At 32.2% G+C, this 72,089-nt stretch overlaps 2 protein-coding genes across 5 annotated transcripts in view; one reads left to right on the plus strand and one right to left on the minus strand.

Moving 5' to 3' along the window:
• Positions 1 to 301: 301 nt before the first annotated feature.
• On the minus strand, positions 302 to 35,071 carry LOC134696046 (sister chromatid cohesion protein PDS5 homolog B-like). Of its 3 annotated transcripts, none has more exons than XM_063557596.1 (34): positions 34,953 to 35,071; positions 33,370 to 33,493; positions 32,588 to 32,782; positions 32,079 to 32,165; positions 31,698 to 31,795; positions 30,922 to 31,048; positions 30,534 to 30,614; positions 28,906 to 29,046; positions 28,348 to 28,463; positions 27,718 to 27,958; positions 27,419 to 27,570; positions 25,845 to 25,958; positions 25,460 to 25,492; positions 24,747 to 24,826; positions 24,344 to 24,483; positions 23,740 to 23,955; positions 23,292 to 23,382; positions 16,181 to 16,250; positions 15,069 to 15,192; positions 14,542 to 14,697; positions 14,054 to 14,122; positions 13,643 to 13,779; positions 11,781 to 11,904; positions 10,724 to 10,928; positions 9,698 to 9,812; positions 9,004 to 9,136; positions 8,497 to 8,619; positions 7,994 to 8,050; positions 7,318 to 7,478; positions 5,688 to 6,185; positions 4,300 to 4,455; positions 3,048 to 3,197; positions 2,234 to 2,360; positions 302 to 921 (listed from the first exon to the last, which is right to left on the minus strand). In XM_063557596.1, the coding sequence occupies exons 2-34, from the start codon at positions 33,460 to 33,462 to the stop codon at positions 889 to 891; spliced, it is 4,443 nt and encodes a 1,480-aa protein (XP_063413666.1). In that variant the 5' UTR covers positions 33,463 to 33,493; positions 34,953 to 35,071; the 3' UTR covers positions 302 to 888. The 3 variants fall into 3 exon arrangements, with proteins under 3 accessions (XP_063413666.1, XP_063413667.1, XP_063413668.1); XM_063557597.1 differs by having other exon boundaries at positions 34,967 to 35,067; XM_063557598.1 differs by lacking the exon at positions 34,953 to 35,071 and adding an exon at positions 34,800 to 34,859.
• Positions 35,072 to 39,706: 4,635 nt separating this feature from the next.
• The window catches only part of LOC134695874 (uncharacterized), a 33,097-nt gene continuing 714 nt past the window's right edge, over positions 39,707 to 72,089 (plus strand). Inside the window, exons 1-17 of one of the 2 annotated variants that reach the window (XM_063557341.1) lie at positions 39,707 to 40,044; positions 42,960 to 43,459; positions 50,883 to 52,246; positions 52,666 to 52,781; positions 53,303 to 53,391; positions 53,669 to 53,751; positions 54,002 to 54,097; positions 58,788 to 63,235; positions 63,810 to 63,932; positions 64,382 to 64,617; positions 65,021 to 65,038; positions 67,987 to 68,111; positions 68,471 to 68,618; positions 69,385 to 69,579; positions 70,050 to 70,117; positions 70,597 to 70,697; positions 71,384 to 71,513. In XM_063557341.1, coding sequence (XP_063413411.1) covers positions 39,873 to 40,044; positions 42,960 to 43,459; positions 50,883 to 52,246; positions 52,666 to 52,781; positions 53,303 to 53,391; positions 53,669 to 53,751; positions 54,002 to 54,097; positions 58,788 to 63,235; positions 63,810 to 63,932; positions 64,382 to 64,617; positions 65,021 to 65,038; positions 67,987 to 68,111; positions 68,471 to 68,618; positions 69,385 to 69,579; positions 70,050 to 70,117; positions 70,597 to 70,697; positions 71,384 to 71,513 — 8,012 coding nt within the window. In that variant the 5' untranslated portion in view covers positions 39,707 to 39,872. The remainder of the gene's footprint in view (positions 40,045 to 42,959; positions 43,460 to 50,882; positions 52,247 to 52,665; positions 52,782 to 53,302; positions 53,392 to 53,668; positions 53,752 to 54,001; positions 54,098 to 58,787; positions 63,236 to 63,809; positions 63,933 to 64,381; positions 64,618 to 65,020; positions 65,039 to 67,986; positions 68,112 to 68,470; positions 68,619 to 69,384; positions 69,580 to 70,049; positions 70,118 to 70,596; positions 70,698 to 71,383; positions 71,514 to 72,089) is intronic. The other variant, XM_063557342.1, reaches the window with a different exon arrangement.

Raw genomic sequence — 72,089 nt, forward strand, 5'->3', positions numbered from 1 at the left:
AAATCCTTTCCCGAGAATCAGTTTTTTACCCAGACATTTGATAATCATCAGAGAGTAAAATCTTACAACATATGGCATTGCTCACCATTGATATTGTTAAGGAAATCAAAACCTTCCCTAGAATCAGTTTTTTTCCTCGACATTTCATTTTTTGCAAATGGGACTGTCCTATTGAATCAATATTTTCTCTATGGAGTTTATTCAATGAGAACTTTAAATTTGTTTTCTAAAAAACCATCATTCATTGATTATTTTAGCTGTACAAAAAGATCTAAGTGATGAAAGTCGTCTTGCCAGTCTAAACATGGATATCACTTTTGGGGCACGCCAAGATTTTTTTTCAGTAATGGAGGGAACACTTACCTCACAATTTATTTTTTATATTTTCTACTGGTTCATGAGGTAGGTTAAAAAAAGAAGCAAAAGATTTCTGAGAAACTTAAAAAATATTGTGTCTATGCTTAAATTTTTATTCTATTTAACCATTGTGTTGGTTGTGTCTGTGTAATTGATTTACAGGGATAAAATATGCATGCCAATGTCCTTTTGTTTCAAAATAATGAAATTATTTTTATAGAAATACAACCAAAAAGTAAATATATTTAAATTTGATCTAATGTCTAAGAATGTTTAATTCACAAAGGAAGACAACAAAATTCATGATTGAAAGATACAAAACCCTTTACAAACAGAACAAATTTGTGCCTGAAATGCCTATGAAGACATACAATTATGATATTACTTTAATGGTATCCCTTTGTTTTATCATTCTGATGTGTTTTGCCATTTATAACTGAGTAATGAATGTCTATGGTAGCTGTTTTATACTCATAGTAGCTGCCACTTTTCTGTATTTATGCTGGTTTAACAAAATTGCACATTTTTTATTCAGGTCTTCTTTGGTCTGCCTCTCTTTTTTGTCTGAAAATTTAAATAACAAATATTTACTATAGTAAGAAATGTTCTTTTACTCACATATAACCAAAACATTATTGTAATACATTGAAAGATCATGGAAATAAATTAGCTGCAATAGTAGTAGTTTGGAGATGATCAACTTTTATAAATTCCCAAGAAAATGTAACCAATATTTAAAAAAAAAAAAACGAACTTAGGGAATGGCATGTTCTCCAAAAAGAAGGTTGGACTAGGTATATCTTAATAACAAAAAACTTTTCTTTAATCTTTTTGTAGTAAAAACCTTTGTTTTAAAACTGGCTGCTAATATTACAAAAAGAATAAACATTTCAGGATTTTGAAACAAGCGGTAACGTCCCTTTAAGGTCAAGGAGCAGTAAATGAGCTATGTCGCAGATTTTGCTCAAATTTTGCATACAATCTTGGCTCGGTGAACTACAACTGACAATCGAAAAAATAATGCATTTATCTCTTTTATTATCTGAAATATTGCAGATTGATTTCTTTTAATATGGGTGAATATTTGTATAGAAAGCACTTAAAATCAGCGAAAAAACATACAAAATTTGTCTTAAAATCGCCATATCTTTTATTCTACTCCATAGATTTTTCTTTAAAAACTGTATGTTGTTGACACACAAAATTCCGTTATAATGATGCAAAATAAAGATAGGGTCACCGACTTCGTTTGTTGTCTAAAAATCATTTTTTCACCTTGTTGGTAGTGAAAAACGTCAAAAATCAACGTTTTACGGCCGGCAACACTGCGACGTTACGATTATTTTGACGTTTTATAGGATTTTTTCACAAAGAACACAACATTGAATGATGTATACCGTAAAAACGAAGTCGGTGACCCTATTTTTATTTTATATCATTATAACGGTAATTTATGTATCAACAACATATAGTTTTTTAAGAAAAATCTATGGAGTAGAATTAGAGATTTTGCGATTTTAAGACAAATTTTAGAAGGTTTTATGACGATTTTATGTGCTTTCTATACAAATGCTCACCAATTTTGTAAGAATTCAATCAGTAATAATTTAAATGATAAATGAGATAAATGCATCATTATTTCGATTTTTAGTTGAAGTTCATCGAGCCAGAGTTGTATGCAAAATTTTACTGAAATCTGTGACATAGCCCATTTACTGTCACTTGACCTTAAGTTTTATATGTTCAACTGGGATAATTTATTTTTCACATTAATTGTTAGATGTAATATAATGTATAATAATGCCTGAAAAATTGAAAATGCTATGTTTAGGTGTATTATTGCCTCCTATAAATATGGAAGTACTGTAATACTTACACTATCAGGTGTCTGTACTTTAGTTTTGATACGTATTGACGTCCCTGATTTGGGTGTTGAGGCGGCTGACGTTGTTTCCTGACTATCACCATCAGACACACCATTTGGCAAATTTTTACCTTTTCTCCTAAAATAACAAAACATAACTTAGTGTTATAAAATTTGATTAAAATATCTGATTTGAATAAATCAACAAATCAAGTGCAGTGATTGGATTGCTTGCCTAATGTCCAGTAGCAAATATTTTACATACACTCAAGACAAGAGCATATCAACAACAGATACAACTGGCCGTTTCAAAATCTAAAGCATCATGGGTAATTTTATTGTTCATACCTCAAAGTGAAAATAATGTTACGTCATTGGTTGAATTTCCATTGTTTATAACGTTTTAAACCAATCAAAACGCTTTGGTGTACAATTTTGAAAATATTACTCAGGATGCATTAGAATCTGAAACGGCCAATTAGTAGGTTCTTAAGGTGAAAGTCAACTGGGATAAAAAGCAGGAAATTTAAACTGCCTTGGAGAGTAGAAATATGATAGATAGGGACAGAAATTTTGGTGCTGCATATGTTCTATAAGGTGCAAGGGTGGAGGCACTCTCTTAACACATGACATGGGATTTTACATGACCATTCTGACAGGATGTGGTAAATGTTTTTATACATAATACAGCCAAAAGAACACTCACTTTGACAAGTGTTTTACTGCCTGTTTAGGAAAACCAACGAGACAATATTTCTATAAATCAGTCATCGTAGGTGTGGGATGATAAATTAAACACAAAGTATACTAGTATTATTCTACTTACACATTTTTGGGAGCTGATTTAACATTGAACTGGTCAAGTCTTGTCTGTTTTGATGCAGTTTTTCTCACATTTTTCTTAGATTTGTCTTCGGGAGGTGATTCATCTGATTCCCCATCAGATCTGTTTAATTTACTCCTAGTTATTGTTGTTCTGTAAAATAATTACATATTCATCAAAATAAGTCCTCATAGAACAAAGTAAATAATGCTTGATTGACCCGAAGTTTGTATTTTCTAACAAAATTGCATTGAAAACTTTTTTTAACATTTAATCTGATTCAATTCCAACTATTGTCATTTCTATCTAAAATTAAACATAGATATAGGAAGATGTGGTGTGAGTGCCAATGAGACAACTCTCCATCCAAATAACAATTTAAAAATTAAACCATTATAGGTTAAAGTACGGCCTTCAACACGGAGCCTTGGCTCACACCGAACAACAAGCTATAAAGGGCCCCAAAATTACTAGTGTAAAACCATTCAAACGGGAAAACCAACGGTCTAATCTATATAAACAAAACGAGAAACGAGAAACACGTATATATTACATAAACAAACGACAACTACTGTACATCAGATTCCTGACTTAGGACAGGTGCAAACATTTGCAGCGGGATTAAACATTTAAATGGGCCCAAACCTTCTCCCTTTTTCTGAAACAATAGCATAACATCACAACATATAAAAACATACGATAAAATATCAATTAGCAGACTTAACTCAATCAAAAAACGTATGATTACACAAAGAAAGAATAAATTTGATCTGCGATATCTGAATACAAATGCACACAGTTAATTAAATATTAGAGACAAACAGTCATGACCAAAAGGCTATCAAACAAATTCAAACACACTGAGAAATATTTAACCAATCAATGTTCACTTTAGAAAAAAAACGGTTTTTTATAATCTTGAAGTTTATACAAATGTTGTAAGAATAAGTGAAAAATTGAAGATATTACAAATAATCAAAGCTGGTATACAGCCAAGATCCATATAAATAAAAAATGACAAAAAAGCATTATAAACAGTATCATCAGGTCGAATGCCTGGTAAATAAGAGTTGCCAGATCCTTGTCTGGTACCAGTCTTTCATGCAAATTCCAATACAAATACTTTATTGCATATAAATGCAATTAAAGGGACATTTTCAAGCATATACACACAAAAATATATATAAAGAGTAATATTCTAAGTAATTCTAAGATATATTGCATTGCAAATAATTGATAAATCATATAAACTTACTTTTTTAAATTATGCGGGGATTTCTTTGGAGTAGATTTTGCTGATGATTTTGCTGAAGATTTTACAGATGATGAAGATGATTTTGTTGATGACCTCCCTGGAGAACTGGGTGTAGAACAATCACTAACAGATGGACTGAGATTCTTTAAGGCGGGACTGCAAAATTCAATCATTGAAATTATATAGGACCAAATTTAAACGTAAAATTCCATACATATCAAACAAATGGGAATCAACTGTCATATTCCAAACTTGGTACATATTTCTTTATGTAGAAAATTGTAGTTCAGTCCCATCAATTTCCATTATATCAACATTAATATGTAGGTAAACCAACATAATTGGTAACATGTCAAAAATCGGACAGATTCATAACAAATAAATCAACTAAGAATGTTGTATCCTCTATGAATCATTTATGGCAGTCAGGGGTACTACTTGTACAAGTGTATTTTATTTACTTGAAGAAGTAAAAATAAATATACACATATAAGTAAATTTGTACGCTACTTATACAAGTGAATTTTATTTACTTGTATAGGTAAAAAAAAATATTGGCTGAGTTATGTCCCTTAGACATTCAGATTTTTTTACTTGTAGAAGTAAAAAAGTCATCCTATCTTCTTTTATTGAAATCTTTGGATTTCTTTGCTCTAATAGAATTTTAAATTATCTGCTCTTTGCAGATGTCTTTACTAATCATTTCAGTGCAATTTCATGGACAATGAAAATCTCATTTGTCTGTTATCTTCAGAACACTGCTCATTTACAAGCCCCCAAGGAGCAATTTTTGAAGGCCTTGCGCAAATACTTAAGATCTTTGCGCAATCAGTTTCTTTGTTGAACTAATGAGATGAAACATTGAACTTTAATGAAAAAATTTGAGCAAACCTGGGAAAAATCATTAAAGGCATGATTTTACATCTCAAAACTTGAGGATTTTTGTTGGATTGTAAGAAAAATTTACTTATACAAGTAAATTTTGAGAAAATGAAGGGGAGATTATTTAAACATTATTTATTTACTTATATATGTATATTTTTTTTTACTTCTTCAAGTAAATAAAATACACTTGTACAAGTAGTACCCCTGACTGTATGGCCATATTTTAAAAACATAAACAAAGTGAATGAAAAAAAGTCCTTCAATGAACAAGCTCACACCTATGTTCCCCTTTCTCACACTTTTTTCAATCATACTAAACTTGTCCTTTTTTATGAGTGGAAACTTTAATGTTCTTAGGAAGAGGATCAAATAAAAACGCAGTGAAATATCATAGGGGCAACAAAGTGATGATGGATTAAATGTTTTTAACTCTCCTTATTTGTCAATGGAATATGTAATTATGAAAATATCAATGAACAGTATCCACAAAACTAAATACTCACGTTAACTTTGATTTTTTGACAGGTGTACTTTCTTTGGAAACACTTTCGGTCTTTCGTTTCCTTCCTGGCTTTGGAGAATCTGAAGTAACTGTGGAATCTGTTTTTGCACCATTCATTAATGACTTAGACTTCTGAAGTGTGTCCTTTTTTGAAGTCCTCACATTGGACTTAGAATTTTTATCACTAACATTTTTTGCTTTTTTTGCTTTAGGTCCTAATGGAATTTCCTGTGATTCCTGTGACTCAGAATTAGCCACTGAACTATCATCATCCTCGTCACCTTCTGATTCTTCAGTGTCCATTAATTTTGACACATTTTTACCTGAGGTTTTTGTTTGTTTTTTGTTACGCACTTTTGTTGTTTTAGGTTCTTTGTTTTCATCCTTAGAGTCAGTATTTAGTTTTCGTTTTTGTGGTTTTTTCTTGTCCACATTTTTCCCTGAATCGTTTTTCTTCACAGAATCAGCACTTGAATTCGGTGAACTTTCTGTTTCAGAACTGTAAATATGTAAAACAGAAAAAATATTGCATTTATGAAAGTTATGGGCATAGCTGTCTTCTTACTATTATTGAGAATTACTATCTATATCTAATTTTATGCAATTATTGTTTTGTAAAAAGGTATTAAAATGTGTTTACAGCTACTTTGTAATACTACTAATGTGAAATATCCGATCAAGGTTTTCCAGTAAAAGATGGGTGCCATTCAAATAATCCCAGTACAGGAAAATGATTATTATAACCCAATTGGTTCTTTGGTTCATGTAGTTCTGACAACACAATCGCCTAATATATAATGTTCTCTTATTACCAATTATTATCACCTGAAAAGCTGTACTTTTGTAAACTCAAGAGAAAAAAATATTTGTGAATATATTTCTTGTTATTTTTTATTACGCCAAGTTTGGAAAGGAGTAGGTCCAGTAAGACCCCTTTTTGGCCCCAAAATATAGCAATTCTACAAAAAAGTAAATGTAAACTGTTATTTATTGGACAGGAGAATAATTCGGCTACATAAATATTGCCAGTTTATGACAATACAATGCACATATATCGGGTACTAGCACCATTAAGTCATGCTAAATTACTGAAATCTTAACTATTCTCGCATTTTAGTCGGTTTTTGTGTAAAACGGAAGTGGCCGCATTCGTGTTCATCCTTAATATTGAAATGTAAGTTGTATCTGATGATAATACATATTATATATAAAGGTTGAGGATGAACACGGATGCGGCCACTTTCCTTTTTGACAAAAAGCATCTGAAAAGTCACAGTTTTCTGCATATTTGGTAGATTTTTCATGTTTGAGCTGGAATCAGATCGTTTTTAATGATTAAATCAGTTGATCTTTCACATAATCTAATTGATTCAAATGAAATATAGACACTCAAGTGTTTAATAAGTGGTCAAAATCTTTTGTCAGATGAACCTGAAATTTGAGACCAAAATCAGGCCTTACCAGACCTACTTCTTTATGTGATAACATGTGCAGTAATCTCTGAACTCTTGAGAACACACCTAACATAAGTGTCTATGGAAATATGTGCAGATTGTCAGCATTTTTACAATCCTATCAACATGTTTCTATGACAACATGTCCAGTACTTAATACACTTCTGAAATACTCACCCAACATCCGTTTTCTTGGTCTTCGGTTGTCTCTGATCTCTTGGAGATGTAGGAAGTGGATTGACCACTGGTCCAGGACTCTCCACTATTATTTCTGTGGTCTGACCCTTACTGGTGTTAGCTTTTCCTGAGGTATCTATCAAGGCATTTACACCTTTCCTCTACAATGCAAATACATTTACATAACGGAGGACAACATATATAAATTCTCTGTCAAAAGTACTGTATAAAGATGTATGTGTACATTCAAAACATGAAACAAAACTTCTGTGAAAAATCTGTAAAGCCTAATCGGATTTTGAATGTTAATATGAAATCACTTCTTTTTCAATCCTTAATAAATACATTGACAGCTTTGTGTTGAAGACCATACTTTGACCTATAAGGGTTTACTTTTACAAGCTATGACTTGGATTGAGAGTTGTCTCATTTGCACTTATTCCACATATTCTTTTATCTATTTACATCACTGAAATTTAAGTCCAGTGAGAAAATGTCTGCTCTCTAGAAGACAAATGGAATAATCCTACATGCAATGAGTGTGTAGCCAACTTAATCCAAAGTAGACAAATTGTATGTGTACATTTTACACAACTTATGGCCTTCAAGACTAATCTATAATGGGCAAATCAATCCAAAATAAATAGACAAAACCTTATGTGTACATTATATATACCTTATGGCCTTCAAAAGAAAAGTCTTTCGGTAGATAATTCTGTGTATTGCTGTAACTCTGAAAGAAATATGTTTGTATATACTGTTAAAGAAGGTAGTTAGGTACAGGTCAATTTAAAATAAAAAGGTTAAAACATATATGTTGTAAGCAAAAATTGTTCCATTAAATAAAATCACTAGCAAGTCAATACTGAGTTTGTGAGTTCGAATCCTACTCATGCGGATGGACTCGACTCCAATCTTAATTGACTAGTATTGTCAGTTTTCCTATCGAAGATCTGTGAAATAGTATAAATGCAGTGCTTAAAAGTGGCATTAAAACACCAAAAATCAAAAATCAATCTTTAGCGATCCTGATAAAAGTCAGAATATTGGGACTGTCACTGGAAAAAAGAAGTGGAAATAGTCTTACAACAGGCTATTAACAGATCACTTAGTGAGTTGTAACAAGGGTTCTTTGTTCTCCAGATACCCTATGTAACAGTAATCAACATATAATCCTACCTTGTCCGGTTTAGTGAAGTGTTTAGCCGATAATCTTGGTTCCACAGTTACATCTTTTAGAGTAATATTACCACTCTTACTATTCAGTAATCCCAGAGCCACATCACATACAGCATATAGTTTCTGAAATAATAAAATACACCTTATAATACAATAGTCACATCTTACACAACAAAATTTTTGAAATGAATGAAAAATATGCATTTTTTTGTTTGTTTCCCCAATCCCGACCGAACCTGCAAAAACAGTCAGACTCATAAAATTTTTATTGTCAATACTAAGTTAAATATTATTTTATTCAATTCCGATTTGCAGGCTTGCCAGATTGACTGATATTGTTTCAGCTTTTAGAAAAAAATAAAATAATTTACCTACCTACCTACCCACACCTGGCTTGACAGGGTCAAGATTAGGGAAACAAACAATATATTAATTTAGGCCTAGTATATGGTTCAAGTTTTAAAACAGGAGGTTTTTCCTTCAGAAAACCCAGTTAGTTTAACATACCATATTAGTTTCTTCCTCATCAGGATCCTGAGCATCTTTTGTCTGTTTAATATTCTCTATCATTCGTCTGAAGAAAGTGTAGTTATAGTCTTCACTCTTACTGATCAAAGGCTCCATATTAAACCACAAACATCTGAAAACAACAGTGTGTAATTATGGTACTTTCTCTTTGACTCTTCTGTCCCAAATTTTCCAAAGATTTTTGTAAGATTTGTTATGGCAATAATATGCAAAAGAAATTTCAATGGAGAACATCTTTGTATTTCCTATAGTAAAAATTTATCCTTAAAGATTGATTATGGTTATTTATCATTACTATAAGGTTTACATGTGAGCATATTTGGTAAGTAAATGATCCCGAAACCAGAATGTGTCCCAAGTACACAGATGCCCCATCCCCACTACAATTTTCTATGTGCAGCAGACTGTGAAATGGAATAAAATCTCTAATTTGGCATTAAAATAAGAAAGATTATATCATAAGAACATGTTTACTAAGTTTCAAGTTGATCTGACTTCAACTTAATCAAAAACTACCCTGATCAAAAACTTTAACCTGAAAGGGGACGAATGGACGGACGAACAGACATGAAAACATAATGCCCATAAATGGGGTAAAAAAACTTCCACTCATAAATGACAGCAAAAACTACCTTCTGAACCTGAGAGGCCAAGTACAATACATATTACTTACTCTTTAATGTTTTTAAGAGGTTCTACATCATCATGTTCCTTCAGTTCCGGGTCATGTGCCAGTAAATGTATGGTGTACGGCATCACATAGTCAGGTAAGAAATGGAATATTCTTCCTGAAATACATTTTCATTAATCATTTCTTTGGTCATGTAAATATAATTCCACTTTTACAGATGAAAACATGGTCTACATCTTATAATAAACTGTGTTGGTTTAAGTATGTCATATTCTTTATTTTTTGGGAAATTGTAGTTGTAAATGAGGCTGTTAGTCTCTCATCAATTGAATTATTTCAAATTCTCTATGTTTGGGCTTTTAATAGTTTGGAGTACTCATTGTTGAAGACTGCTCTTAGTGATCAATAATTGCTTTTATCTCTTTACAAAATTTTCTTCTGATTTTGCTGTCTCATATTTCCCTTTCTCAGCAGAGGGATATGAAAATTATTGCTAGAAACTGAGGGGGAATGTGATGTTTTCATTGAAATTCATATTAAATTGACAACTTCGTTATAGGTAAAAAAGCTATAAATAGATTATCATTGGTCATCTCAAATCAATTACTTTTCATGAGAGCCGTGGTGTAGTGGTTAGAGCATCGGACTACTAACACAAAGGTTCCTGGTTCGATTCCCGTTTGGGATGAAAATTCAATTTTCGGCTCTCCCTTGACACCATTTGCGAGTATGGTCTTAAGGAAACGATGATAGTCCTTCGGAAGGGGACAATAAATGGCTGACCCGTGTTAAGAGAGAGCCATATCTCTTGCACGTTAAAGACACCCTTGTAGATTTCGAAAAAGAGAAGGTTAATGCCGCTACAAGGCAGCACTCGCACCCGCAAAGTGGAAAGGGATAAATATAAGTTGCAAAAACTTGTTTCCCAATCCACTATAAAATAAATATGTTTAAACTAATTACTTTTCTGACTTTGGCAGTACCATCTCAAGCGAGAAAACTCGGGTGGATATTTGTCTCCAGAAATAGTTGTATATACCAGTTAACTGTTTGTGTCAGTAAACCTACCTTGAATGGATGGATTCTGTTTAATGTATTCCCTTCTCTTTGTGATATTATTCTGAAGGAATTGTTTAATCTGTGTCCGCCGTTCCCTCATTGGATCGTTGGCCGCCAGACAAAATATTGACATATACTGTAGAGGTAGTCGAAGTGTGAGTAAACTTTTGTGTAATTTAAGAGAGAATATGTGACGTACATGGTAACAGCTATCCTGTAAATGGCAAAAGAAAATTAAATGTAAATTGAATAAGATTGTTGGAACAAACATGGCTACATCTACAGTTTCAGATAAGGGTAAAGATTGGTACTTATTTAAACTTTTAAACCCTTTGCAATTGTTAGCACCTGTCCTAAGTCAGGAATTGGATGTTCAGTAGTTGTCATTTGTTGATGTGGTTCGTAAGTGTTTCTCGTTTTTTTATATAGATTAGATAGTTAGTTTTCCTGTTTGCATAGATGCCAACCCCCTTTTGACACAATTGGTAACAAACTATCAAATTTTCTACACAATTAGTAACAAACTATCAAATTTTCTGTATTTTTTTTTTTTAAAGTTTTCAGTAATCATTCAAAAACGTGAATTTACCAATAAAAATTACTGACTAGTGGTTGCAAAGTGATGTGCACTGAAATGTGTCGTTTAACATGTTGTCTGTAGTATGTATTCCATTCAATAATTGTTCAGATGTTCTCGACTTGTACATTTTTGTTTTGTCAAGGAGAAGTAGAGAAAGAGAGAAAACTTCATCATAAATTGTAAGTTTGCCTCTTCGGAAGTCAGTTAGTTACCCAATAATAGGTTGATAACTCCCTAAAAACCGGGAGCATTACATTGGTGTTTTCTTAATACCGGACCAGGACGGAAAAGTAATGATAACTCCTCATTTTACAAAATTGAATGGCGATGTTTAAATGTTAATTATATCTACATTAATTTTATATTTTTGGTACATTTTATGAAGATCAATAACATCTTTATCTCCTCCTCATTGACTGGTCCACGAATATTAGCTACTTGATATGCCAAGTTTACTTTAAGGTGAAGAAACTCATTTGCACTTACATTCATCAACAAAGCCAAGGCTTGGAACTGTTCATGTGTGATGATGTCAGAGAAGCATTTCTCCTCTGCTAATTTGATCATACAACAACCAGCTTGTAATCTCAGTCTAGCTAATTCTGGTTTACTGAAAATACAAAAATAAATTGTTGAGGATTGTTCCAGAATTAAATGAACTAGGGCATGAAGATGTGGTATGACTGCCAATGTGACAACTCTCCATCCAAGTCACAAATTGTAAAAGTAAACCATTGTAAGTCAAAGTATGGTAATGAACATGGAACCAAAAGCCTCTTAACACTCAAAAACAACTCAATTTTACTTATCCTGGTTTACTGCAATTCCCAATTATCTTAGGGTAACCCTTTTCTGGTAAGTATCAACACAATGACAAATTTTACCTAACATTGGTTGACTATCTAACATAATATTACTTAAATTGCAGTGGTCTCGCTAGCCCAAAATAGAAGGGCACCGCACCCTGGGTGCCTTGATCCGCGCCCTTCTGCCCTGACGACTTTTTCCAAAATTATCTTGTGCCGTTTTGGTAAAATTTGTTTCATCGATTTCTGATCTCCAAGTTAATTACATATATGACACCTGTGTGATTGCCCCCAGGTTAATCATGTCATTACAATCAATTACAATGATAAAGACTTCAAAGGTGTTAATAACTAGGTAATTTAATTAGGACAATCTATCTTTTTGTCATACTTTTGATGAATGTGTCAGCATGTGTTTAGCTTGGGTCGACATTTTCGATCTCCAAGTCACAATGGAAGAGTGAATAAATGAAAACTTTCATGACTTTAGAATTGAATTTAAGTCATAAAAATAAAACTATTCCTTTACAGAAATGCCTTCCATCTCAACTTGTTAGCGACAGGCACAGTTTTTAATTTAAGCAATTGGTTGGAAATTGATTTTGGAGTTACTTCCCCTGTTATAGCTTATTACAAATTTGTGCTCTAAAAATATTATCTAGTATCAAAAAAAAGAATAAATTACCAATTGAATATATAATAACATAATAATTTTACCTTAAAGATATTATCTGTCTTTGAACATATTAAAAAAAATATATTGCAATTTCTACTTGATAATTATACTTTTAGCAATCCATGTTCTAAACATTGTTAAATAAGTAGTAATAAACTTTGGTTATATTGTATTATATATGTTTTATTATTTACAAATTGCCTACTTCATTTTCTTTAATATTATATCAATCAACTAAATCAAAATCAATCATATTATGTACTTTGTTTAACCTATTTTTAATTTACTTTACATTATGTTTGAAAATTATATTATAATTATTCTGGGAGCCGTGATTGGCAAATAAAATATTTGTTTGTTTGTTTGTTTAGTAATGCTCTTGTGCACAGGGCATATGATGTATTTAAAGCAGTAATTCCTGTATAGATAAAATAAAGAAAACATATTTTTTGAAAATGGGAAGGGTGAAGTTAAACTGTAAATACATAATATGTTGATGAAGATATACTATATCATTCATGACTACACAAACAATGAAATAAAGACTAAAGTTGAAAAGCATCTTATTTAAAAAAAAAAAAACATATAGAGTAAAAAAAAAAGAGATATGTTAACTCGTGATACACACAGAAACTTAGACAAAAAAATGAGCAGTGCCTTTTCTTATCATTAAAAGTGCCCTGCCCTCCACTGGCACCCTGCCCCTTTTGATTTCTAGCTAGAGCACTGAATTGAATGCTTAATTTTCTAAATCATACATGTATTTAATTTCTGATACTTTATTATAGGTTCATGATATTGTTGCATACAAGAAAAAAATCCCAATTCATCCTTAAACCAAAATTTTAATATCCTTTGATGCTTACTTAATATTCCCCTTCTCCATTAGATCTCCTTCATGCGCTATGACAGTATACAGTAGCCGTAGCGTTGACGTCCCTGAATTGTTTGCATTACTCTTCAGACCTTGTAACCATCTGGTTAATAATTTCATAGATTGTAACTACAAAATAAATTCACATGTAAAGTTAAAAAATATAGCATGATAGGGCCTGAGGGTTGACCATATTTGATGAAAATAAGCAACATTGATAATTTCAGCACTAAGATTTTGTGAAATTTTTAGAAATTCAAAATCTTCGCTCCTTTTGATGAGCCAAAATTTGCGCAAATATTGAGATGATTGCTAAAGTGACAACTATCCATTTTTAAGACCAAAAGATTGATAACTTGTGTGAACAATTACTGACTTCAACAATGAACAACCCAATTCTTACCTTAGCCATAGATTCCTCTGTCACATGATGTTCAGAATACCAACTTTCTGTTGTTGATGGACCAAATGTCTGTAACATAAATGTAAGCTTATAAACACTTCTTTAAACATTCAAAATAGAACACGCTTGGTGGAATTGTATGTGAATTCAATTTCTTGAACTTATTATTAATAATATCATATTTTTTTCAAGTTCCGAAAACCAAAAATGGATGAAAACAGAAACAGAAACAACTGTAACAATTGTATGTACCTCTTAAATAATGTAAATGTCATTCATTTAAAATATTGAGTTTTAAACAATAAAGACAATCCAGATTATTTACTCAGTGTGTGTTTCACTATGCTTCCATAAGGGTTTCGGTTTTAACATCAATGTCTAGAAGAGATTATAATACAAACAGAAAGTGATCTATTCATTTAAGGCTTCATCTGGTTATAACTTATATACCCCAACATCTTGTACAGAACTGAATATTATGAACTTACATGGTCTTGCATTAGGAGATCTTTAACAATGACTTTAGAGACTATAGTTTTTATATCTGGAGCAAATTCTTCAGGACAAAGCTTGGCTATATGTCCTAGTCCTACTATAGCTGTGATAAAGTTGGCCGATTCTGGATTAAGTGACTTCTTGTAATGCTATAATATATGACATTTCTAATTCCTCAATAACTTCACAATCATCATAAAAATGCAGTAAAATCTTAAGCTATGGTTGTCGATATATTTCCATTTCTAATGATTATGCATCAAACGACATTAGCCTTCAATAAAAGAAATGGGTATCTCTCTTGCACATCACCACAAATCCTCCATAATTCAGTTTTACTGTTCTTTTCTGTCCAGCCTTGAAAAGCTTGCAAAATTTCTATCTATAAATCTCCCTTTATTCGTTTAAACGTCAATACTACATAAAATTCTACATTTAACATATTTATTGACTGAGGAAATTACTTATCTTTATTTATCATAACTTTCTTTTATAAAGCATATAATATCAATGTACTTACCTCAAAGATTTGTCCATAAATAGCTTCTTTGTTTTTACATATCGTATTAATACATCTGATGGCATGTTTGCACTGTTTAGGATTACCTAACTTAGCTGCACTAGATACAACTGGTAATAAACTCCTAAAAGATACAAAACAAAAAAGTGTATTCTATTTCTTTCAATTTAGCTTTAGTAATAGCCTGAATAAATCCCATCCTGTGACGATTCCTATATAACTTTGTTGGACTTAGAGGAAATAATTATGACAACCTCTTATCCGATTAACTTTTATATCAAAGTGAATTCATTTTACAAGAAAATGCCATTGAAATCGATATTTTAAGATGTTAAAGTCGTAAGAAACGAGTGACCGGTGAAAAATAATGTTCTTCCAATTCTTGAACCAATGCATACAAACATCATAAACTTAGTCTTCTCTTCAAGAATTTTCCATTTTTTTCGCATAAATTTCGTATAATCATCATTTTTTTTTTCAAATGGTCAGTGTTGTTGTGAACATATGGCAGGTAATTAAAGTTTGTGTTTTGAAGCCAAAGTTTAATGATTGTCAACAATCAACAAAAAAATCAACAAAAAAGCATGAAAATTGAGCACGTGTTTAACATGTAACTTCAGATAATACTTTATTTTAAGGACAAACATGCGTATTGCAATTTACCGATTTTTATGAGATGGGTCACACTGAGGTCACTTTGCATACGGAAAATATGTCAGGAAATTGAAAGGAAGCATTAAAATAAAGTTAACTTCTTCTAAATATGAATTAATTAAAGAATTTTCTTCAGAAAAAAGTATATATGTACATAAGTTTTATAATGAAAACTATCCATTAAGTTATATAAAAACATATGCATTATTTTTTTTAATTTGAGGTTTCTTATGACTTTAAGAACGCTGACTCTTAACTAATTTTTTTTATAAATAAATACACTTAAGAAAAAACAACTGCTTCTAAAGGAAATAAATTGGTCCCAAGGCTAGGTTATCTTTCAAAGTTCTACCTTTACTCTTATGCTATAGATAAAACATTTGTATTCAACCACATTCTCAAAAATATAAAGTATCTAACAAAAACAAATGGACAGAATAATTTTGACATATACTTACGAGTATATATTGGGATAATCCTTTTGAAGATTTTTACCAATGTTATTGAATATCTGTAGTGTAAGGTCAGCTGAAAATAAAGATTTGTTTTAATAAGTAATTAATTGACAGTAAAAGAGTTTAAAGAGCAGGAACAAATTACTTTTATACATGTATATATAAGTGTGGGTAAAAAAAAACCAGATGCTCCGCAGGGCGTAGCTTTATACAACCCTGAACGGTTGGGGCAAGTATGGACACAACATTCAAGCTGGATTCAGCTCTAAATTTGGATTGTGATTTAATAGTTGACACAGCATAGGTTTCTGACACAGAATAAACGTGTTCTAATGAACTTAAAATTTTTGTTTTCTCTTAAGAGCAATTCACTATGCTGTTGAATATTAATCCTCTCAAAAAAATGTTTGAAGAAATTTTCTTTTTATTTATGAAATTTCAAATGAGAAAAATTGAACCCAATTTTTTAATCACATCCCCCTTTCCCTTATTCCAAAACTTATCTCAATTAAAATATTCTAATGGAGTTTGCAACAATAACTACTCATTTAAATACATCATAAAATATTAAGATGTAAAACTAGAGGCTCTAAAAAGCCTGTGTCGCTCACCTTGGTCTATGTTAATATTAAACATTGTACACAAATGAATTCATGACAAAATTTTGTTTTGGTGATGGTGATGTGTTTGAAGATCTTACTTTACTAAACATTTTTGCTGCTTACAATTATCTCTATCTATAACAGTAGTTTCTGTGGAAAATGTTAGTGAAAATCTACAAATTTTGTGAAAATTGTTAAAAAATGACTATGAAGGGCAATAACTCCTCAGGGAGTCAATTGACTATTTTGGTCATGTTGACTCATTTTTAGTTCTTACTTTACTGTACATTATTGCTGTTTACAGTTTATCTCTATCTATAATAATGTTCAAGATAATAACAAAAAAACAGCAAAATTTCCTCAAAATTACCAATTTAGGGGCAGCAACCTAACAACCGATGATCCAATTCATCTGAAAATTCCTGGGCAGATAGATCTTGACCTGATCAACAATTTCAACTCTGTCAGATTTGCTCTTAATGCTTTGTTTTTTGGGTTATAAGCCAAAAACTGCATTTTACTCCCATGTTCTATTTTTAGCCATGGCCACCATCTTGGTTGGTTGGCCAAGTTACCGGACACAATTTTATACTAGATACCCCAAAGATGATTGTGGCCAAGTTTCAATTAATTTGGCCCAGTAGTTTCAGAGGAGAAGATTTTTCTAAAAGATAATTAAGATTTACGTAAAATGGTTAAAAATTTACTATAAAGGGCAATAACTCCTACAGTGGTCAACTGACCATTTTGGTCATGTTGACTTATTTGTAGATCTTACTTTGCTGAACATTATTGCTGTTTACAGTTTTTCTCTATCTATTATAATATTCAAGATAAAAACCAAAAACAGCAAAATTTCCTTAAAATTACTGATTCAGGGGCAGCAACCTAACAACGGAATGTCAGATTCATCTGAAAATTTCAAGGCAGATAGATCTTAACCTGATAAACAATTTTACCCATGTCAGATTTGCTCTAAATGCTTTGGTTTTTGAGTTATAAGCCAAAAACTGCATTTTACCCCTATGTTCTATTTTTAGCCATGGCGGCCATCTTGGTTGGTTGGCAAGGTCACCGGACACAGTTTTCAAACTAGATACCTCAATGATGATTGTGGCCAAGTTTGGTTAAATTTGGCCCAGTAGTTTCAGAGGAGAAGATTTTTGTAAAAGTTAACGCAGGACGACGACGACGACGGACGACAGACGCCAAGTGAGCTAAAAAACTGCTTGTTATCACTGAATGGTAAAGATTATTTAAATTTATCAGTTGGTAGTAAAAAGTGAATATACATTGTATATTGTATATAACAAAGATTTAAGTTGATTCTGGACAAAGAAAGATAACTCCAATTAAAAAAAAATCTTGCAATAAGATATTTCTTGCTTACGATTCTGGACAAAGAAAGATAACTCTAATTAAAAAAAAAATTGCTATTTCACAATATTGTGAAATTAGATATTTCTTGCCATTGCACAATACTGTGCAATTGAAAAGACTTGCTATTGCACAATACTTAATATAATAATTTTAGATCCTGATCTGGACCAACTTGAAAACTGGGCCCATAATCAAAAATCTATAAGTACATGTTTAGATTCAGCATATCAAAGAGGCCCAAGAATTTAATTTTTGTTAAAATCAAACTTAGTTTAATTTTGGACTCTTTGGACCTTAATGTAGGCCAATTTGAAAACGGGACCAAAAATGAAGAATCTACATACACAGTTAGATTTGGCATATCAAAGAACCCCATTTATTTAATTTTTGATGAAATCAAAAAAGTTTAATTTTGGACCCCGATTTGGGCCAACTTGAAAACTGGGCCAATAATAAAAAATCTAAATTCATTTTTAGATTCAGCATATCAAAGAACCCCAAGGATTCAATTTTTGTTAAAATCAAACTAAGTTTAATTTTGGACCCTTTGGACCTTAATGTAGACCAATTTGAAAACGAGACCAAAAGTTAAGAATCTACATACGGGTGCTATAAACAGTTTCATACTAAAAACTAGGGGTTATTCCCCGTCTAAAAATAACCATGGAGGAAAACCCCTGTTTATTTACTTACTTGGTGAAAAAGTATCATGTTTTTTGTATTTGATTGTAAAAAATAGTTAATTAGCTTTCAATTAAAACAGGTTGAATGATTGAAATAATTTTTAAAATTATATTAAATAAACATGTTTCAAGGGGAGACAACACTGTAAACAGTCTGTTTTTTTAGCAGTGAAAATTGAAAACTTATTTGCAGCCACTGTAGCTCTTTTCGGAGCAGGAAACCGTACCCTGAAATAAGATTTTTTTGAAAGGTCAGGTAAAAACCTACAAAATTCATACAGTTTCGATTATGAAAAATGTGCATGGATCATGTCTTCATGGGTGTGCACTTGACCTGATTTCAAGTTTTTTATGTTAAAATTATACCTTTTTTCCCCCATGTTCATTGGATGAAATTTTTATAATATATTAAAAGTACACATTATTTTTATTTCATTATAAACTAGAGAACATTCTGATTCCAGTGATATCTAGTTTTATACATGTATCTTTATTAATCAGTCCACCAGTAAGGGTCACATATGCATGGTCCCTCAAAACATGACGTCATAGAAAAAAACTGTTGATTGCACCCTTAAAGGGACAAACATAAAATATAATGATGTTTTAGCAAAGAAATGTGTTAGCAAATGTAGTAAAATTATTTTGAAAAATATTATATGACATGTATACATTAATTTAAAAGCATCAGTTTGGTACATTTAATGCAAATATTACAGATTTGTACATAGCAACCAGAAATAAGAAAACCAGACTCTGTGCGAATATTGAAGTTTTTCGTCTTTTTGCGACGTCATGATATTTTTATTCAATCTCTCATATATTTGAAACTAAAAGTTGCACATGAAAAGTGTAGATTTTTTCTACTTTGACCTTTACTACTGATCAGAGTAACATACATTTTTATTCATTATATTGTATATTTGGTACTTTTTATAGTCAAAAAGGTACAAGTGCCATTCCTAAGAAAAACACCATTTCAATATTTTTCTCAACTCAGCCTTATCTTAGTTCATATAATACTAGGTACAAAATATGCTTTAAGTACCTTTATTCATGCTTATTTCATAGTTTTTATTCTATTTATTCAAAAGAAACCCTGTTTTATGATTTATTTTCTTTGTAAAACTGATGAAAAAGGGATAGAGGAAATGTTTGGAATTTGCCAGTTAAACTGTTTGCCACTGGCCAAAATGCCATTACTACGCGACATAAAAAAAGAGCTGTAGTTTCACTATTTGTGGTCACAATCCTTAAAGTAAGACATCATTTTAATCGGTATAGTGTACAGACTCAGAAAAGCTGAGAAATTTTAATTTGTCGCATACAAAGTTTTGCCTTAAGGGTGCTATAAACAGTTTCGTACTAAAAACTAGGGGTTATTCCCCGTCTAAAAATAACCATGGAGGAAAACCCCTGTTTATTTACTTACTTGGTGAAAAAGTATCATGTTTTTTGTATTTGATTGTAAAAAATAGTTAATTAGCTTTCAATTAAAACAGGTTGAATGATTGAAATAATTTTTAAAATTATATTAAATAAACATGTTTCAAGGGGAGACAACACTGTAAACAGTCTGTTTTTTTAGCAGTGAAAATTGAAAACTTATTTGCAGCCACTGTAGCTCTTTTCGGAGCAGGAAACCGTACCCTGAAATAAGATTTTTTTGAAAGGTCAGGTAAAAACCTACAAAATTCATAGTTTCGATTATGAAAAATGTGCATGGATCAGGTCTTCATGGGTGTGCACTTGACCTGATTTCAAGTTTTTTATGTTAAAATTATACCTTTTTTCCCCCATGTTCATTGGATGAAATTTTTATAATATATTAAAAGTACACATTATTTTTATTTCATTATAAACTAGAGAACATTCTGATTCCAGTGATATCTAGTTTTATACATGTATCTTTATTAATCAGTCCACCAGTAAGGGTCACATATGCATGGTCCCTCAAAACATGACGTCATAGAAAAAAACTGTTGATTGCACCCTACAGAGTTAGATTCCGCATATCAAAGAACCCCAATTATTCAATTTTGATGAAATCAAACAAAGTTTAATTTTGGACCCTTTGGGCCCCTTTTTCCTAAACTGTTGGGACCAAAACTCCCAAAATCAATACCAACTTTCCTTTAATGGTCATTAACCTTGTGTTTAAATTTCATAGATTTCCATTTACTTATACTAACGTTATGGTGCGAAAACCAAGAAAAATGCTTATTTGGGTCCCTTTTTGGCCCCTAATTCCTAAACTGTTGGGACCTTAACTCCCAAAATCAATACCAATCTTCCTTTTGTGGTCATAAACATTATGTTTAAGTTTCATTGATTTCTCTTTACTTAAACTAAAGTTATTGTGCGAAAACCCAGAATAATGCTTATTTGGGCCCTTTTTTGGCCCCTAATTCCTAAACTGTTAAAACCAAAACTCCCAAAATCAATCCCAAGCTTTCTTTTGTGGTCATCAACCTTGTGTCAAAATTTCATAGATTTCTATTAACTTAAACTAAAGTTATAGTGCGAAAACCAAGAAAATGCTTATTTGGGCCCTTTTTGGCCCCTTATTCCTAAAATGTTGGGACCAAAACTCCCAAAATCAATACGAACCTTCCTTTTATGGTCATAAACCTTGTGTTAACATTTCATAGATTTCTATTCACTTTTACTAAAGTTAGAGTGCGAAAACTAAAAGCGGACGACGACGACGATGACGCAGACGACGACGCCAACGTGATAGCAATATACGACGAAAATTTTTTAAAATTTGCGGTCGTATAAAAATCTAAGTACATGTTTAGATTCAGCATATCAAAGAGGCCCAAGAATTTAATTCTTGTTAATATCAAACTTAGTTTAATTTTGGACCCTTTGGAACTTAATGAAGGCCAATTTGAAAACAGGACCATAAATGAAGAATCTACATACACAGTTAGATTTGGCATATCAAAGAACCCCATTTATTCAATTTTTGATGAAATCAAATAAAGTTTAATTTTGGACCCAGATTTGGGCCAACTTGAAAACTGGGCCAATAATCAAGAATCTAAGTACATTTTTAGATTCAACATATCAAAGAACCCAACCGATTCATTTTTTGTCAAAATCAAACTAAGTTTAATTTTGGACCCTTTAGACCTTAATGTAGACCAATTTGAAAACATGACCAAAAGTTAAGAATCTACATACACAGTTAGATTCGGCATATCAAAGAACCCCAATTATTCAATTTTGATGAAGTTTAATTTTGGACCCTTTGGGCCCCTTTTTCTTAACTGTTGGGACCAAAACTTCCAAATCAATACCAACCTTTCTTTTGTGGTCATAAACATTTTGTTTAAATTTCATTGATTTCTATTTACTCAAACTAAAGTTATTGTGCAAAAACCAAGAATAATGCTTATTTGTGCCCTTTTTTGGCCCCTTATTCCTAATCTGTTGAAACCAAAACTCCCAAAATCAATCCCAACCTTTCTTTTGTGGTCATAAACATTGTGTTTAAATTTCATTGATTTCTATTCACTTAAACTAAAGAAATTGTGCGAAAACCAAGAATAATGCTTATTTGGGCCCTTTTTTGGCCCCTAATTCCTAAACTGTTGAAACCAAAACTCCCAAAATCATTCCCAACCTTTCTTTTGTGGTCATAAACCTTGTGTCAAAATTTCATAGATTTCTATAAACTTAAACTAAAGTTATAGTACGAAAACCAAGAAAATGCTTAATTGGGCCCTTTTTGGCCCCTAATTCCTAAAATGTTGGGACCAAAACTCCCAAAATCAATACCAACCTTCCTTTTATGGTCATAAACCTTGTGTTAAGATTTCATAGATTTCTATTCACTTTTACTAAAGTTAGAGTGCGAAAACTAAAAGTATTCGGACGACGACGCAGACGACGATGCCAACGTGATAGCAATATACGACGAATTTGCGGTCGTATAAAAATGTATCGAGTAAAAAAATCATATTTTGATTTCTCTGTTGTAACTTCCAATTGTGGTTATAAACTATACGATCTTCTTTAAAACGTTATAAATAAAATTCTTTTGAAGCAAATCGTTATATAGCCCATTTTTATACAGTTAGTTCAATCTGAAGGAAATAAAGTGTTAAATTAAACATACATAATAATTCTGTATGAATGTGCCTGTCCCATGTCAGGAGCCTTTAATTTAGTGGTTGTCGTTTATTTATGTGTTTCTTATTTGTTTTATTGTTCATTTTTTATACATAAATTAAGATGTTAGTTTTCTCGTTTGAATTGTTTTACATTGTCATTTGTGGGCCTTTTAAAGCTTAGAATGCAGTACAGGCTTTGCTCATTGTTGAAGTGCCGTACGGTGCCCTATAGTTGTAAATTTCTGTTTCATTTTGGTATCTTGTGGAGAGTCGTCTCATTGGCAATCATACCACATCTTCTTTTTTTATATCAATATACTATACATACCAACACTTTCATCATCATGTTTCATAAACGTCAATAGTAGTTCGTATGTTTCTTCTGTTTTAAAATAGTATGGATATGTCCATGACAGTACCTTTAAAATAAAACCACAATACTGTGAGATTTTTATCTGGTACAGTTTTATCTATGTATGGTTTTACTTATTACAGTATAACGATGAAAAGTTGATAGATATCTCAATGTCCAGTAATTCATGTTTCATACATATTAAGGGTAATTGAAATCATTATTGAAATTTAATTTGATAGTTTTTTAGGTAAACAAAAACATAATATTTCTTAAATGTTTATCACCTACTGAGTCCTGAACACAAAATAATTTATTTAATCAACTTATATCAATGGGTAAATAGAAAACCTGATTTACAAGTTTGGTAGCAGCTTATAAAGAATTCATGAAGCCAGACAAGTACAAATCCTATAATACTTACCATTAATAATTTAACACTTTTCTCAGCAGCACCATCTATTCCCTCTGTAATTATACCAAGACCTCTGACAGAATCGTCTACATGGGAGACTAGCTGGTCAACTGCTGATATATCTATCATTACAGGGGCCACTCTCTCTAACAAACTCTTTATAGTGTTGTAATAAATATTCTGTGTACCCTGTGATGGACCTCCTAACTTCTTCAAAATCTCTCTCTAAAATGTCAAATATCTTTATTATGCATTAATATATTTAGATCAATCAGTTATCTTCTGTGTTGAACATTGAAATATCTGGGCTTACACAAATATAATCATTTACATTGAGCAAAGAGGTACTATATGTATCTTGATCAAGATAATGATGATATCTCTTGTTTAAATATACCTTGAAGCTGCAAGAACAAAAAGTAACCATCTAAAATGTCAGTCCTCAATTATTTTGTTGCATGCACATCTCAATATGATGCACTATTAAGAAAGAATTAAATTTAACTGAAACCCTTCATACTTGTCAAATAAATAACAAGGTCATTCGTTTGTGTTTCAAAACCTTCTTTGCAGATTTATTCTGATACCATACCAATATATGAATGAAACTTACCACTAAATCTTGTGCTTTTTTACATGTACAATCTTGACTCAGTAATTTGATTAAATAGCTTCTTAATCTTTTGTCATCCTTGATTATCTGACAAAATTTCTTTAGATGCTCTATGGCTTTTCCAGTCTCTGGCAAAGTTCCTATAAGTAAAATATAAAGCATAATTACTTCCTCCTCAGATCCTTGCAATCAAGTGATTCTTCCCCTAGCATTTTTCATATAACAAAAACAGAATGGAGATAAGTTGAGGCCTAGCAGCTAGCTCTAAAATATAGTCAATTTGGCAGTTCTTTTGTTTTAAGGTACTGTTTTTGTTTGGTTGGTTATTTTTCTATTGCAAAAGTTTCAATCATTCATAAGGATTATCATTTTGATTTCTTGAAGTCTGTAGTGTTATACTTACTAGACAAACTAACAATCCTAGGATTCAGTAAAGCTTGTTGCTCTATTGCTTCAACCATCTGTAAAATCATAGCTCGAACACTGCAAAACAAGGAATAATATAAATAAACTCATCATAGATACCAGGATTGAAATTGTATATTTGTGTATGACTCACTTTTCATCTCCAAAATTGAATCAAAACATTTTATTCTACCAAGTGCATCAGAAATATCAGTAACATAAAGACATAGTTTTTCTAACAACATATTGTTATAGTATAATGCTAATAGGAAAATGCGATAAAAAAATTACACCTGGTTAAATCCATTCTCGAAAAAAACAAACTTAAAACAGCTGATATTGATTAAGTCAATTGATGTCTGCAAGTCTGACTGTTATGTTAGTATTTCAACACTGCACAAAAACATCATGTTTTAGAAAAAATCTTCATGATTAAAACTTTAATACAATATCAAGGCATCAAGACTCAGTCCAAACATTTAAGTAAGAAGACTTATATAAAGTCATAACTTTCACAGATAAGCATTTCAAAACACCTATGTATGTGTTTATATGCTCATTGTAAAGACCATTTGGTGATCGCCAATTATTGAATTTTTAAAGGTTGCAGACTTGCAGTCTCATTATAATGTTTCTTTTTTATCTATAATTTTTTAAATATGCATGTAAAGTTTATATGATAAAGATATATATTCTTGTCATACCACATACCTTATTCTGTGTTTAAACATTTCCTGAAAAGCCCTGAAAATTTATAAATTCTTTTATTATAAAGCCTTCAATAACAGTTCTAACATTCATACAGATAAAAATATTTCACATCAAATTTGAAATCAGGACATGTTATGCTTTCTAGAGGATGGGAAGAAGAAAAAGAAAGAACCCATAACATTTGCCTTTTATTTTGTCAGTGAATTAGTTGAGGCATTCATCTAAGTTCATAAGCAATTGTAATTGTTATCTTCTCTTTCATATGTGAAATATGAAAATGAACTACTTTTAAAAAGCGAAGATAATCAAGTGAAAACTGAATAATATCCAAAAACTGATATTGATTTGATACATTTGGCAATATGATATGATCACATCTACTTACTTTATAGCATGTTCATCTAGGGTACAATATAATAGTAGGAACTGTCTCATCCTGTCTTCTTCTGGCATATTGTAGGGTACTAAACATGTGTTAAACACTCTCTCCACTAGGAGTCTGAAATAAAAACAGAATTATATACCTGTAAGTTTTAGGAATCCAAATATTATATGTTATTCAGGTCTCAGACAGGGTATATACTGTGACATTCCCGGCTTAGAGTTTATATCCCCTGAGCCGAAGGCGAAGGGGATATAAACTCTAAGCAGGGAATGTCACAGTATATACCCTTTCTGAGACCTGAATTACACATATATTACGGATTACCCCTGACTTATTGTTATTTTCCAGTGCAGGTATTTGTTGACAACACATAAATAAGTTAAAAAACCCAACCTGATATGTTCAGCATACGTGAAGGATTTTCTAATTTGCTGTGAACACAATTTTATCGTGTATGTAATAATTTATAATAACACTTTTAACATTAAATTTAAGTATTAAAAGTGTTAATTGCGTGATTTCGTATCAAACATTTAATACTGACTGAATCACATCATTATTTCCCCTCTGTGAGCCTCTGACAGTCTGATAGCTGTTATAATGACGTTTTTGAGGTTCCAAATGGGGATAAAAATGTCTTATAAACCCGGCAGTTTCCTGAATATATACTGACATCTCTGGGTTGTTATCCAATCACAAACCTCGACACATTTGTAATCCGTAATATATGGTGAAGCTTAATAAAGACCCACCAACACACTGTTTGATGCATATTTTACAATACAAGTAGATAATCAGAATCAATTTTTGTTTTTTTCTGAAGAAAAAAATCCAGATTTTTAAATTTACAAATAAAATTTATACACCAGAACTTAATTTTAATCAGAGCTGTTTCTAAATTGATCATGGTGGGAGTAACTCAATATAATGTGGGTGATTGCATTTTCCTTTTAAGATTTTTTTAAAGATTAATTTATAAGCAAAATGATTATTTTGTATTATTGTTGGTTTTGGTTTAAATAAGGCCCCCCATTACCACATACATATAGTTCTGGAAAAGCCCAGTTGAACATTTTCGTGATTATAAGTGATAGATGTACTACTGTGGATTCATTATTATTTGTTTGATACCACTTTCTGTGGATTTCAGTGGTACAGGGTAACTATAAATTTGAATGCTCAATGATTTATACATTTTCTACAGGAAAGTATGCAGACTTTAGAAACACCATGATCATGATAAAATCAAATATTCTTTAATCCACAAGAATGAGGTAACATTATTCTGATTTCTGATCTCTTAAACAAAATTCTGTGCTGTTTTAAATGCCCTGTCCAGAGCAACAAATAATATACATTTGACTGAATATCCTATTGGTCAGACTCAACTTAAGGAATACAAGGAAATAAAACTTAATGAAGGTAAGATTAAAATTTTGGATTCATAGATCATTGACAGAAACAATAGCATTAAAGTCCAATTGGAAAATTAACCTGCCTAATCCACAAAACCAAAGAATGACATTGAATCTATTCTGACAGATGTGAAATGAATGTTAATACTATAATATTACCTGTCATCACTACTCTGTTGATAATAATGATGGAATATCTTGTCTTTTATAAATGATACTTTTTCCACAAAGGATTCCTCTACTTTTTCACCAAATGTGTATTTCTTGTATAGTTGTCCAAGTCCCATTAAAGCCTCTCTTCTCACTTGAAACTAAAACAATAAATCTAACTGATTAACAACTTTTCATGCACATTATATAATACTTCTTGATTATAATGTAACAAATGAAACCAATGACTGATCAGAAATGTAACATTTAAACTACAGTACTACCAAAAATAACTGTTCTTTACTTACTTTCTTATCTAGTGTTCTCTCCTTTATAAAGCCAATTAATTCTTCATTAATTATACTGAAATCTTTCTTTGCTACACTTAGTACTGTGTTTACAACCTCCATACGAATAGTTTCCTCAGGATCATGGCTCCTCGACTTCAGTTGCTCTACAATATCTTTATTAGTTTCTGGGTGATTAATAAGGAAATGTTGTGAGAACTGGACACAGGTCTGACGGACAGGTATACTGATGTCATTAAACCTGAAACAAGACAAATAGGTATACTTATGTCATTACAAGTCTATAAAAGTCACAAATGTATACAACTGATACAGAAACTGAAACAAAACAGCTTTCCTATTAATGTCTCAAAAATCAGAGAAATAACATCTGAATTAGCTTTCGTACAGTCTCTAATAAATACATACAATTTACCTTTATATATCAGATACCCTAAAACGTAATAATCCAATGTAATAGTTTTGAGCATTACACTACTGTTTTAAGCAGTTAGTGCTTACACTTTTGGAGCATCTTAGTTCAACCTCTATTGATAGGGTTCATGTTATTCAATCTTCATTTATATGTGTGGTGTTTTGTAGAAACCATTCATTGTATTTTTTTCAATGAAAGTGGGTTTTGAAATTTACCTTCCAAGAAAACAAATCCATAGTGGTCTATTTTGTTCTACAAGATTAGAACCCTCATCAGAAAACATCTTGGCTAGAAGTTTTGTTACTTGTTTTCTTTCACTCTCTTCATTACTCTGAAATATTAATGATATATAAAGGGACATAACTCAAGAATGATGAAAATAAAGCCACTTGATCTGAGTTTGATGGTAATAAGCGTTTTTAATAAGTTTCATAACATTTGGTTGATGCAAAATGAAGATTACTACAATTCTTTTAAATGATAAAGGGGTGTCAATGGACAAATGTAAAGTGACACAAGCAAATTTCAAACTTGATCAGTCTTTGTTGGTAATAAGCATAGTGTATAAGTTACACATCATTTGGTTGAGGCAAACTTAAGTTAGAGAACTGAAATTAGTTTAGGACATACTTAAGGATGTATACACAGATGGAAAGAGTAAAACTTAATGCTTCCTCTGCCAGGCGAGGCTTAAAATGTTTAATAACAATTGGTGTTCTTTCACATTTTTTATTTACTCTGTACAAGGATGCATATTTTAAATAAAGACTTACCTTCAGTTTAAACTCTAGCTGGGGTAGAACTGACAACAACACATTTGGAGAAATCTGATTGAGTTCATAAATTAGGTCATATAGTCTGTGAGAAAGTTCACTTTCAGAACTTTTACCCAACATCAAAGTATTGTTGAAAAACTGAAGAAAAAAAACAAGAAAACGTTGTATAAAACCAATCTAGCTGCAAATAATTACTAATTACACTATTTGTATAAATTATCATGTTTGTTGTTGTATATCATATTTGCTTTTTGTTTATTGCTTTGTACTTAAATGAGTTTTTTTTCTCATTTGAATTGTTTTACACTTGTCATTTATTGACCATAAAGGAACAGAGCTTATATTGATGTTATTCATCTTGATATCACAGCCAGGCCTTCAATATGTTGCGACATTTTACACTAGGCAAGTCTTTACCATCACATTTCTGATTTAAAGGTATATTATACCAGGAAGATTGCATGTAGATTTATAAACAATTCATTTGTTTTCCAATTTTGTATCACACCATAATTTTTTGGAATACTTGTTTGAGTCACTGTGTTGTATTTTAACCTTAAATATAATCATCCCTGTAAGAAATGATTTGTTTGGTCCTGAAGTGGTGTCAGGAATTGAAATTCTGCTGATAGTCCAGTCAAACTAAGATTTAACCTCAAACTAATTGCAACAGAAAATGTTTTAGTTCTTATCTTTAGTATTATGCCCTTTATAAACACAGAAAAAAGTCCAATAAAATCTAACTTGAGGAAAACTAAAAATCAGCATTTTTAATTTCCTATGGAAATTAACATTGGGAAGGGAGATAACTCTTGCAAAAATTAGTCTTTTTTGTCAGTTCTTGGGTTGTTTTTCTTGAAATTTATGTATAGTATGATACTTTGATGGGGTTATAAGTTTGTATTTGACTAAATTATATAATCTTCATCTCATAAAATGTACAATACCGAAGTGTTATGGGTAGTTTTTTATTTTTTTGTACATTTTTCATTCAAGAAATTGCAAATTTGAAGCTTTGTAACCATTTTGAAAAAATAATGTGAAAATTTGATATTGTTTTTATTTGTATATTATATTTTTTCAACAACTTGCTTATCTCAAGAATTTTTAAATCACAAAAAGAAGAATACATGCTTAATTATTTTTATTCAATTTGAGATTCTTTACCTTGACATGTTGAAAAATTAAATAAATGGTTAACTAATAAATTACGAAATCTAGATTATAGCTTGATAAAATATATGAAAACACCTTTAGAGTTGTTTGTTATACTCTAAAGACCGCTAAAAAATCAAGAATCAATACATTCTGATGAATAGAAGCGGTAAAGTTATAATTTTGTATCAATTTTTATTGATATTTCTGCCTTTTTTGCAAGAGTTATTTCCCTTTTCAATGCAAATCTCCATAGGAATTTTAAATGGTGATTTTTTTAGTTTTCCTCAAGTTAGATTTTTTGGGACTTTTTTCTGTGTATATTTGGGGTATAATGCTAAAGATTAAAACTCAAAAATCTTCTGTTGCAATTACTTTCAGGTTAGGGTCAAATTTATGCTAGATTGACTGGACTATGAATAAAACAGAACTATAATTTACAAATAATATAATACAATTTTTATACATACTGCTTGTATATATGGTTCAATAGCATTACTTGATCTGATGAGTAGCTCCTTAGCAAGTGCATATGCTACTCTTTTCTGTGTCTGTAAGAGCAAGAGAAAACATAAAACAATTTATCCATGTTTAATAAGACATTTTATAAAAACTTTCACGTTTAAATACCCCCACTCCTTGACCTATAAATATTCTGTAGATTTTAAAACAAAATTTTACAGGCTAATCTGGCTAAAATATAAATTACACTTGAATTTTCAATTCTATACTTTTTTTTAAATTATTAACAACTCTCCCAAAAGAGGGTGGTTACCTCCTCCTATCTTGTACTTGACAGAAAAAAAAGTTGTTTAATTCTAATGATAATAGTCTATATTCCATCATAGTTATTTTTACCTTATAAGGTTCTACAACATTTAACAAGATAATGTCCATTAGTTCCTGTGACACAGAATCAGCCTCAGTGATAAGTGGAGTCAACATGTCTAATACAAAGTTCTTCACTTTGCTGGAGTGCTTGTCACTACAAACAAAAGTTTCAATGAATATATGATTTTATAAGTTGAAATCAATTTGGTTCTCCTTTTCCCAATCTATGTTTATCAAATGGTTGTGACAGTATCAGTTAATTTTTGACACATTGGTCAATATGAAATTACAATGGCAAATATAATGTGATCTTAAAGAACATAAATTTTATTGAAGCATTAAATTTAGCTGTTACATGCCTGATCTGGTAGATATCAGGACTAGTTGGAATCCAGAACCTATTGTTTTAAAAAGCAGATAGCCACTAAGCAGAATACTGTACCATATTAGAATATATAACTGACGTCAGGAAACAAACTCCCTTATCTGCATCCAGAAGCAATATCTTAATCATAATGTATTCTTTCCACATGCAAACATTTCTATTTTTACTCCAATCTTGAGCTTACAATTAATGCATTTATTTTAGCAGACTATGAAGTATTGGTTTTGATAATTGTTAAATGTTGAATGCTGACCTATAGTTCTAAATTTTTATGCCATGTGGTATCTGGTGGAGAGAGGTCTTATTGGCAATAATGCCACATTTTTTATTTTCATAAAACAATAAGTTAGACAGATAAACTGACTTTTAAGTGATGTTATGATTATCAATTATAATATTCCAGCTAATCACTACATACCTGACAATAGAAAACATAAGCTGGAACAAACTACAGAAGATTTCTTGATTCTCTTCCAGTTCAATACAAATATTGAAGGACTTGACCCAAGCTAGATTCTACAATAATAAAACAATTGATAGCTATATATTCATGTTAATATTGAACTAGCTGCCTCAAAATTTTTAATATGTTAGGAACCAAAGAAAGGCACTTAAATCCATAAAAGGCGAATAAATCTCAAACGTAGTTACGTGTTTTTGATGTGAATTTACAAAGCATGATTTTAAATATTATAATCCATACCAGTACCGGTTTCATCATATTGTGGAACTTTTAATACACTTATCTGTTGTGATAATTAATTACCATTTAAAGTATCTGTATCTAATTAATATTTACCTCCAACAAGTAAAAGTATCTCTTGAATGATGGAGAGTCAGGGTCTTCCAAACCTCTCAACTGTTTCACAAGGAATATGAAGATATCCTAAAATCAAGTAAATACATGAATGTTTAATGCATAATTTTAAGAATAAAATTCTTTATTCCTGAGTTTTTCAAATAAAACTTTTAAGTTTTCAATGACAGCAACTAACTGAGGTTATTTATTTAAGTGTATTGAACAGTTTGCAATTCAAGAGTTTTATACATTTGCAGTATAACTAGCATCTTGCTGTCAAATATTCATTCTATATTTCCAACAAAACAAAGTTGTGTATAAACAGGTCACCTTGTTTATATTGTAATATATTAAAATTATAGTCAGCTGATATTTGACGCATTACCCAGTCACAACAAAACTTTCTAATGCTATTAAAACAATAATTCCCATTAAGGTGAGTAAAAAACTTTGATTTCTTTCAAAAGCAATGGAATAGGTCACCAAAATTTCACTTCATACATCTTTACCTTTAAGTGTTTAAGATCCTTGTATGGAGCCTCAGGTGCAAATATCCTAAAGACATCAGCAACACAACATGCCACCAGTAATCTGACATCTTTACTCTGATGGTCCAGAAAGTAATCTGTAGCTAAGTATACAGCAAGTCCAGAATATTGATCATTGTCATCTTGTCCCATGTCCTGGAAAGCTCTTGCTAACAACTGTCAAGAAAAATAATTAGTTATCTCCTTTTGACATCTTTATTTTATACCATTTACTTGTAATGTTTTAACAGAAATAAATGTTTGGCAAGTTTTCAACATAATCTGGTCATTAAATCAATGAAAACAAGATAATGAATGAGGGCTGGGTGGTACTTCAATTACTTTGATATGGGAAAGGAGGTCACAAAGTTCAAATTGTGTGGTTTGGTATAAAAAGATAAATGCAATTGTATGGGAGATGGGCATATAAAAAAAAGTGCCTTTTAACTCCTACTTATTTTTTTCTGATATAGCCCACATATAATCGTTGGTCTTTTAGGGGGTTATGAATATATGTTGTAAACTTTAAAGAATCTGAAAATCAACAGAACAAAAAGTATTTTGAGGTCACATAGATTATCTTGACCAAGGCTTTTTTTGGTTCCGGCTTGGAATTACAATAAGCAGACTGCCAGCAGACATCGATTCGAAGTGATCTTTATTCGTAAATCTGGTTGAAGGATGACATGTTTTTTTTTCACATCAAAACTGTAAACTATTTGAAATTAAATATAACATATAATCACTTGTACAAATTAATTTACCTTTAGCCTTCGCACTAATTCTTCTTTTCCTATCTCTTCTGTAATATCTTTACACCCCGGAGGGTACACTATCTTATTAGCTTTCCCACTCATGTTAGCACTTGATCATTTACTACATTTAAATCTGGAAAAAAAGGATACTTGTTAAAAAGTAGAGTCTACAAACTGTCTCATTAGTTTTGCTCAATATGATTGAATTTATATCAAAAGCCTTTGAGTTCAAGTTTTAATACAAGTATGGAATAACCTTTACATTATCAAAATCTATAAAAAAGTAGAGAAATAGGCTTGTGGAAAGGGTACACAAAAAGCATTTCAGTTTTATATATCTGGTCCTTAAACCTTTTCCAGTTGGACAGGTATATCTATAATATGAATAGATTCAAACGAGGTGTAAAAACACTAATGTACATGTACATTTCCTTCTTATAACTTTTCAATATTATTTTATGCCTTCAACTGTTTTGCTTTTCAAACTTTTATTTCCATTGATGATTATTCTTAAAGTAAATGTTAAGAAGAATTGTCTAATTTTTTTTATAGCACCTCCTACAGTACAAAAACAGTCCTATCTAAGATTCATGAGACACTGGAAAAAGTCATGTGAAATTGGTATTGTCACAAAACAGTAACTTATATCAAATCTGACCAACCATTGCCAATTGTCAAGGGAAATCAATTGAGTCAAAAAAAATATTACTTTCTGGTCACCTTTAGTTATTTGATAACATAAATTTCTTATGTAAATTTATACCAAAATATCCATTCTTGTAAATTCACTTTGTTTATTATAATATGAAACAAAAAATTTGCTTGATTGGTGTTTAACACCCCTTTCAGCCAATATGAAATTTCATGCAGGGCTTCAGAATCCTATTCCTATTTAGATAGCTTTTGGTGTTAGAATTTAAGAGATGACAAATAAAACAGTCTTTAAAAGCAATAGGGTAGGGACATCAGGACAAACCTCTGAATATTGAGATACAGTATGAGTACTTTTAATCTTGGTTAGGGTTAGTGAGTTTAGTATTACTCTATATCTATTGGACCTATTACCAGAAAAGAAGGCCATGAATATCCTGGTCAAATGCTTGTCATCACTACATAGATTGAAAGGCATGCAAAATAAATAAATCAATATGTAACATTCAACCCTAGAGACGTATTGGACCATATTTGTCAGTATATTGACATAAAGCAGAAACACATCAAATTTTTACTATAGCAACATTTTAGGTTTTTCTAAATATGAACTCCAGCTACACATTTCTCAAATTTGACAAGGAGATTTTCACAAAGAAAACTTTCATTTGTCAACTGTAGTCATGTAAGTGTAATAAAACCAGATTTCAGGCCCTTACAGTGTTAAAGATATCATATAGTTCCGACTCAACAACCATTTAGATGGTTAAATATGCAATAAACCAAACCTAGAGATTTCAGAAATAAAAAAAACAGCGCCATTTTGATCCATTTGATCATGCGCGAATATTTAGTCTGGTAAGAAAATTTGTTATTTCTAAAAAATGATAAAGAAGTTTTTTGGTAGATAAGAAGAAATGCTATTCTAAAATCCATTTTACGTTGTTATTCATACACAAATGGCAACAAACAGGGTAATCTTTATATGCGGTAACGGCGCCAAAGTTTCCACCATTAATCGATGTTTTGGAATGAAATGTTAAATCAATTTTCATTGGTCAGTCAACGAAAACCGACAGTTACCGACGAGATACTCACAAAGTTAACACTTAACGTACATATAAGACAAAGTTGTTTTTTAAATTAATTAATTGAGTGCTTATACTAATTGGACAAATGTTTGTTTTTCAGATTGTGTTTACCATCAAGCCCAGAGTATTGGTATTCTAGATGGAGCCTTCAGTCAAAGTTCGTGGGCTGGCACACAACATGCAGAAACACCCAGTTAAAGCAGTACAGCTTAGGAAAAATTGAAATTAGTTCAACACCTAACACTCCTACAGAAATGTATTCAACATATTAATCTTAATAACCAACATAGCGGAAACGAGTTGTTTCGACCATGAAGCCAGTTCGGTCTCGCGAACGGTTCACTTCAGCCATGTTATCAAACTTTTGGTCATATGTATATTAAAACTGATTATGTTAAAACAGAATTGTCGGATATTTTTTTCATTTTTATACCTTTTATATCTTAGCTTTATTTCAAATTTACAAGATTAACCAAAATGTAAAAAGGGTCTGGAGATAGATGCAGAAAATCTCTTTTTCAAACGAATTACTACAAGTGCGACATTTCCGAGGCGTCGCTTTTACCTCTGATGTTATAAACATTCTTTTCCATAGAAGGTTATATATATTAACAAAAAACAAAACAAAAAGATTGTATATCTTGAAATCTAGATATATTATATTGCTACAAAACCTTTTTTTCCCCGATGCAGTTCTTCAATTTTGAAATGATTAGATTAAATATCAAGTTGATTGTTTATTAGGACGCACACGACTTTGCCAATCACTTAGACACTAATTTTATCACTTAGCTAATCCAATTATCTAATTAGATATACAAACGTATATGAATGAATGGATGAATACTTTATTTATCACTGGTACACAATTGCCAAATTATGTTCAAAAATGTATCTGGGGAAGATTGTTAACTGTTTTAAAATCTATGTATAATAATGTTCGAACCTGTATTAGTTTCAATGGGATAAACTCTAATTACTTTTGTAACAACCTTGGTTTAATGCAAGGGGAAGTTCTTTCTCTAATTCTAATTTATTTCTATGTGAATGATTTTTTAAATGAATTTATTGCTTTGACCGTTATAGACCCATTCTCATTAGGCCGTACAATTCCATCCTTGTTAAGTTGTTCAAAATGTAGGAATTGGGCAACATATGTAAAAAGATTGATATATAGTCTTGGTATGAATAATTTGTGGGATAATCAGTGATTGTTAAATGTATAGCTCATATTTACCTTTGATAAGACTGCGTTTGTTTGACCAAGCTAACTATAAGAGTTACAATTTTTATTAGATTTTTCTGCAACTTGTAGATTATATAAGTATGTGATAACAAATGTAGTTTTGCAATTTTATTTACAGAAATGCATTCCTGTACTTTTTTGTAAATATATTACAAAGATTCGTCTGTATTTATATACAGTGGAATGTCCTAAATCCGCCTCTAACATAACCTTTGTTTTGTCACTTCAGATATCAGTGGCGGATCCAGGATTTTTCATAAATGGGGGCCCACTGACTGACCTAAGAGGGGGCCCGCTCCAGTCACGCTTCAGTAATTCCCTATATAAGCAACCAATCCCCCCCCTAAAACCGCCTCTGGATATCATCGAATTGAAACTGGACATGTATAATCATGACATATTTAGCAACTTCTTTGTTTTCTTCTCAACATTGATAAACAGACATTCAGAACAAGAATGTGTCCACAGAACAAGCAGAGACATATGATACAATTGTATTACATTGTATATGTCTCTGGTACAAGAATGCTCCTTCCGCTCTACCAATTTCTATGTTCAGTGAACCGTGAAATTAGGGCAAAAACTCTTTTGTATTTGGTATTTCAGGTATTACATTGTAAAATTAGAAAGATCGTCGTATCATAGGGAACATATGTACTAAGTTTCAAGTTGATTGGACTTCAACTTCATCAAAAACTACCTTGACCAAAAAGATTAACCTGAAACGGGACAGACGGACGAAAGGGCGGACGAACGGGACGAACGAATGCACGCACAGACCGAAAAACATAATGCCCCTAAAATTAGAAAGATCGTCGTATCATAGGGAACATATGTACTAAGTTTCAAGTTGATTGGACTTCAACTTCATCAAAAACTACCTTGACCAAAAAGATTAACCTGAAACGGAACAGACGGACGAAAGGGCGGACGAACGGGACGAACGAATGCACGCACAGACCGAAAAACATAATGCCCCTGAGTGGAACCCCTCAAATATAAAAAAGACACAATGGACCGAAACGACCAAGGCCGAAGTGGTATATGGCCGAAACGACAAATGGCCGAAACGTCTCGCCGAAAATCCTAGATATTTTTTGTTGTATATCAAAAATGCATTTTTAGGGGACATGGAGGCAATTGATAGGCCAACTTTTTGTCCCTTGATTTCAAAAATCATTTTGAGACCTTGTCATTAATATTAAGCTACGAGCTAACAAGGACACGTTTTACCAAGAAAGATATTTTGTTATACATGATGTATTATAAAAAGATTCTAATGTGTGTAAAATAAATGTTTGGGTTAACCTTCGCTAATATATATTTTGTCAAAAGGGGCCTTTTATAGCTGACTATGCGGTATGGGCTTTGCTCATTGTTGAAGGCCGTACAATGACCTACAGTTGTTACTGTTTGTGTCATTTTGGTCTTTTGTGGATAGTTGTCTCATTGGCAATCATACCACATCTTCTTTTTTTATTTCATCATAGAAATTATACAATATAGAAAAAAGGAGATGTGGATTGCCAATGAGACAAATATCCACCAGAGTTAACATGTTTAATTAAAGTGGATACAGGCAATTATATCGTCAAACGTACGGCCTTCAATATCGAAGATCCCCATGCCGTAAATATGTATATATAAAAAAAGTGGTATGATAACCAATAAGACAACTCTTCACAAGAGACCAAAATGACACAAATTAACAGCCATATGTCGCATATGAGCAAAGTCCATACTCCATAGTCAGCCATAAAAGGCTCGCAATCACAAAAAGTCAAACCATTCAATCGAGAAAACTAACGGCCTAATTAATGTACAAAAAATTGAACGAAAAACAAATTTGTTACAGCAACAAACGACAACCACTGAAATAAAAGCTCCTGCATGGATTGCGACAAGCACATACATACAGAATGTGGTTGTATTAAACATGTTTACTTAGCGGGATCCCAACCATCTCCTTATCCTGGGACAACAATATAAATCAGATGGGTATACGAAAAGCGGAAATGCATCTAGCAAAAACATAGTGGATGAAAATGAAATGACCGCTCTACTATAATTGTACCCATGCAGTTAAACGAGGAGGATAAATTCTAGAACAGTTATATAATAAGAATTAGGATATGTTATATTACCGGTATATGTAAAAGTATCTATTATTATATATTTTAATCTTAATTGTTGAAATTTTGTCATTTTACTTTTCTTATTTAGTTGCTCATCTCGCGCTTCTCTTTGATTGTGTTTCGCAAAGGTATCATATATAATTGTTCTTCATATCTGGTTTGAAAAAAAACAGCCATATATGATCGTGTAGCCTTAAACCCACAACTCGGAACTGTTTTTTTAATTCTCACTCCAAAAACTGTTTGCAGAAAAAAAATCTTCGTACAAGTATACGATTTAATGACAAAATCCCTTTTGCAGTTTTTTAGGAGGATGACGATGAGGGAATCTGAAGTAATCCTATAATATAACTGTTTAATATTTCTAATTATATTAAAAACATTCACAAATCGAGAAAAAAAAAACATGCCAACGTTTACATGTTTATGTGTGGATTTTACGATCTTATTTGCCGGCGATGCAAGTCCAGGAAATATCGTTTGTTAGCTCACCTGTCCCAAAGTGTTCGATGACTCAGTCACTCATTAATATCGAAGTGATATTTTCACCCGGCATGTCTGGGTGTTAATGCCACTGATTATCTCGAAAACTATATTAACTTGAAATGATCACTTTAAACAGCAAATTTATGATCAGCAAAATCAGATCTACAAATAAGTCAACATGGCCGAAATCTTCAGTGAACTCATTATGGGAATCATTGCTCTTTAATGACAATTTTTAGTTTTAACTGATTTTGGACATTGTTGAAGTTGAATGGACCTATGTAAGCGACACATGCTTGGGGCTAAAATTTTAAAATATTTAACATCATATTGGTTTCATCCGAGTAAGCAGTTCCAGTAAGTACTGGGTGGCCATCTAGGTCTTTTACCATGTTTACTACTGACCAGAAACATTATTTTATAAATAACATAAACGGCTCGATACCTAAAGGTCAATCCTTCGCCTCTGTCTTTTTATTATATACAAATATTTCGCCCGGTTAATTTAATTTTCACCAAGAATCAATCAATCAATCAATCAATCAATCAATCAATCAATCAATCAATCAATCAATCAATCAATTTGGGAGCTAGAAAAAATGATAAACCCCATGAAGCACGTCGTATGAAAAAAGACGAGATCGACTTTATAACACATGTCATAAATTTATGTAACGATGTTGAACATACAATAAACTGCAAGTTTCCGGAATTGTGTTTTAGTCCGACCCCGACTCCCATTGTTAGTTTGAGTCATGCGCAGAAGCTATCACACGTTTTCGTGACATTTGTAAATATCGAAATTCCATCCAAGAAAAGGCTATGACAATGTTTAGAACGTTTACATGCACTATTGTTTACTTGATCTCCTGATAAACACAAACAAGAAGAATTTTGTATAAGATGGCACACTCAAATCGACAAAAAAGTCCAACTAAAGTGCATAAATTTGGAAGCAACTCTATCCTTGATCATTCTGAAAATGACAAAATTTTTCAAGTGCTCCAGGAAATGTTTCATGGGAAAGTTGAACCAGAGGTCGTGCACATGATTTTAACAGAAATGGATTGGAAAGGCAAGTCAAGGCGGCAATATTGAAATTGCAAAGTTTATTGTAAAAAATTACCTATTCCCTATAGCTAATTCAACTGAAATTAGAAAATGAAAGATCATCCAAACGTAATAACAAGTAAACAGTACCACTCACACACTAACAGTTTAACTGCCACCCCTAAATTTCAATCACAAGTCCATTCCCAACTATGGACAACATCAGAGTCAGCCAGGCGGGAGTTTACAAGCTACTCCGTGGACTAAGACCATTCAAAGCCACTGGGCCTGATGAAATTCCAGCCTATATACTCAAAGAAGCAGCTGAACACATATCACCATATCTGACCATAATTTACCAGCAATCTTTGGACACTGGAATTATTCCTGACGACTGGCGAGCTGCCAACATTGTCCCAGTCTTCAAAAAAGGAGAAAAACACAAAGCTTCTAATTATCGGCCAGTCTCATTGACTTCAATCTGCTGCAAACTATTGGAACATATTGTTCACAGCACCATCATGGATCACTTTGACCGCCACCAGATCCTTTGTGACCATCAACATGGTTTCAGATCCAAAAGATCTTGTGAAACACAACTCCTGATAACACTAGACGAAATTGGCAAGAATTTAGACCAAGGAGAACAGACAGACATCATTCTGCTTGATTTCTCCAAAGCCTTTGACAAAGTGCCCCACAAGAGACTCCTCCAAAAAATGGACTATTACGGAATACGTGGAGTAACACTCAAATGGATACAAGACTTCCTAAGCAAGAGAACACAAGCCGTATTGCTTGAAGGGCATAAGTCTGGCCCCCTAGACGTCATCTCAGGGGTGCCTCAGGGAACAGTCATCGGACCCCTATTATTTCTGGCTTACATTAATGACCTGCCACAATCAACATCTTCTGAGGCAAGGTTGTTTGCAGACGATTGCCTAGTTTATAGGAAAATAAAGAATGTGAAGGATAGCGAGACACTTCAAGACGATCTTAACAAACTCCAAGAGTGGGAATCACGATGGCAGATGAATTTCCATCCTGAGAAGTGCATCGTGATACGGATTACCAACAAAAGAAACCCACTGATAAGGAACTACCAACTACATGGTCACACACTAGATGCAGTCGAGCATGGGAAATACCTGGGAGTCACCATAAACCATGACCTACAGTGGAAGACACATATCAACCAGACAGTAGGCAAAGCATCAAGGACACTAGGCTTTCTGAGAAGGAACCTAGGACGGTGTAAACCAGAAGTCAAAGCCAACGCCTACATCACCATGGTCAGACCAACCCTGGAATATGCATCCACTGTATGGGACCCTTATCAACATAACCTTGAAAAAGAACTAGAACAAGTACAGAGAAGGGCAGCTAGGTTCGTGTACAATGAATACCAAGACGTATCCCCAGGTTGTGTCAGCTCCCTAATGGATAGACTAAAATGGGAGCCTCTTAAAGATCGCCGCTGCAAAGACCGACTCACCATGGCATACAAGATCCGCAATAGATTGGTGGATATTGACCCCTCTAATTATTACAAACCCGGAGATTCAAGGACCAGAGGAGGCCACCGCATACACCAACAGCGCACTCTAAAAGATCAATACAGGTACTCCTTCTTCCCAAGATCAACCAGGGAATGGAACACTCTACCGGAAAAAGCCACAACAGCAGCTACACTAGAAGAGTTCAAGGCCAGCCTTACCATCCTGCCAGAGGCCTTGACAGGAGCTTCACACACCTAGAACTCCTTTGACCCCAGATGTACATAGTTTTATTTGTAAATTTTCTTGTAAATAGTTTTTATTAAGTGAGGAAGGAAGGAAGGCCTCATGATTTAACGAGCAAGAGTCATTTTTACACTCAAGAAGAGTCCGACTCTGTACTGAAAGAAGAAGAAGAAGAAGAAGAATTAAGGGTAGTCATGTACTCTTTTATCGCTTGCAATTTCACTTTTGGCCAAATGAAAACTGAATGTTGTTTTCCCTAAACTCAATAACATAGGCAGGTAAGGTATAATATAAATCTGTTGAATTTCACACATTTTATGTTTGTACACAAGTTTGCATTTAAATTATTAGTGTTTTTAGATGTCCATATATCATACATGTAATATATAGGTATATAGTATAAATTATATTCAACTCGTCTAACATGATGACATGTCTAAACATCAACCCAACAATGTTAGATCTGTAAATTTGCTTTATATTCTCATGAAAAAAATCTTTCACTGTCATTCTACTTGTTTACATGTTCTTTTCCTATTTCTGGTTATTAGAAACACAGTTTTTCCAAATATGTAATTGTTTTGATATTAAAGTGTCGGTCCTACATGAAGGTATAAACCAGATGACAGGGGCATTTGTACTGTGCACCCTTCTGCCTGTCTCTAATACATGTAACTTAAGTTTGCCTCCTTCAGATTTCATATAATATTTGTAAAACTCATACACAATGCTTTGAATCTCAATGTTCACACAGATTTCAAATCTGAGCAGTGAGACCTTTCTGTTTTTCACGAGTTATTCCCCTTTATAACTTTAAAAATTTGGAAAATGCAAATCTTGAGGTGGCATTCTTTGTCCTAAAACACATACTTCTTTTATTTACAAACATTTTCAACTTCTACATGAAGTTTGAGAGCAGGTTTTCCATAAAAATACAGCAAATTATCATATGTACATGTAGGTGTATTGAAGTTCCAGGATTTTCTCTAAGTGTTTTCAACAAGTATCAAAAAGTTTTTTTCATGAATTGCCGTGGGGAATAAAAGGGTGCTAAATATGTTATGATATCAATCAGGCTTATCATAATAATCATTAGGCTCATAGGTATCTGAATTGTATCACAATAACACTTAACAGTTGCAAATTATTAATCATCCATTCAGGCATATTAATTGAAAGATATATTTGTACTTTTTAGTGGATAAAGCTATAGATACTTTACTGACATTTTGTGGAGAAGGTGGCAACATTGACAGAAAAAAGAGCAGACTTCACAAAATGGCTCAAGAAATACTGTGTAAAAACAATGACGAATCTACAGATGTCAGATCTGCTTTACAACAATGTGAAGCAAGGCATGAGTTAGCAAGTCCAAAAAGTCATGTGACTTTACCTCCTAAGTCACATGATGAAGACATGCCACCCTTAAGTAAATCAACAGTCTTAAGTGACCATGCTATAGCATCTAACAGTGCTTCATCAACAGTTGGCCTAGAACGTCGCAGAGTTCCTCAGGCATCTTCTAGTCCACTTCAACAAATCCGAAGTGTAATGGCTTCAACATATGGAAGAACACAAGAGGTGAAGGACAAAGGACATACTGAAGAACCACCAACTATTAATCCTTTATCTGTAGATGATGATATCCACACAGATAGTAATCTCATATCTCAGTCTATTTTGTCAGGAGCATTACATGTAAGTTCAAAATATTTATTAATGTTTTACTGGGGAAAATGATTATGATGGTTTATTAATAATTAACTGATTAATTGGTTAGTGACCCATTCGATGGCAATAAACAGATTAACTATAACATTTGTAATCACACCTTTATAACACCTGTTGTAAATGTTAATTAACTGCGGGTCATAAACTTGTCAGAAACATAAAGACAGGAAAAGTTTTAATACTTTCATGCAAAAATATTTTTAATTTTTCAAAATTTAAGATACAAAATTGATTTGAAATACATTTATTTTTTGTAAATCTCTCTCTGGCATGTAACCCATATTATGAATAAAGACAGACAGGTAGACATAAAATACAAATACATTGAAATATGCAGATAAGCATGTGCAACAGTACACTGTCATGACTGTTGATTTAGTTCTGTTTAAATTTAAAACATAGGTCACATGTACATCGTTGATTCATAAGACTTCAATGTTTGGTGGAAAGCAATGAAACTTGTCCTTCTGCCATTCTGCTGCTGCCATTTCTAGTTTTCAGCTGACATTTGTTTTAATCACTGACATGCTGAATTCATGTCCAACCCATTTCCCAAAACAAGGTTAATCAAAGGTCTCATTAAAGCTTATAGCCTTTAAATTCATCATATGCTTACAGGAAAACATAATTCTACCAGAAACAATCTTTGACCATAAATTCTAATTTACAATATCCACAAAACTTCTCATCTGTAGCATGCAAAACTACAAAAGAAAAGTCGTGAAACTATAGGTTTACATTTAATATTGCTCAGATAGCAAGAATTCACTCATTGGGGGCACTGTCATCTATATACTGTTAAAACTATGTCAAAAATCTCCATTTATCTCTAAAATAATCAAAATCAGCACAATTCCTCTGTAAGGTGTCCTTATTTGTGAATAAAAAACTTGAGGCAACCATCGATTATTTTTTACCTTCATCATATTTTATAAAACCTCTCTGAAATTTCAACATATGATGCTTAATTTGCCATTAGTTATCCTCTCTTAAGCAATTATTTAGTTTGTGAAAATAAACAGTTTTATAGCAATATTGGATATATTTAAAAAAAACAAAAAAAAAACAACCATGTACACATCATGCCCCATAGGATACAGATGATGCTTTCCCTTAAGAGAGGCAAGAAATGGGAGAAAGCTCCCTTTTAAATAAAAACAAAGAGCTCAAAGATTTTCATTATCTTTATTTCATTACATTATGATCAATGTTCAGTATTACAAATAAAATATTTATTTCACCCAACACTCATTTTGTAGAATACATTTTCAATTGTAAGCTAAATTTATAGTGTATATACTATGAATTTTGATAAGGACTTTGACCTACATAAATTGGTTGAGTAACTTTTGACAAGGTTTGTGCTAATACTATTTATTGAATGATACATATAAAGTAAGCAGGTTGAACTACATCATCTACATGGACTGTATTCAAAAGAGTCAAAATGGTTTTTAAGCACGTACACACTCTTTTGAACAATTAAGAAGTAAATAAAATCTGTAATGACATAATAAGAGGAGAATTATGTCCTCATGGACTTAAAATTACCCATGGCAATTTTTAAAAGTTTTGGGTATAATATATTTTTCTGATTCTGTGTATTTTCTATTTAGTATTTTAAGTTTTTTTAAATTGTTCAATCTGGCAAGTGCATTAACTCTTTTAAGACTTTGCAAGTAAAAAGAAGGAGACATGGAATATGTGTCAATTAGCATAATCATAAAATCAAAAATGATATTATTCAAGGTCAGAATTAGGTTGTCATGATAAGGATGACTGTCCTACCATGTTTTCTTAAATCTGTCTTATATTTGTGTAAAGTAAAGGTATTGCATCATACATTTTAATACCTCCCAGTTTACCTATGATGTATGTGTTAATGTGATGGATTACAAACTGTAATAGAACTTTAATTAACATCTGTTCTCTCACATTATTTCACACATTGTACATGTAGAGGGTGAGTTGATGTTCAATATCTAGAAATATTTTCTTATTATCATTTATGAATTTTCCAAAAATCTGTCCAAAAAAATGATGCTGCACTATGATCAGGATGATATATTGTTTATAGGACGTGTAGGATGTAGTTAAATTTAACAGGAAGAAATATGGAACATTTGTCAAATTTAGTTAAAATTATTTTTTTCCTTTTGTTGATACTTGTATGATGCAATGTCTATTTACTTTTTATACGACCGCAAAATTTGAAAAAAAATTTGTCGTATATTGCTATCACGTTGGCGTCTGCGTCGTAGTCGTCGTCGTCGTTGTCCGAATACTTTTAGTTTTCGCACTCTAACTTTAGTAAAAGTGAAGAGAAATCTATGAAATTTTAACACACGGTTTATGACCACAAAAGAAAGGTTGGGATTGATTTTGGGAGTTTTGGTTCCAACAGTTTAGGAATTGGGGCCTAAAAAGGGCCCAAATAAGCATTTTTCTTGGTTTTCGCACCATAACTTTAGTATAAGTAAATAGAAATCTATGAATTTAAACACAAGGTTTATGACCATTAAAGGAAGGTTGGTATTGATTTTGGGAGTTTTGGTCCAAACAGTTTAGGAAAAAAGGGCCCAAAGGGTCCAAAATTAAACTTTGTTTGATTTCATCAAAAATTGAATAATTGGGGTTATTTGATATGCTGAATCTAACTGTGTATGTAGATTCTTAATTTTTGGTCCCGTTTTCAAATTGGTCTACATTAAGGTCCAAAGGGTCCAAAATTAAACTTAGTTTGATTTTAACAAAAATTGAATCCTTGGGGTTCTTTGATATGCTGAATCTAAAAATGTACTTAGATTTTTATTATTGGCCCAGTTTTCAAGTTGATCCAAATCTGGGTCCAAAATTAAACTTTGTTTGATTTCATCAAAAATTTAATAATTGGGGTTCTTTGATATGCCAAATCTAACTGTGTATGTAGATTCTTAATTTTTGGTCCCGTTTTAAAATTGGTCTACATTAAACATGTTAAAGGCCAAAGGGTCCAAAATTAAACTAAGTTTGATTTTAACAAAAATTGAATTCTTTGGCCTCTTTGCACAGGCACTTGTCTCAGAAAAAAAATTCCTATATACCTTATTATAACACAAGGTACTTAACTTGCATTTTAGAAAAATGTTGGGTGGTGACGAAGTTCTGTTATATGCCGCTTTATAGGCTGTTAATCCCACTAAAGCTTGTTTTATCGTAAATCTAAATTGATTTATCTTTACAATGGTGTATAACATGCCTACATTTATTGTCGGAATCATCTGTAGCAATCCTACCAAAGTATGTCAATCGTTATAATTTTGCAAACTGCTGAAGAATTGGCAATAAACGCGTCATGCTCCTTGTATATCTCGGTTTCCCATTGGTCAATTCTATAGGAAAGTCTAAATGATTCTCGGAGTTATCTGATCTTGTTTCATTTCATACGTAAAGTCAAGAGAGAGTCTGAAAGACATTGACGTCATGGGAAAATTTGTAACTTATTAGACATACCACAAACAACACTTGTTAGTTTTTTTTCACGGTATATCATACAATTTTACTAACTGTATGATAAGTTCTATTCATTCGAAAACTAACAGTTTTTTTTAAAACAATTTTAATAATAAATCATTTACTGCGGCCGTTTATTGCCAATTCTTCAGCGGTTTGCAAAATTATTACGATTGACATACTTTGGTAGGATTGCTACAAGGATGATTCCTACAACAAATGTAGGCATGTTATACACCATTGTATAGATAAATCAATTTAGATTTACGATACAACAAGCTTTAAAGGGGTTGACAGCCTATAAAGCAGCATATAACGGAACTTCGTCACCACCTAACATTTTTCTGAAATGCAAGTTAAGTACCTTGTGTTATAATAAGGTATATAGGATTTTTTTTTCTGAGACAAGTGCCTTGGCCTCTTTGATATGCTGAATCTAATCATGTACTTTTATTTTTTTACGACCGCAAATTTTGAAAAAAATTTCGTCGTATATTGCTATCACGTTGTTGTCGTCGTCCGAATACTTTCGGTTTTCGCACTCTAACTTTAGTAAAAGTGAATAGAAATCTATGAAATTTTAACACAAGTTTTATGACCATAAAAGGAAGGTTGGTATTGATTATGGGAGTTTTGGTCCCAACATTTCAGGAATTAGGGGCCAAAAAGGGCCCAAATAAGCATTTTCTTGGTTTTCGCACTATAAATTTAGTTTAAGTTAATAGAAATCTATGAAATTTTGACACAAGGTTTATGAACACAAAAGAAAGGTTTGGATTGATTTTGGGAGTTTTGGTTTCAACAGTTTAGGAATTAGGGGCCAAAAAAGGGCCCAAATAAGCATTATTCTTGGTTTTCGCACAATAACTTTAGTTTTAGTGAATAGAAATCAATAAAATTTTAACACAATGTTTATGACCACAAATGGAAGGTTGGTATTGATTTTGGGAGTGTAGGTCCCAACAGTTTAGGAATTAGGGGCCAAAAAGGGACCCAAATAAGCATTTATCTTGGTTTTCGCACCATAACGTTAGTATAAGTAAATAGAAATCTATGAAATTTAAACACAAGGTTTATGACCATAAAAGGAAGGTTGGTATTGATTTTGGGAGTTTTGGTCCCAACAGTTTAGGAATAAGGGGCCCAAAGGGTTCAAAATTAAACTTTGTTTAATTTCATCAAAATTGAATAATTGGGGTTCTTTGATATGCCGAATCTAACTGTGCTTGTAGATTCTTAACTTTTGGTCCCGTTTTCAAATTGGTCTACATTAAGGTCAAAAGGGTCCAAAATTAAACTTAGTTGGATTTTGACAAAAAATGAATCCGTTGGGTTCTTTGATATGTTGAATCTAAAAATGTACTTAGATTCTTGATTATTGGCCCAGTTTTCAAGTTGGTCCAAATCGGGGTCCAAAATTAAACTTTGTTTGATTTCATCAAAAATTTAATAAATGGGGTTCTTTGATATGCCAAATCTAACTGTGTATGTAGATTCTTCATTTTTGGTCCTGTTTTCAAATTGGTCAACATTAAAGTCCAAAGGGTCCAATATTAAACTAAGTTTGATTTTAACAAAAAAAGTATTCTTGGGCCTCTTTGATATGCTGAATCTAAACATGTACTTAGATTTTTGATTATGGGCCCAGTTTTCAAGTTGGTCCAAATCAGGATCTAAAATTATTATATTAAGTATTGTGCTATAGCAAGTCTTTTCAATTGCACAGTATTGCGCAATGGCAAGAAATATCTAATTGCACAATATTGTGAAATAGCAAAATTTTTTTTAATTAGAGTTATCTTTCTTTGTTCAGAATAGTAAGCAAGAAATATCTTATTGCAGAATATTGTGCAATAGCAAGATTTTTTTTTAAATGGAGTTATCTTTCTTTGTCCAGAATCAACTTAAATCTTTGTTATATTCAATATACTTTACCATTCAGTGATAACAAGCAGTTTTTTTACATCTTAATATTTTATGATGTATTTAAATGAGTAGTTATTGTTGCAAACTCAATTAGAATATTTTGATTGAGATTAGTTTTGGAATAATGGAAAGGGGGATGTGATTAAAAAAAAATGGGTTCAATTTTTCTCATTTGAAATTTCATAAATAAAAAAAAAAATTCTTCAAACATTTTTTGAGAGGATTAATATTCAACAGCATAGTGAATTGCTCTAAGAGAAAACAAAAAAATTAAGTTCATTAGAGCACATTCATTCTGTGTCAGAAACCTATGCTGTGTCAACTATTTAATCACAATCCAAATTTAGCTGAATCCAGCTTGAATGTTGTGTCCATACTTGCCCCAACCGTTCAGGGTTCAACCTCTGCGGTCGTATAAAGCTACGCCCTGCGGAGCATCTGGTTGATTATGGGCCCAGTTTTCAAGTTGGTCCAAATCAGGATCCAAAATAATTATATTAAGGATTGTGCAATAGCAAGAAATTTTCAATTGCACAGTATTCAGCAATAGCAAGAAATTTTCAATTGCTCAGTATTCAGCAATAGCAAGAAATCTTCAATTGCACAGTATTGTGCAATAGCAAGAAATCTTCAATTGCACAGTATTGTGCAATAGCAAATATTTTCAATTGCACAGTATTGCACTATAGCAAGAAATATCTAATTGCAGAATATTGTCAATAGCAAGAAATTTCAAATGGATTTCAATTGGAGTTATCTTTCTTTGTCCATAATAGTAGTTGAAGCAACTTAAATCATTGTTTTATACAATATACAATGTATATTCACTTTTACTACCAACTGATAGATTCAAACAATCTTTACCATTCAGTGATAACAAGCACTTTTTTTACATTTTAATATTTTATGATGTATTCAAATGAGTAGTTATTGTTGCAAACTTCATTAGAAATTTGAATTGAGATCAGATTTGAAATAAGGGAAAGGGGGATGTGAAAAAAAATTGGGGGGGGGGGGGGGTCAATTTTATCCATTTCAGATTTCATAAATAAAAAGAAAATTTCTTCAAACATTTTTTTGAGAGGATTAATATTCAACAGCATAGTGAATTGCTCAAAGGCAAAACAAAAATTTTAAGTTCATTAGACCACATTCATTCTGTGTCAGAAATCTATGCTGTGTCAAGTATTTAATCACAATCCAAATTTAGAGCTGAATCCAGCTTGAATGTTGTGTCCATACTTGCCCCAACCGTTCCGGGTTCAACCTCTGCGTTCGTATAAAGCTGCGCCCTGCGGAGCATCTGGTTTAAATCAGGAACAAAGCATGTGCATAGTTATGATCCATCTGTTTATAGCAGTACTAGTACTTATCTGAGGACAAATATTATATTTTCCACTTGATTGAATTCAGAAAAACATTGAAAAATGCTAGATGGATTTCATTTCTAGATACAATATAGAATATGACATGTTATTGTATTCATAAATTATTAGAAGTTTGTGTCTTGGGAATTATAGTAGCTTCCATTATAGTTGACACTCCATTGACAACTGCCAGATACAAAATCCATAAGCATATCATGTTTTCAAAATATGCAAAAATTGAAATCTACATAGGAAAATACTTCGACAGTGTACAACTTAAGGTGATACCCAACACTTTCACTTTTCACAATTTGACTGGTTTAATTTTTATAAAATTTTAACAATGTCATGAATGTATTTACTTTGAACCTTTAACAAAAATATAAAAATTTAAAAAAATTTGAACCCACTGGCATGACTGGGTTTGTCAGAAAAATTACACTGGTTATATAGCAGTTTGGCAAACACCAATTTGATCATTGAGAAGCTTAATATTCCCTTTACAACGTAACATAATTAAAATGTTTCACTGACTTTACAGAGTTATCTCCCTGTAGTGTTAGGTACTACATTAAAGACTTAGTAAATTTTCTTGTTATTTCCAGTTGTCTGGTACTGAAGGTTTGTCAGAACTGTATAATCCATTCTCAGATGCTACAGTAAAGGAATCAGACTTATATCAGGATAGCTACCAAGCTTACATGGACAATTACTGGCCAGATATCACAGCTAAATTTGGAATCAAACCAACTAAAGACATGGCTCAAAATAAAGAAATGAATCATCAGTCTCAGAGGGATGCAACAAATATATTCCCTGGAATGTACACAGAAAGTGATGACAAGAAGAAAAGCGTCGTTTCTCAATCTAATGGGGTCCAAAGTAGTTCTGATGAAAAAGAGTCAGATAAGATATTAAAGGAGAAGGTCAAAGGTGAAGCAAACTTCCCCAGGACTGGAATAGGTAGTAACAACATATCTATGTTGGTTAGATTAGGTTTAGCAGAGAAAAATGAAAGAGGACAGTTAAAAAATCTTCAAAAAGACCCAGAAGAGGACTTAGATTTGAATTTTAATATGGAGACTTTTGACTTGGAAAATGATGACAGCTCCAGTGATGGATCTATTCTATCACAGAGTGGTTCTGCAGAAACTATAGCAGCTGAACTGAAGAATATGCTGGGAATATCTAAAGAGGAAAAGAAAGAGCCTTCAATGTTAGAATCAGCTGCCAGAGAGTTAGAGAGATTGAATGCTTTATCTCCTAATGCTAAAGAATTTATTCCTAGATCTACAAATGTACAAAGTAATACCATAGATTCAAAGCCATTTGATGCTTTTCCTAAATTTCTAACTCCTAAGGCAGCTTTACCTACTCAGCAGAGAACTCTTCCTCCTTACGCAATGTTCCCACCCCAGCAGCAAGGGCAACACCCACAGATAAGGCCTGTTCCCATGTTCCCTGTACCACGACACATTCCCTTTAATCCACAAATACCCATTGTACCAGTGACTTTAGTTGGTGTTCGTAATATGCCACCACAACCACCGCCACCAATGAACATTATGCCACAGACAAGCCAAGTTGGACCGATAATACAAACAACAAACATGATGCACCGACCATCAACTCTAATGCCTCCTCCTGGCCTGGTACCAATATCTTCACCTACACGGAACATGTTACACCATCCAATGTCATCCCCATCACCACCTATTTTACCGTATGCCTCTGCTTTCCCTTCACCTACTGCTCAACAACTCGCTAATGAAGCACAACAGTATGCTACAATAGCTGCTCAGCAGATGACCAAGAAGGTTCAGGCTCAAAGTAAGGAATCCTCTCCGTCTCCACCAGAGAGGTCACTAGATCTCGGGTCACAGAAGGTCAAGGACAAGATCATAAGTGGTGTTAGAGTTTTCATTATCTTGAGAGGTTTACCTGGCAGTGGGAAGTCAACACTGGCAAGGTAAGATAATATGCCAAATGAATGTTTCACATATATCCCTCCTTTATAGGAGTACAACATAAAAACCATGAAATACGGTGAAAAAATGAAAAACAAGGAACACATGACACACTATATGCACTAATTTATGTAAGCATTTGTCTACTAAGTTGACCAGCATGGCAGTGTTGGCTGTTACCATGGCTAACAAAAGTTGATCTTCCCCAAACATGAATGAATGCAATAGAACACGCACATACAGATCTGCATATACACATGAAGTCATGGAAAATGATTGAAGTACTCATTGTCAAAATATATTAAAAAGTTCTAAAATACAAAACTAAAAAAAGAAATTTCTGAAACTTAAAAAAAATAATTGTGATTAATGATAAAGCATTTATTCTTAGCAGAGATTTAAATTTTACCCTTTTTTGCAGGGAGCTGAAAGAAAATGGAGAAATATTTTCTGCAGATGATTATTTTATGAATAGAGATGTGTATTGTTATGATCAGAGGAAATTAACAGATGCTCATGATCACTGTAGGAGAAGAGGTAAGGGTCAAATGTAGTAAAAAATACAATTAGACACATAGGCTCATAAACATTGTCATAAAAAGATACAGAGCTTCATGTTCAAATTTAAATAAAACAAGAACCTTATACAGAAGCTGATGTTCAAAGTAGGAATAAAAAAAGAAATCTGTATAAACCCAAAAAATGAAAATATGTACGGTATATTTTATTTGTTATAATAAAATGAGGGGTACAAGAAAAAATGATATGAAATTCCTTTTATGCGTTACTATGGAACCAGTTGATAAAACCTTTTAAATTCAGTTGCATTCTCTGCTTGTGAAGTACGCTGTGTATATATTAGTTGGTTTGTGGTCAATCTCGTTGAGCACCACATTGGTGAAACACAACAAACTATTCATTTAGATTTTTCTATGAAAGGGATCCCAGAACTCTCAGTTTGTTCATAATTACGTTTCTAAGTACATTGTTACACCATCCATGACATGACTGTTTTTCTTTAATTGAATAATAATATATTTGCATATATTATGTTGTAGCACTTGAAGCTGTAAGGAAGAATGTATCACCTGTCATTATAGACAATACCAATACACAAGTCTGGGAAATGTGTCCATATGTTGATATTGTAAGTGTGTCATAATGATAGGAAACTGTAGTGGTTAACTGAGATCAGAGCCAGACTAGAACTCTCAAAGTTGTCATTGTTTCTGAGATTTTTATTGTGTAGAAATATTAATGATATATACAATTTTCAACAAAGTGGTCTATGCACTCTGTTAGATTACATTCTTTATTAGGATTGTAGGCTTTATTTATAAAAAGTTAAAGAATGTATACAGTTTTCCATAGAATGGTCTATAAATTCCATAAGTAATTATATTCCTTCTTTGTCCTGTTTGTAGGCCAAGTCTGTGACTCCTGAATATGAGATAGACATCCTGGAACCATCAACACCCTGGAGATTCAAAGCAAGACAATGTGCAGAGTACAGTATTTTCATAATATCAGAAATATTTATAACAACTTTTTTCCATTAAATACAAAATATACAATTGTAAATGGTCCACTTTGAGTAATAGGCCTTTCAGATTTTTAGTTCACCCTCACAGTTAGAGATAAATGTCTTTGAGGAGAATACCAAAACACTTTAAGAACAAATGGTTGGAAAAAATTTGACAAACAATGCCTATGAATTTAGATATTATATCATATAAATCAGAAATGTTATATTATAGGAAATCTGATCATGCTGTGCCGTATGAGAGCATCAAGAGAATGTTAGATAGATACCAAAGAAATGTTACCGTAGATATGCTAATTAATACTAAAAGGTAAATACTGTGATATTTTTGGCAATCTGATTGTAATGATACTGCTTCTCCAATGGAGAAAGGGCTATTTGAAGCTTAGACATACTGCTCACTTCTGTCTGTCTGTCAATTTATGTGTCTGTCTGTTCTCTCCAGCAAATTTCATTAAAACTGCTAATCAGAGTTTTGTGAAAGAACTTATCTTCATGGTAACATTCTATTTCGTTAAATGCATTTACAAACATTCATAGCTCATCATTGTTAGTCGATTTACTGTTTATATTTGTAGCAGGGGATAAAAAAGACTGTAAGCCATAACTCACAGTCCACTTTGTATAATCACATTTCTTCCAAAAAATACATTTATAATTTTAGATAGGTATGATTATAGATTGTAGCATGTTCTTTTCCATATTGGTCCTAGGTATTATCCTGAAACCCCCTTCTCTGCCAAAGGAGCCACCTGGACCCAGTTGTTAATCTCTCGGTTAAATTTTAACCAAGGGTTAAATATCATAACCCTTGGTTAAATTTTAACCCTTGGTTATTTTCTGTTGTTCATCCTGTGGTTAAATTTAACCCTCTGTTAAATCCTTGGTTAAAACAGATATATTTAACCCACCTTTAGGGGTTGGGTTAAATATTTAACCAAGGGTTAAAATTTTCAAAAAAGCAGCACATCAACTTACTTTCAATATTCTAAATCCTATTGTTAAAAAACCGTGAGAATTTCGGAGAGAAATTAATCCCATCAACTTAACAGACTATTTCTTATTCTCAATGTATACAAGTATTCTTTTCGCAACTTTTTTTTTAGTTTAATCATTTATCTTTAACTCTTTGGGAGTTCAGGATTGAGTTTTTTTTTTGATTATTTCTATAGCTCAGAATGTGTCGGGTGGATACAATGTTCTATCCGCTGGATAAATTATGTCGGTACTTTTAGGCTGGTGAAGATTTACTCATTCAATTTGGATAAACACGGCATTGACATTGATTTACAGTGGGTGTTTTTAATTGAGATTTTCAAGTTTCAGATAATTCATTGTTTAAAAAATCATAAATTGTATTATGAACCCCATGACAATTTGATCTCCGTGTAAATCCCGGATTAATTCGCACATTGCCATTATCAGTCCAGAAATTAAGAAAACCATTCTGTATCAATATATGCATGTAGTTGCAGTTGTTCATTTTGTACAATAGCACGCATTTAATATACAAGTACTAGTGATAGATTTTATTATGAATCCATAGGATCAATGTAATTACCCGCTGCCATGCGTTCTATCAGGTTCGCGTTACTGTAAGGTATAAAATAAGTGCTTCAACTCTGTACCCAATACCTGTTTTTTTCTAAGGTTAAGATTTTTAAACAAATCTATAATTCTAGGTTCTAAAAAACCATGATATTTTACTTTGCCGTTGTAAATTTTGACCGACGTATAACACTTATTTTAATTTTAGCACGTTTTTTATGCCAAATACAGGGTTTGTAGATACATGTAGTAGTAGCAGATCCAACTAATATCAATTTCGCTATTGCTCTTGTATATCATCCCTATTTAAACAGAAGTCCTGACACCTTTTTGTTTTAAACTTATAGCTAAAATTCACTTTTAGTTGGATGAAAGGAAGCCAATGAATATTTCCCATAATAAACTATTATTGATAAGTAAATATAAAAAGAAGATGAAGTATACAACTCTCCACAAGAGACCAAATGGCACACAAATTAACACTTATATGTCACCATACGTTCTTCAACAATGAACAAAGTCCATACCACATAGTCAGCTATAAAATGCCCCTAAATATTAAATGAGAAGTTGACGACGACCCCGGAACAGCATAACTGTGTCTCACTTTTTGACCCAACCAAGGCGAGACAATAACAAATCATGCATCTAGAAGTTTTGTTTAACAGACATCCTGCTTGTCATAAATACTTTACGCCAAAAACACAATTGCAAAAGAAGGATTCCTGTTGAATACACATGTAATTGGAGTATTTCATGCATATTCAGGACAAAAGCAAAATATGCCAAGTCTTTAAGAATTGTAAGCACAAAATTAAACTGTTTCTTTTAAAGGAGGCTTTGTTGATTTAGGTAGAAATCTTGCCTTGGAACAGGCTCACGATCTTTCAGACCACAAGGACTGAGATTATTCAGTGATTCTTTAACGTGCAGCTGATATAGTGACATTCGTCTGCATGAGGCATTGGATTTAACGAAACCTTCTCGCCATGACGTTGATACATATCTATTTAAAGCACAGAATATAAAGTCGTAGAAAGATTAAAATGAAACTTGAAAAAGGTTAAGAGAAGTTTCTGTTACTTTTGACCGAAAATATTTTTCAGATATAAAATTGCTCAAATTTTGGCAAGCACGCAATAAGAAACAGGATTTCTTACATAAAAGTGTTTTGATTTGGCCTATAATTGCTAACATCCGCTTAATTTTTACTTAGGTTTACAGTTGTCTCTTTGGCAATCATTCCCTTGTCTCTTTTATTTTTTGTATGAACATGATGAATAAGGGGCATTGATTTTGGGGATTATGGCCCTTACCATGAGGAATAATAAATAGACCAAAACGGGACATGTACAGTTACCTATACTTTGTATACATTTCTCATTTCTTGACTAATTTCAACATAGTCGTGGATTCTTTTTATTTTTAATATTCTAAACTGTATATACATGTATTTAAATGCGTTTTTAAAGCGCCAATGTACATTGAGGACGGATGGATCCCAAAATAAACTTCATTGGATTCATAAAAAATTGAATTACCGGGGTTCTTATAAAAATCTGCCATATCTACATTGTAACCGTGTATTAAAAAAAAAAACAACAAATACTTGTGGTTCCAGTTATTAACGACAGATGAACCAAGATTCAGACAATTTCAGTCATTAAGGAAGATCAGTTATTAAACTGTCAAATTTTAGCTCGGTGAACTTGAACATTGTGTTCCTGAGAAGAATATTATAATTTATTTCACAATATCTATTTTGTCTTAAATCCTCATATATATAGACAGTTATAATAACCAAAAGGAATATGTTTCCCTCTGGTCATAGTACTCATACATATTATCAAGAACCCAACCACATTTATATTATACATTTAATTATGTGTGCCAGCATCACGTCCAACTATGAATTAACTTGTTCTTTCCAGTAGTCACATGTTTTACAATACAATTAGTCTAAATAGTTATGTCGTCTTGAAGGAAGGCGTCACAAAAAAATTTATGATTACTTTCAATGAATGACGTTTTTTTAAATCATTTTAATATTCTTGAACAATATTCAAAACAGACCAAGTTTTTTTTCTTAAGGTAGAAATCATTTGATTTTCGGGGGGGGGGGGGGCTAACATTTTTTGTCTTTCAATTTTAGCATTACATATACATGTAGTGGAAGCTTAAGGTGAAACAAACAATTTTTTTTATCCAAAGCCCCCCCCCCCCCCCCCCCCCCCCCCCCCCCCCCCCCCCCCCCCACCCACCAAAAAAAAAATGTTAATGCATAATAATCCCCCCTCATTTTTCCACGCCAAAAAAATATGAAAATAAAAGAATTACAATTTCCCTTCCCTGAAAATGGACGTCAAGCAAATAAAGATATGTACATCAATTTATCATGATAAATCTATTCACAATACCCTAAAAATGAATGATGATCAACATACAATTTAATGCTGCTCAGCTGAACTTAATCTGTGATGATAATTTTCTTCCGGGTTTATTGTTTCTATGTTTAGACATAAACGCGGTCGTGTTAGAGAGCATCCCTTTATTCTTTATATAAGTTTACGTTATGTACAGGTTACGATCAAAGATAGCAGATGATATTGTCTTTCAAAGTATGATATATAGCAACACTACAGTCTATCCTAACTTTATAGTGTATTCAGTATACTCTGTTTACATTAAATAAATATGGTTAGGAAAACACTTTTGTGAAACACTCGCAGCTAAAATCTTAATTGTGTTTATTCTTAATTTGTGCTTTGTCATGTTTGTGATTAATTACTTGGGATGATTAAAAAGAAAGCTGTTTTAAAACCAATACATAAATTTTGCTTTTGAGCAATTGAAAACTAGCCAACGGATAGTGGCACTGGTCTGGTGAGCAATAATTTGCCAAATTTCGGCTTTTTTGTTTGTTGTTTTTGGGTTGGTTTGTTTGGAATTTAAAATAAGATAATATTTTCTCGACTAAATGTTGAACTTTCAAATCTTCATCTTTGCTGGAATAAGTTTTTTTTAAGCCTTTTTTGTCTGAGGTGACGAATTCTGCCATATTGATTTCTTGCTGCCAGGAAATAATACATAGGAATAATGCATTGTGGGAACATAAATCCTCAGTTAAAATTTAACCCTTGGTTATTTTTTTTTAACCGACTGTTACATAACCAAGGGTTAAAATCATGTTGAACAACAGAATTTTAACCCTTGGTTATGCAACCATCGGTTAAATGATTTAACCCTGGGTTATATTTAACAGAGGGTTAAATGTAACCAAGTGATGAACAACCGGCTCCAGAGGGCACACATGGGTTACAGGGTCAAAATGGAAAAGGACATTTTATAATCCGTTTATCACATATTTATCAAATACTTAAAAAATGTCAGATTTTGAAATATTCTGTGGTAAGTAGGTTTATCCTTACGAATGTCTTCTTTTCTTATTTTAGTAGGTCTAGACCAGTGACCATATTACCACAAAACAATATTCAGGAAACAGAAACAAAAAAGGTCAAGAACTCATCAGCTGAAACAAAAAATAATTCTGCATCATATAATGTGGATGATAATGAAGATATATGGCAGGATGTTGGGTCATTTAAATGGAAGAACTATTATCAGCCTTTGATGAATGAACAGGAAGAGGAAAAAGAAGAAAATGAAGATTTGAAAGATGAAGAATTTCCAGCTTTGAAAAGTAATGACAAAAGGAAGACACAAGTGGAGAACAAATCATCTAAACATACTGAACGGAAAGATAAAAAAAGGCTAGAAACCAAAGAGAATATGTCACAAGAAGATGAAGCAGGAAGTAAAAATGGAAATGCAGTTATGGTAGACAACTCCAATGTTACTGATAAGATTGATGAGCATGCTGTTGCTTCAACAGTATCAATGTCCAGTGAAAAACTGGTAAAGAACAATATGCTTCCTTTCTCTACTGGTCTAGGGTTTCAGATGAAGAAACACAAAGGGTTATCAACAGCGAGCTTACAGAAACAGATAGAACTCATTTCTCAGCAAAAACTTCTGGTATCAGAAAAAACATGTGCTTCACCTGTCACAGTACAACCAGAACAAAGTGAAAATACACTAATTGAAAACAGAAGCTCAAGAACCCCAAGTTTTGAAAAAGGCAGATCAGAGGACAAAGAATTCAGTGATGAAATCCATGAACTTGTTGATAGTTTGATGTCAGAGCATGTAGAGGATAAAACAATTAGTGATCTCAGTAAAGTACAGGATGAGTTGAAGGCTTATCTACATATAATGCCTATTGATGAACAACAAAGACAAGATGCTGAATGTCTTATAGACCAGAAACTTAGTATGTTTCTACACCATGATAAAACACCAGACTCAGACATACAACATGTGCAGGAACCTATTAATTTGGTCCAAACAATTGACGATGAAAAAGTACCTCAGGATACCAACCTTCCAAATATGTCCTCAGCAACTGACATTGTTGATGGAAGGTTTAACATTGAGTCTAATTTTCCCTTAGAATTAAATAATGTTGAAGATAATCAAAATAGAACAATTTCTGTCACTGATGAAGACCAAACTATTGGCAGTATAGAATTGAGTTTAGAGAAAGTTTTTGATGTGATTGATGAAAAACCTGAGAGAAAGAGTGAAAATTTAAATGAATCTGAAGGAGTTGATTTAAATGTCAACAAAAGTGGAACAGTTGTAGAAAAGGATATCTGGTCAACTGATCAGCTTAAAGGTCTAGGTCATGATAAAAATTTGGACAACAAAGGGAAAACAGAGCAGTCAGATGAGGCTCAGGGAAGTTGTAATCAAAAAGAGTTGGAAATGAAAAATATTGAGAAAGAATATTGTGATAGTAAGGGCAGTGTGAATAGCCCCAATAGTAGTTTACAATATGGTCTCAATTCTAAAAACAATCCAGTCAAATTAGAAGAAAAATGTGAAAATCAAAATGATGCTGTAACTGAACAATTAAATGATTTATCTGATGATCGTTTGGGTGAAAAATTTTGGGATGTAGACAGTGATGGAGAAAAAGATACAGAAAAAAAATATTGGAAGAATGAGAAACCATCTGAAGAGCAAGATCAACATGATCAACAAGTAAAGAGTTCTAATAATTCTGATTCACAAGTTAAGAGTTCTAATGAGTCAGACACACAACTAAAGAGTTTAGATAAATCAGATTCACTATTAAAGAGTTCCGAAAACAAAAGTAAAGAGAGTAAATTTGAAAAAGAGGGTAGTCCAAGTGTATGGGAAGAACCAAAGTCTAAACGTCAGAGGAAGAGAAACAACAGAGATAGAAATAAGCAAAAAGATAACGTTAATAGTAATGAAAATGAAGTATTAAATGAAGCAATACAAAGCAAACTGAATAAAGAACCTGAATCTGAAATATCATCTAAAGCAAGTGTGAAAAATAATGCAGATCAACAAACAGAACTTTCCTCCAAAGAGACAGTAAAATCAAGTGAAAATCAGCAAAAATCTAAAACTCGCAAAAACAAATTGTCTAAAACATCTGGCCAGATAAAAGAAGCAGTGTTATTAAAGAAATCTTCACAGTTGAAACTAGTGCCTTCAACAAAAATCTGTGATGAACATACTAATTCCCCAGACCAATCAGATTCTTCCTCAGCTAATCAAAATTCATCCTCCAAGTCAAACTCATCTAAAACCCATGACAATCATCATTCTACTAATTCTCCAGAAAAAATTAAACATAAGGCAGCTATTGATCTCAAAGATACTGATTCAAAGTCAGTAGGTAGAAAACAGAAAAAAAATCAGAAACGAAATCAGTCGGCTGATACAGTTGAAAATGAGAAGTCGGATGAAAAAGCTAATCTAAAACCATCTTTATGTTTGTCTGATGCTTTAAGTGTTGACAAGCCTTCATTTCTAGTCCAGCATTTTAATGATAGATTGGATGGTGAATGTTTAGTATTAAATACTACATCATTATTATCCTTAAAGAAGGGAAAAGTAGAGCTTACAATTGATAGTCATATGGTACAGAGTAGATTAGAGGATGACAACTTTAAACAAAAACTGCAAAGTCGGGAAAATAAGATGGATTTATCAATGACTGTAGACAAACTAAAAGATAATAATTCTGATGTTAATAATACGGCCAAGCACAAGTTTATTATTAAAGAAAATTTAAACCCCGAATTATCAAATGCTCAACCAGATATTGTTAAGATAGATAGTAAAAACAAACTTGAGAAAAATCCAAGCACTGATGTATGTAGAAACAATGTTGAAAAACCTGGTAAGAAGGATAGTCAGCCAACTGTATCGTTAGCTGATCACAATGAGGGCAATGATGAGTGTAGCAGGAATGTTGTAGAGAAAGTCCACAATAATGATTTACATAAAAAAGATAAAAATGCTGAATTAGTTGCTTCAACAGATACTGAAGTTATTGTCATGGAAGTAAATCAACAAATAAAAAGTAGAGAAGGAAATGATAATTCACTGAGGCATGATATAGCAAAGGTAAATACTGAAGAATTGGATAAACAACAAGACGTTGGTGAACTGTATTCTGGGAAACCAGAAGAAACTGCAATTACACAAACTCCCGTGTCTCAGGATACAGGTGAAAGTGATGAAAAATCTGGGGCCAAAAAGAAAAAGAAAACAAGCAACAAGAGAAAAATGGCAGCTAAATTTCCTGATAAATTTCTTGATGATTCCGTCAAAGAAGCATTTCTTAAGAATGATTGGGCTACGCAAATGCCGAAACTTGAAGGATCGGCACCTATTAGTACTTTTGATCCAGAAACAAAACCTTGTATACGCAAAATGGATGCATCAACATCAATTACATCTGTTGACACTAAAGTTCTTAATTTGATAAACACTGGTAATATGCACATTTTACAGAAAATTGATTATCCTTATCAAATCTGTATTGGGCGGGAATTATCCATCATGAAAGGCACTACTGACGCAGATGGCTCTATAGAAAGAGGTATCCCTGAAATTTTACACCAGGAAAAAAGTACAATGACAGACAGTATGTGTGTTGTTGGTCTGGAATTTCTTCAAAGTAGTTTTCCGTCCATACCTGAGAAAGAATTAAAGGACATATTAGAAAAGTGTGATGGTGATGTGGAATGGGCCATGAATCTATTACTGGACTGGAAATACAACCTCAATCTCTCTGAGGAAGACAGTGATAAGTTTGTTGATTGTATGTTTAAAGCTCAACACATTCCTAAATCACCCATCCTTCATTCATCACTCAGACAGAAATCCATGAAAAGTGTTGTCTCCCCTAAAACATTGATGGATATGTGTAACGATATCATCGTGAAGGAACATAACATAGACAGATTAGAGATTGAGCAACAGCTGATAATGAGTAGTGAAAAGAGACTGACATCTCTGGAGAAACAGCTGTCCATTCAAGCTAAACAGTACAGTTTTAGTTCATTTGGTGATGAAGTTATCGAGGAAGATTCTGAATTTACAGATGCTCTGTTAAAGGAATTGATAAATTCTGCTGATAATAAAAGTTTGAGTAGTGACAGTCGCGAGAGCAGTCATGTTAGTCTGTCAGATGAACCAGTCCAAGTCTACAGTGGAGGTCTTGATACAAATGATGCTAATGAATTCTGGAATGTTGACTTCGACCCTGATGCTAAGAAAAAAGGTCAAAACAAAGAATCGGAAAATGTTAATTTTGATTTGGATGTTGGAGGGATTGATATAGAGGATGAGGAGGGTGTGACAGAGTCGCCAGTGATGATAACCAGACCTGATTATAGTCGGATAGACAGAGATAGAACAGATTCATTTGGGGAACCAACTGTTTTACTGCCGCTGAAGAAAGAATTTACCAAAGCATTATTTAGTCTTTTTGGACCAGTTGATGGTCTTGATACAGGTAAATAAGAATATAAATACTACATTTTTTATAGTTTAATCATTTAAATATGACATGTAGCAATTTAAAGGTAAATTTTCAAACCTTTTAAAAATGCAAGGTTTACTTAAAAATGTATCAAGATAGTAGATGAATAAAGCATGAAGGAAAGAAGGATCATTGAAAAAGACTGAAAAGAGAATGGGATTAAACTTTCATTTGGATATATTGTAATTAAAATATAGATAAGGCATCACACATCACTGAAGAATTTTAAGAAAACTTTCATTTTTTTAAGGTATAAAATGTTAGATGATTAAAAAGACATGTGGTGTAAACATATATGAGACAGCAATCCAGCAACACAATTTCATGCAAGAATAGACACTCAGAAGTCACTATTGCCTATCAAGGATGATAGATACTAAATTGCCTCTAGTTTAAAGATTTGTGATTGAGTCACTTAAAAGAATCCTTAAAAGCTAAAAATAATAAAGATCTGAGATTTTGTTTTTATGAAATATACATGAAGGTTCATGTTTAAGTGTGAGATATTGTAATTCATGAGAGTAATTTTAAGTGGATTTGTTTTCAGATAAAGATGATGACCTGACTATCCCAGTAACACTTGATGTGGCTAAGTTAATGTATACATGTATAAAGACAGCATCACGTAAAGGACAGGTCAGAGTTCATTCAGATCAACAGTTAATGGAAGGTAATTATTACACACAGGCTAAGCAGCTAGGACAACTAAATAAACATATTTAACAGGGGTATCAGGCTAAGCAGTTCAACCAATAACTAAACATAATTATGTAATAGGGCTGTCTAGCTTAACCTATTTAAAAGGGATGAGAGCATTCATTATCCTTTCTGCAATAACCATGTCACATGAAAAGCTTGACATCAAAATACTTGGCTTTTGGCCATCTGATCCTTTAATTATGCAAAAATGCAGTATGAATACCAATGTCACAAATATTAACAACTATAGGTCACGTTACAACCTTTAACAATGAGCAAGGTCCATATCACATTTTCAGCTTTAAAAGGCCCCAAAATGACAAATGTAAAACAATTTAAACCAGAAAACTAATGGTCTGATTAATATACAACAAATAAATGAATTTGTTTTCTCATGCTTATAAAATATAATATATTTAGATGAAGCTTATGCCAGACAGTTACAGGCAGAGGAGGATAGTGAAATAAATCACCATGACAACAGACTGACTGGTCCAGTCAACTCAACACCACAAAGCTTCAGTAAACCACCTCCACCAGTGATAGGATTCAGTATAGACAGGGGACTTAACTTGTCATCACCAAGACCCAAAGTTGTCTCCCTTGTAGAAATAATGGATGAAGAACAAGCTAAAGAAATAGAAAAGAGAGAACTTGTAAGGCTTTTTAAGTTTGTTTTGTTTATTAGAATTATATGATGATTTATCTGGACAAATAACTTTTCCTATTTATACCAATCGCAAGTGAACGATATTTAAGTAATTCTCTTTGATAAACAGGTATCTGTTATATTAGAAGTCTATTCTTAGAAATAATCACAACAGAATTTAAATATTAAAGTGATATGTATAGACCGGTTTCATTCAAAATAAAATTCTTTGTAAGAAGACCTCCTTTTTGAAAGATCTTTCACGTTATATAAATTTCTATGAAGCATATGGAAATGGATTCCTTTTACTCTTCTATAAAAAAAAACACTTTCATTTCTTGATGAACAATTATAAGCATATGGCTGAAATCTTGAAATATTTGATTGATTGATTTATTGCTGTATTACAGGACAGTGATTCAGAACAGGTATTAATGTTATGGCTTTGGCAAGCTTTCTTTTTTCATCTGGCTAAAATCAGGTCACCTTGTCATAGTATTGATAACCTTGAAAAGTTTATCAAGAATTCAGAACAAGACAGCATTTTATATTTTACAATGGATTGGAATCAAACATCAGTCCAAAGTACAGTCTTATTACTTCATTAGACACCAAAAAAAATCATATTAGTTATAGTGATTGGTTAATTTGAATAAATCAATATATATAGTTATGTACTCTAAAAGTTACACATATTGTATACCAATCGTGAAGTGAACTTTATAAGGAACTTTTAACATGGTTAACTTGTCTTTTTTGAAGAAACAAAATAGACGTACTCTTAAAATTTCTAAATGCTTTCCATTTTACAGACTTTTTCCTTCTTGAATATTTTGAAAATTGACTTGTGATCAACACTGAATCTACTTTTAGGAAGCTGATTTTACTTTCGATCTGGTTGGTTCAGATATAGGATGAATCTAACTGCTTTTTAACACACACAAATCAGCTGTATACATACATGTATATGACTTTGGCTTCTCTATTTTGTTTATTTTCTGCTTGCTGCACTTTGAACACAGTAGTGATTGAAGATTTATATTGTGTGGCAGATTGCTGAAACTTCGTTATTTGGTGTTTTGTATCAGCATGAAGATTTCTCGGGAGAAAAATCAGTATTATTTTGCTAGTTTTGTCTTCCTGTTTTTTGATTAGATCTGTTTTTCTCTTAATCTATAGACAATATTTTTGCTAACTCGTTAGACTGGTCAGGATTTGTTTGCTAATTCTGGAAAGGAATTTTTTTCCACAATATTAGACTGTTATGATATTTATTTTGGCTAATCTTTCACAGTTTACATATTTTTGCTAATCTTTAGACTGGTATTGATATTTTGGCTAATCTTCAGAACAGTAAGAATATTTTTTGCTAATATTCAGACTAGTTAGGATAATTTTGCCTATCTTCAGACAAGTAAGGATATTTTTGCTTATCTTCAGACAAGTAAGGATATTTTTGCTTATCTTCAGACAAGTAAGGATAATTTTGCTAATCTTCATACTGGTAAGAATATTTTTGCTAATTTTCAGAGTAGTAAGGATTTGCAAATCTTCAGACAAGTAAGGAAATTTTTGCTAATTTTTAGACAAGTAAGGATATTTTGGCTTATCTTAAGACTAGTAAGGATGCCTTTGCTTAATCTTCAGACTAGTAAGGATGTTTTTGCTTATCTTCAGACAAGTAAGGATGTTTTTGCTATCTTCAAACAATTAAGGATAATTTTGCTAATCTTCATACTGGTAAGAATATTTTTGCTAATCTTTAGACTGTTTAGGATACTTTTGGCTAATCTTCAGAACAGTAAGAATATTTTTTGCTAATATTCAGACTAGTAAGGATATTTTTGCTTATCTTCAGACAAGTAAGGATATTTTTGCTTATCTTCAGACAAGTAAGGATATTTTTGCTGATCTTCAGACAAGTAAGGATAATTTTGCTAATCTTCATACTGGTAAGAATATTTTTGCTAATTTTCAGAATAGTAAGGATTTTTTTTGCAAATCTTCAGACAAGTAAGGAAATTTTTGCTAATTTTTAGACAAGTAAGGATATTTTGGCTTATCTTAAGACTAGTAAGGATGCCTTTGCTAAACTTCAAAACAGTAAGAAAATTTTTGCTAATTTTCCAGCTAGGAATATTTTTGCTAATCTTCAGACTAGTAAGGATGTTTTTGCTAATCTTCAGACAAGTAAGGATGTTTTTGCTATCTTCAAACAATTAAGGATAATTTTGCTAATCTTCATACTGGTAAGAATATTTTTGCTAATCTTTAGACTGTTTAGGATACTTTTGCCTATTATTCAGACTGGTAAGGATATTTTTATTTTTGCCAACTCTTTATACTAGAACAGATATCAATTGTTTGCTAGTTAGACTGGTAATGCTATTGATACTTTTGCTAGTTATTAAACTGGTAAGGATATTAGTATCTTTGCTAAATCTTGGTAAAGATATTGATATGTTTACTGAAAGGTTACATTACCACCGATGTCTGCTTATACATTTCATGTTATAATATAGCTTTATTAAAATACTTATTACATGTAGTGTAAAATGTAAACTACCGAACTAGAGGAGAAATGTTGCAAATTGAACTTTGTAATATGACCAATTCACACAATTTACATCAAGTCAAAGAATATTCATATTGCAGTGTTTACACAAAATTAACAAATTTCCTTATATAACAATAACAATAGCAATCTTTACAATATAATTCAGTTCAATATTTAGGTCATGGTTGGGCTGAAGTTTGCTTGGTATCAAACAATGCTTTCCAGTGTAATGTGTAACCAAATTCACCTTCTTTTTTACACTAAGTCTAATGAAATAGCAAGATAAACACAGCTTTGATTTAACTATTTACTTAATTCATAGAGCCAATAATGAAATGAAATAGATACCAAAACTGAAGGTCTCTCAGGCTGTTCAAATTTCAACTTTGAAATGTGCTGACGTTAGACAAGAAAAATATAGTTAGCTCAGACCATTTCCCATAATTATCCACCTTTCACAGATCATTTATATGCTATCATCATATACTCAAGAACTATTTTGAGACATAGTTACAATATTTCAATAAGCACACTCAGAAATAAATCCTGTATTACAGAAATACCAATAACTCTAGATCTTACACATTGAGTTAATGATACACATGATACACATGATCAACGTAGCTGATTTCTACTGAAAACTTAAATAATAAATAATAGCAAGACTGATTCACTGTTTGTAAGATCCCTTATACCAGTACACAAATTTGGCAAACTTAAAATATTTAAATAATATGTCCTCATTATAAATCAAGATTCATCATGATATATGTAAACATTGCATTCCATCCAACTAAATGTCCATCTTCTATTGAGCAGGTAGAAACTCTACAACAGTCAGGATCATATTCTGCCTTGTCGACACGGATAAAACAACAGAAGCTGTATGATGTGTTCCCAGGGATAGATACCACTGTGTTAGATGATATATTTCAGGCTAACTGGTAAGTGAAAGAAACATATTAAAAACTGTTCTGGCATATTTACTCCAACGGAAGCTATTTAGGAAAGAGAGAGAGAAACTTTTGGTTTAGAGTAAAAATGCACTTGTATTATTGCGAACCCAATGAAAGTTTAACACAGATTCACCTGATAGTTACCTGTCCATTTAAACATTTGGCAGTTCATTTTTTCCCATTGAAAAATTACAGCAAGTCTTGTTCTCTGTGTAGTTTATTCACTGGGACCTTTAAATTACTTCTTAGAGAAATCTATCACTCATTGATTAATCTACCTGAGTAAAAATGTATCTGCTAAATAGATAGAAATAACATGTTATCACATTTATCTCTTCTCATTTTAGCTATATTTTAGAAGATACCATTAAGGCTGTACAGGGCTCCCTGGCGTGCAATGCTGGAACCCCAAAGACTGTAATGTCAAAGGAAGCAGAGGAGAACTATGAGAAACATTTAATAGAGGCAGCTAAACAACAAAGTTTGCAAGAGATGGTTAGTACTTATAACAATTTATAATGTGTTTTATGAAATGACAGTCCACAGAAGTCTGTTTTTGAATTTTTTGAAATACTTAGACTTTTCTACAGCAGGCATAGATTACCTTAGCTGTATTTGGCAACACTTTAAGGAATTTTGGTCCTCAATACTCTTCAACTTCGTATTTTATTTGGCCTGTTAACTTTTTTGGATTCGAGCGTCACTGATGAGTAGCTTGTAGACGAAACGTGGGTCTGGCGTATATACAAAATTTAGTCCTGGTATCTATGATGAGTTTATTACCCCTTACATTAAAATGAATATCAAGTATAGAATGTAGAGCACCATGCATGTTAAATCTTAACAACTCTCTGAGTATCACAAGGTAGCATGTTGAAAAGTAAAATGACTTTCCCTAACCATCAAAACCTCTTCTCAAATTGCCCTTTTTCCTGTGTGACCTACTTTGTACAACCAATCTTTTGATTTTTTGGTAAATTTTTCATGAAATATTTGCGACTGAAAGTTAAGCTTACAACAAATATAAAGAAAGATAAATGCATATTATAAAGATACCTTTTTAAAAGTTGCATTGTACAATTATGAAACCATTATTTAGTAGTTCCGCATTAATGCCTGGTTATGGTTTATGAAAATAAAGTTTTTGAAAACTATTTAAAGTATGCAAAGTAATGTTTTGATATTAAATCAATAATTGAAATACATAAAATGTTGTTAGAGGATTACAGGATAGATAAATGCTATTTTAATACCTTTCCAGCTTGATTCTTGCTTGCATGTGGTACATGTACCAAAGGTCATCAAGGATGCACAAATTGTCAGACCTTCAGTGGATTACGAAGAGTTCCGAGGGGAGGCTAACCTTCATTACAGACTCAGACATGAATGTTTCCAGAAAGCACAAGAGGCCCACAGGAGGGGAATGAGACAAGTTGCTTCATTTTATTCAAATCAGGTATGTAGCTTTCTATAGGCAAATCTTTCATAGAAAAAATATTTTTTAAATATAACATTGAAGGTAGAAATTTTCTTTTTCAACACATTTCAAATAAGCTATGTGGGTTCATGTTTATTTATAGGATACCAATTTGAATGGATTGCATTGGTATGGGAGAATTTTAATGTCTATCAAAAAAATATTTCGATCTGTTTAAACAAAGACTTGTTTCAGTTTTATAGATACTGTAGAAACATAAATTTCCTGGTTTTTGTCTATAAATAAGATTTCATTGGTATTTAATTTCCTGGTTTCCAGTAAATGGAAGTGATATTACATGTAGGTTAAATTTCATGGAGGTTTTAGATATTTGGATATATTCTTTCCACAAAATAAACCAAATTAAATCCTCCACGCAAATTCTATTTTACATTGCTGCTAAAAAAATTTGAAGCAGACAAAATATTGTAACTATCTATGTATTGTAGGGACATCTCCATACACAGAAGATAAAAGATGCTAATATGAGAGCATCAGAACAGATCTTATCTACTAGGTAAGTATTTACCCTTTCCTCTACATTAAACATTGAAATCCATAGACCTAAGTGATAAAGGTATGGACTTGCTTAATCTGGGATAGCTATTCAAGTCCTTCATTCAAAGATATCTTATGAATCCTAATTATATGGATTTTCCTTAGGGCTATCCCAGAATTAGTTGTATGGGAGAGTTGGAAGGTACTTTAAAGTTAAACTTTGATGGGTGATGGTTATTTTAAGAAAACATTTGGCACATTCACCATTTTCATTCTCAAATTTATACAGTGGTATTTTAGGTTATTTGGAATTATTTGGAAAGTTTGACAAGGAACTATCAGAAATACTATTTAATTCATTTTTTCAATACAATAAAAATCAGAAAATGTGGTATGATAGCGAATGAAACTTATCCACCTGAGATCCAATGACAGGAAACTTCTCAGTGATTGTCTTTATTCTTCAGTCAATGCATGGTTAGCAAATTTTCTTTGTAGAATTGATTTGTTAGAGAAGAATTCCACCCTTGACTTACATGGTTTACATGTAGATGAAGCTGTGGCAGCTATGGAAAGAATACTACCAAATAAACAGTTTGGTAAGCAACTTATTTGAAGTACTTCTACACTATATGTTAGTTTTACACACTAATTTGACAAAACTAGGGACTGATAGCTTTTCATCTATTATTTGGCAAATTCCTTATTACATTTGTTGCGTTAAAGGCTAGATTTTAGTAACAACAAGTTAAAGATTCATATAATTTCAAGCGACAAGGTTTCCACAGTAAATAGTACAATAATTTGGTCACTTTGACCTACATTTTTCGTGTTACAAGCAATGATATGTTGTGAAGAAATTATATCTTGTATTGAATAGTGAAATCTTGACCAACCTTTTTCCATAATTGGCTATGGTTAAACAGTGTGCGTTCAATAACATGGAAACACTTTGACGAAATGAAGGTTTAGGTCAATTTTCACGATTTAGCTAATCTCCTTGTTTAGTTAAGTTTGTCCTTTTTAATGCATTAGAAGTGATAGAAAACGTATTACATGACCCTTTCCATATTATCACTGGTACAAAATCTTTAAACATATATAAAACCACAGCTTGTGTCTTCAGTTGCTATGGGAGTTTCAGGATAATACCTTGACTGATATAAAAAATATATAGAATTTATAAGTATCTCATAGCGAAAGATAATCCAGAAAATTTTATAAGCAAAAGTGACATGAATTAACTATGATAACAGTGTCACATGACTTCCTATCTACATTGCAGAATTACAGAGTAATCCATTGAGACAGAAACAGTATCTAATAATAGTAACAGGAAAAGGAATGCACAGTAGAGGGGGCGTCTCAAAACTCAAACCTGCTGTGATGAATTATCTAAGACGTAATGAGTACAGGTGAGTAAACTGATTTTGATAATAAGATTAAGGACATTTATTAAAACATACATTGTACCCAGGGAAGGCGCTTTCTCTGATTTTTGTGCCATTTTCACATTTCCTGATCGGTGGGAGAAAAATATTTCTCCTAACATAGTGAAAAATCTGTTCTCAGCAAATGATTGGTTGAAATCTAATTGTGACATTGAATTTTCTTGTTTTCTTCTGAATTTTTTTATTGTGACATCATAAAAAAAGGCGACCATGCTTGGTGACATCACATCAAAAGTACACAACTTTCCTCAAATCTTTGAAAAGGAAGGATACTATCTTGAATGGAGAAATATCGTAATACACTTGTTGCAGCTGTGGAATCTTTATTTCAAAATTTTGACCACATATAAAGGCAATTTTAGAATTTGACTTGCATTTTGACTGCACAAAAAATTATTTGACACTATTACATGATTTAAAAAGAGCAATCGCTTGGTCCCATAATGGGTCTCATGCATTTATTTAACAGTTAATGATGAATTCTTGTCAGTTATTTCCACTAGACCTTTGGTCCCATCATGGGTCCCATGCATGTATTAA

The sequence above is a fragment of the Mytilus trossulus genome, chromosome 14 (genome assembly GCF_036588685.1).
Source record: "Mytilus trossulus isolate FHL-02 chromosome 14, PNRI_Mtr1.1.1.hap1, whole genome shotgun sequence".
Lineage (NCBI taxonomy): Eukaryota > Metazoa > Mollusca > Bivalvia > Mytilida > Mytilidae > Mytilus > Mytilus trossulus.

Bases quoted from the DNA above. Each gene is read 5' to 3' on its own strand.
- LOC134696046 (XM_063557596.1), bottom strand. From the start codon at position 33,462: ATGAGTGGGAAAGCTAATAAGATAGTGTACCCTCCGGGGTGTAAAGAT. The intron at 30,615-30,921 runs GTAAAAATAACT...TTGCTCTTACAG, and splicing joins ATGTTGTAGAACCTTATAAG to ACACAGAAAAGAGTAGCATA. The intron at 3,198-4,299 runs GTAAGTTTATAT...ATTATTTTACAG, and splicing joins TCCCCGCATAATTTAAAAAA to AACAACAATAACTAGGAGTA.